The 72,089-nt window shown below is 43.5% G+C and overlaps 2 protein-coding genes across 2 annotated transcripts; both read right to left on the bottom strand.

The window, feature by feature from the left end:
* Positions 1-16,627: 16,627 nt before the first annotated feature.
* LOC133081683 (nuclear RNA export factor 2-like) lies at positions 16,628-23,577 on the bottom strand. The gene is made up of 17 exons (XM_061178042.1): positions 23,527-23,577; positions 22,833-22,916; positions 22,607-22,717; positions 22,416-22,496; positions 22,208-22,277; positions 21,973-22,061; positions 21,746-21,853; positions 21,446-21,555; positions 19,619-19,655; positions 19,168-19,236; positions 19,029-19,084; positions 18,778-18,885; positions 18,613-18,671; positions 18,389-18,504; positions 18,251-18,293; positions 17,337-17,409; positions 16,628-16,817 (listed from the first exon to the last, which is right to left on the bottom strand). The coding sequence occupies exons 1-17, from the start codon at positions 23,575-23,577 to the stop codon at positions 16,628-16,630; spliced, it is 1,455 nt and encodes a 484-aa protein (XP_061034025.1).
* A 31,309-nt stretch (positions 23,578-54,886) lies between these two features.
* Positions 54,887-61,963, bottom strand: LOC133081861 (nuclear RNA export factor 3-like). The gene is given in 20 exon segments (XM_061178189.1): positions 54,887-55,074; positions 55,077-55,093; positions 55,592-55,774; positions 56,313-56,385; positions 57,169-57,211; positions 57,307-57,422; positions 57,531-57,589; positions 57,696-57,803; positions 57,947-58,002; positions 58,088-58,156; positions 58,522-58,558; positions 59,444-59,553; positions 59,718-59,825; positions 59,948-60,036; positions 60,191-60,260; positions 60,367-60,447; positions 60,572-60,676; positions 60,784-60,867; positions 61,491-61,644; positions 61,865-61,963. Coding segments are annotated over 19 exon segments (1,647 nt in total). The 5' UTR covers positions 61,542-61,644; positions 61,865-61,963.
* Between the last annotated feature and the right edge of the window lie 10,126 nt (positions 61,964-72,089).

The raw sequence follows: 72,089 nt of genomic DNA on the forward strand, positions 1-72,089 counted from the left end.
AGGAGAAACAATGAAAAACACCTTTCCACAGTGCCTGCCTTAGCCCTAAGGCTCAGCCAGCCCCTGCTACTGAGTCTTGACTTTTAAAGAGCCCTCGAAGTCCCACAATATGCCATATACTTTGGGCAGGTTTTCTCATTTTCTCCTTGGGATGGCTGTGTGACAAAAGGATCCTGAGTCCCATTTCATAGACAACAAAGCTCAGGCTCATAGAACCGACAGCACCTCTCCAGATAAGTGGCAGGATTCAAATGAAGTTACATCTCTTGCCCTAAGGAGAGGACACAGAGCAGCCTCCCTTTGAGAAAATGGGCTTCCAAGGCTTGAGAAGTGAGCCTCTTACACTCCCCTGATATTGTGGCCCCATGGGTACTCACCCAAAAATCCCTCTTGACGATGAAGATGATAGTGCACATATGTGTGCACATACATTCTTCACGTTATAAACATTCATTATATTCAATTTTATAGAAGAACAAAGTAGATTTTAAAATTGAATTGACAGTGTGTGTATGTGTGTGTGTGTGTGTGTGTGTTTCTGTATGTCCTATGGCTTGTACACTCCACAATCTTTACCTTCATATCAGACCAGAGCTTGATTCCTATCTCAGATTTAGATATGCCAGAAAAATGGTAGATACAGAGAAATTGCCACCAGCAAGTGAAAAATTCCGGAAAACACTGGCTAAAACCATTAACCCAGAGCCCAAACTTCGTCCTCACTCTCCTTTGCCAGGCTCCCTGGTCGGAGCCTCAGAGCTGCAATCCTGGATCTGGCCAGCAGGTGGCTTCCACCTCCATTTTTCTTTTACAAAGAAAATGAGCACATGACGCCAAGAATAAGATCTTGGAATGTTTTGTTTACTAAGACACTAATTATGTTTGTGAAACTTATATGTATTACTAGAGCAGTCCCATCTGCTGTTGACCCGAAAAGAACATCGAGTTCATTGAGGTATCTCCTTCCCTCCTAAGTGTACGTTGAAGTGTCCACACTGCAGAGGGGGGGTCCCTCCCAGAGAGTAGGGTATTCACCCTCCAACCCCACCCACCCCGTAGAGTCTGTCCAGAACTTTTCCCACTCCTTGTCTGTCATACCCTGTCCATGACACTGGACACAGCCGCCAAGACCCCGCTCTGGAGCCCCATTCTCTCTTCCTCCTCCCACCAGTCCTGCAAAGCCTTTCAACAGCCGACCATTGCCAACACGCTACTGCCACCTGGTATTTCGTCTTCGTATTCAAGACCCGGAGTATATGTTTTTACACTCTCCTTTTACACCTAACAGGTTTTTCAGGCAAAATTAGAATCATTCTGTACATAGGTTCATGGGCTGGGTTTTGAGGAAGAGGATGGTATTTTCTTTGCTCTTTGAATGAACGTCTTTGTAGAGAAGTTTGACAATGGAGGTACGATGGTGCCACCTCGTGACAGTGGACTGAACTGCAGCATGAACATCGCTGAGCCAGAAGGTGGGAGGGAAAGGCCTAAATCCAGAGAGCTTTCTGGAAGTCTGGGTGGAAAAGGGACACACTCCGGGTACAGGGCTACTGAGGTATCTAGACAGAAAGTGCAGCCTCTTTCTATGCTGAGTGGAAAGCTCTATGTGATTTCAACAGAAAGACCATTTTTATTTTTATGTTTTAACAGAAAGATTTTTTTTTATTATTTTTAAAGACCTCTGGATAAAGAGGTATACACCTATATAAGCAAAACTGGATCCCTGTCATTTATGATCATTGTAACCCACCTTGGCACTTCTTGTGACCGTATTTCCATGTAAATGAATTTCTGTGATAACATTTTAAGTTACTTGACAATAAAATTTCACTTATTTTTTTATATTGACCTGTTGTTGCATGATATGGATGCTCCAGAATTCACTTTTCCAGTACTAGTGATGTAAATATAGTTCCTTTACCACGTTTTCTATTACAAACTATAGTGTACTTAACATTCTTGTTCATATACATGCAGGTATCTTAGTAAGCATTTTTATAAGTTCCCGAAGTGTTCTTTCAAAACAATGAAAAAACTATTTTATTTGAACAAACTATTACTGTTTTATATTTCTAACAATACTATATGAAAATTCCTGTTTCTGCACACTTTAGAAATAATGTGAATCGTTGCTAATCTGATAGGCAACAAATCCTCTCTCCTTGTCATCACTATAACTCGTTTTTGCTGCCTGACTAGAATTCCATCCTATGGATGTAACATAATGGATTCTCACTACCTCGTGTCATTTGGAATTCAGTGTTTCTTATATTCCCCATTGTCAAGGCTGTGTGGATGGCATTTAACTGTGCTGAAGGGCACAGTTCAGGATTCATGTGGCTATTTGCACATGAGCTGAACGTGTCCTCTTTGAGCACACATTGCACTCTCTTGTGAGAGTCCTAGGATTCAAAACGCAGCCTGGTCGATGTATGAATATATGTGGTGTGAGTGTGTCAGTGTATGGGTGCATGTGTGTGTGTGCGCACTGACAACCACATTTCCTTCTGTTTCTTTCAACCCCTTCATGGCCTTGCTTCTCATTCGTTCTCCCTTCCTAAATCCAGGCCCAGGAATGAAGGTAGGGAATTATCAGGATGGCAATCCTTATAACCAACTCCTATCGCCATCCTTAACTACGTCCGTCCTGAATGTAATTTGCTTGTTATGGTGGTACAAAAGAAGACCAGGACAACATCATATTTTATTTTTATTTTTTTTTTAATTTTAAACAGCTTTCTTTGGGTAAAATTTACAGGCAATAAAGTTCACACATTTTAAGGGTACAGTGTGATGATTTTTAGTAAATGAATGCAACCATCAACATAATTGAATTTAGGCATTTCTGTAGTTCCCCAAACTTCCACAATCCTTGAAAACACTAAAGCCCCATACCCAGAGTTAGTACCAGGCAAGCACTGATTTGCTGTCTGTCTCTATGGATTTGCCTATTTTGAACATTCCCTATAAATTGAATCATATAGTATTTGGTCTTTTATGTTTGACTTTGTACATTTAGCATAATGGTATCAAGGATCATATATGTTGTACATGTATCAGTGCTTCATTCATTTCATGGCTGAATAACAGTTTGTTGTATGGCTATGCCAAATTTTACTTGTGCATTTATCAACTGATAGGCATTTGAGTTGTTTCCACTTTTTGGCTGTTATGAGTAATGGTACTATGAATATTTTTCTCCGAGTTTCTATGTAGACGTGTTTTCATTTCTCTTGAGTATGTAACTAGAAGTGGAACTGCTGGGCCATATGGCGCCTCAACACGTGAGACAACATTACAATTTAGATGATTTCATTCCATAATTGGAAATACCTTGAGAAAAAAAAAAAAAGAGACAGGTGAGGCACAGTCTAGTGAAGCGACCCTAATAAACATTGTTATCCTGCTGTAGACCTATTCGTAAAATCCCTTTCAATGATGCAAAAGTATGAGACATGTGGGGGACATTTTCAACTTCATTTGAAAGCCTACTGTCTATAGCACACACTTCCCCATTATCTGACTTGGTCTCCATGGAAGGTGTTTTACAATTCTAGATTTCAGGTAACTGACAGTATCAGTTTGCAATGTAATCCTTGCCTGTAGACAAGCAACTTAATTGTATCTTGGGAAGAGAAACCTCTGTCTCCATTTGACCATGCATTTCAACACTCATGATGTATAAATGTGACAAAAAGGTGGTTGTTGACTTTGGCAAGATAAATTTCAGTGGAGGAGTGGAGGGACGTCCCCATTAGATGAGAGATGAAGGCTGAGTTGGAGGGGAGGTCGGGGGATGTGACTTGAGTATCAAGAATTCATTGTAGATCTTTGGTTGCAGAGTGCAGAATATATATGTAAAGAGGTCAGTAACCAGAGATGTGGACAGAGGTCCACAGCATTAAATGATGTTCTATAATCACCATTTATAAGATACTTGAGCAGCTTGAAATCTTAATGAGAAGGATCTATCTCTTCTTAGACTTAACATCTGAATTTACCACACCAGCCTTCCCACACTTTATTTCCTTGTTTCCATTCTGGAGAAGCCTAAAACTTACTGAAGGGATAGTGTAGAGTTTCTTCTTAATGTCTGTTAAACGTATGAACGGATGAATAGGTGGACGCACGACGTGTCGAAGATGTGCTAAGAATTTAAGGATTTTTATCCCTGAGTGCAGAGCTCCTCATGCAGATGACTGAACCCATGGCGGTGGGTGGCTGAGAGGATGCAGCTTCTCAGGACTCTGCAACTGACAGCTGCAAGATGGGAGCCCTCAACTTCAGTGTTCAGAAGCACATTTAGGCAGACTGCCACACCTTATGTCCTGGAGGGATCCATCCCTGACCTGAGCAGGTGAGTTCACAGACAGGCTTGCCTTCCACCTGGGGGAACGAGACTACTGTCTGCTCAGAAGCTTGCTGTGGTCCAACTCTTGTGCCATTTCGAAAGACTCAAGAACGAGCAGATCCAGCTCCTCTCTAAACTTGAACTCAACATATATCACAAAGAGATATTTTCAATCTCTTTCTAGGGATACACATTGTCCTTAGGAGCCCCCAGAGGACACACACACACACACACACACACACACACACACACACACACACACAACCTGGAGCCTTCATGCAGGCAGTAGCCCTAGGAGAACTTGCTGGCTTATAAGGCCGTCACTCATTGTTTGTTAGGTTGCAGATGTCACTGGACCTTTTTGCATTAATAACTAATGCAAACGATGATTAGCAGAATAGTCTGCATACTAGGAATACTTTTAAATAACCTTACTATCCAATTAAATCTGATGACAATAAGAGAATTTCTATGTTCATGTTTTTCAAGTGTAACAATAAACTACTGAGAATTTCCAGTGTGGGTGTGCATAGGGGGAATCCTACAAAGTCTGATATTGCTGGTGGGGATTGCACTTAGTACAACTTTTTCACAGGTTGATTTATCAATATGCATGAATGAATCCAGGAACTTTTGACCTTCACGCATTTGGAGACTGTTCCTTCAATTATTCATCCTCAGCATAACACCTGTCCCTCTATTATACTGTGCATATTCCTTATGCTGTCTGGGAATTCACTTTCAAACACCAATGACCTAATCACATTCCCTTGTCTCTACAGAACAGGAAATTGAAGTACAATTGATGTTCACCGACTTGCATAAATACAAGCAGGACTATCAGCCTGGCATCGGAAGTGAAGATAGATTTCAGAAGTGACACGGATCAGCAGGAAAGCAAGACTTATTTGAATACGGTGTCATGTGCAGCTGAGCATCATGCAGTCTGCACTTGGACATATAGGGCGTCAGTCTCTGCTTTTCCTCTTAAGAGAAGGATGACCCCCAGCCAAGTTGCTTAACCTCTGTACATCACTGTTTCTCCAGCTACAACATGATGTAGAGAGATGTTATTCTCTACCTTCCAGGAATGTTGTGGAGAATGCATGAGAGAGAAGAAATGCATGCATTCACAACAGATAAGTCCCTATGACTTTCTGGGTCAGAGGTCCTGCCCTAATATATAACTTTTCAGTTCCAACCACCCTAAGACTATTCACAAATGGCCGTTCAAGTACAAAGTAATGCAAGGACTTATGCCTATTGAATTCATTCAACACAGAGTATGATAATATCTGAAGTGTAGATTGGAAAGTAATTACGTAGAAATAATAGCTTCCTCCATCCTATCTAAGGTCTCAAAAGTGCTTTCCCAGATGGTATCTCATTAGCCTCTACATCTGAGAGGTTTTATCCAAAAAAATGGCCAGCATGGGGGAAACGATTTACCCAAGAACCTATGATGTGCCTGGCCCCCAGTGATCTACTGTAGTGTTCTTCTGCAAAGCCCATTCTTGCTGGGTTACAGTACATGTTATTCTTTTTTTTATTATTATTGAAGTATAGTTGATTTACAATGTTGTGTCAGTTTCTGCTGTACAGCAAAGTGATTCAGTTATACATATATATACCTTTTTACATTCTTTTCCATTATGGTTTATTACAGGATATTGAATATAGTCTCCTGTGCTATACAGTAGGACCTTGTCGTTTATCCATTCTATATGTAATAGTTTGCATCGGATAATTCCAAACTCCCAATTCGTCCCTTCCCCACCCCCTCTCCCCCTTGGCAACCACAAGTGTGTTCTCTGTCTGTGAGTCTGTTTCTGTTTCATAGATAAGTTCATTTGAGTACACATGTTATTCTTAAGAAATTAACATAATTATTAAAAGTGGAATGGGAAAGGATATGAAATAGTGTGAAATGGACCAATGGTTTTCTTTCACACACCCAATGGAAATGCTAGAGTCAGTTTCCCTTTTTCCTAAATTATCTGAGAAATGACTCCAGCACAGAGAAATGACACTGAAGTGAATACGGAATGAAAACTTATACATTTCCCTTCCATTTAATACTGCCACATTATTGTCTTATAATCATGCTGTTTGGATTGTATCAAGGGAATCTCCTTTAAAGGAAGGTCAGGTATGAAATAAGACTATTCATACCTATTCAGTACTGTATGTATCATCTGCCCGATTGACTTTTTGCTCCTCACAGTAATTGTCTAATATGGATAGAATTGTTTCCATTTTACAAGTGAGGAAAGGCAAATTCAGGGACACTGTGACGCAGCTATTATAAAATTTCCCATCTGCTTTTCACATCCCTTTTTTGCAGCCTCTAATGATCACTGCCTAGAGCTACATTTCATAAAAGGTTGCAAAAGCATGATGTACAAATTCTTTAATTACTTCTGCATGTATTAGCGGAAATCCTTTTATAAAAGAATTCTTCCCTCAACAACCATGCGTAGGTATAACATGCGCAGGAAAGGCAAGGTGTATATACAATTCATTGGCAATATTTCCACTTTCAAAAACCAGGTGTTTCCCTAGGACTCTCAAAGGTGAGCAGTGAGTTGGTTTTGTTGGCTTTTTTTTTTAAGAGTGTCCTAGATGTTTCTATATTTGACTTGTTTTAGTGCACGATACTCATTAATGTTTTTGATGTTCAAATTGTTCTACCTTTGGCCAATGGGAGGCCCTGAGGTTATGAGTCTTTTTGATATAATTTCTGGTATGAGAGTTCAGTCCAGACTCACCTGGTACAATCCTTACCTAGACCAAAAATCAGGCATTTCTCCAAGGAAGCCTGGTTCCTTTTAGTGGGAAATTCAGTCTAGGGACTACAGTTGCTGATTACTACTGTGTTGGTCATTGTTTCTTGCCCTTTCAGTGCATAGAGCCAGTAAACCTAGGTTTCATATTTAAGAGAATCTACATCATTGGCTCGCAACCTGGGCTGCTCTTCTGTCCCCTTATAGGTACGCATTTTTATCATCTTTTGTATTAACTGTACAGTTCTTAAAGTATAAGAAAATATAACATACATTTGTTTTCTCCCCCTTTCATATGTAAAAGTTGTCATATGCTACACCAGTGCTACCCAACAGAAACTTCTGTGGAGAAGGGAATGTTCTGTACCTGTGCTGCTCAACACAGCAGTCATTAACTACCTGAGTTTTATTCAGGAATTGAACATTTAGCACCTAAAACGTGGCAACTGTGACTGAGTAACTGATTTTTAAATTTCATGTAATTTAATTTAACTTACTGTAAATAGCTACTTGAGGCTAGTGGCCGTCACATTGGACAGCAGCACCTCTACACACTTTTCCGCACCCGGCTTTTATCACTGAACAAGATATCCCGGAGATGACGCCACAGCAGTACAGAGAAGGAGTCGCCATTGCTTTTTAATAGCTGCACAGTCCTCTCAGATGTAGATGGACCACGGCTTATCCAACCAGCCCCTTATTGGTGGATATGTCTTGTTTCTTGCCTTCTGCTGTATGAATTGTTCTGGCAGGAAAGGCTTTGTGTTTATGTCTTTTTGTCTTTTTACATTGTTACTTTGGGATAGATTCTTAGAAGAGACACTGCTGGTTCCAAGGGTAAGTACCCTGGTAATTTCATATCAAATCCCCTGGCTAGGAGTTATACCATGTTAACATTACCACCAGCAATGTACTTGATTGCCTATTTCTTCACAGACTATGTAAATGATGAGAAGAGGCCTCTCGGTGTTTTGTCTGTTTGTTTTCTTTGCATCTCTTAATCCAGAGCTAGGTTTCACACTTTTTAACATGTTTAAGGAACATTTTTTGGGGAAATCCTTTTTGTATCTAGTGCCCTTTCTCCTTCAGAACGTTCTACTTTGCCTTTGCTTTTTCATAATCTTTCTACTACAAGGTAGATAACCTTTGTCATTGATGTAAGCTGTACGTTTCCCAATTTGTAATTTTTCAGTTTAATTTGCTTATGGGATGCTTTCTGCCTTACAATTTTTAATGAAATCAGGTGTATTATGGTTTTCCCTTACTGCTTCTGGATTTGAAGCCATATTTAGAAAACTTTTCTTCACTACTAGCTTTTAGAGGAATTTATTGTGGGTATATGTTTGTGGACAGGAGAGAGAGAAAGGGATCATATTTGAGCGTCAGGTGTAAGAGGAACCCAGAAAAGAAGTGACCATCATGTGAGAAATATGTGAAAACCATTTCACTAAGTCAAGAGAATTAGGCGTTTGGACCAGAGTCTTGGTCCTGTGTTTGTCTTGATAGCTCGGTCTCTACTCTTTTCTGTCTCTTGTGGGTATGGATCCAGGCTCCCCCTGACTGGCAGAGAAGGTCTTCATGAAGCAGGAACTCCATGTCACCTCAAATGGACCTGTCAGATGACTAAATGGATAGAACCACCCTCTCAGGGATAAAACATACAAAACCAGTTCTGAAATGTACCACTCTGACAGAGCAAAGGTCTAAGAGAAAATAAAACCTCCAGCTGGAGCCTGTGAGGAGAAGCAAAACTGAAACCAACACTGTTCACCTCATCCTTGACTCTCTGAGTGATGTCCCGTCAGGAGAAGGTAATAGCCTATTCGTCCTATGCAAAAAGACGGGGGTTTGAGTGAGAAGGTGCCACAGTTTCCCAAGTTATAGCCTCTCCCACTAAGCTACATCATTTCCTGTTTCCATGCTGGTTTCCAGGACTCAGGGTCAAGCTTGGACTAATCTTGCTTAGAATGGAGCCTGAGGTCATGGGGCTCCATGGGGTGGGCACTAACATCCATCTTGTTTCCTGGGGGCTTTTCCAGTTATGCAGGTCTGGAGATGAAGAGAGGGAGGTTGGGATGCAGATAAGGAATTGGACTGACAGTTCCTGCCACATAGTACACACACAGTACACATTAATAAATTAATGAGAAGCAGGATAGAAACTACACATACGCCCTTTTAGTCTTTCTATACACATCTGAATTTTTCAAAGTAAGTTAAGATCACACTGTACTTGTTTTTTTCCAATAGACTTTGAGGAAACTTTTCACTTCTGTTTTAAAAATATGTATTTTCCATTGAGGGGGAAAAAGAAAAATGTGTAGAAAATGGAGAGCGATGCCACCTGGTGACCAGAGTCAGAACTGCAGGTGTAAAAGTCTGAACTGGGGGCTTGGCAAAGGATGGGGGATGGAAAGGACTGTGGTGTTGGTGGGGAGGGGAATGAATTTCATCCTAAAGGCAAGATTTCTAGGCTTCACACTGGCAGCGATCCTTCTGTATTCATGCCCATGCTGGGATCTTCAAGCCCTGGGACTGGAAATCTGGCCCGTAAGTGAACTGAGTAGAAAGCTGCATGAGTTAGTGTATGAATAATTGGTGTAAAGAAATTTGAGACAAAGAGACATATACAAATACACACACACAAAAAAAACTGTCAAATCAACTGTTTTGATCTGCTTCCGAATCCATGAATATATGAATAGCGTATTGGTAATCAGTTTGCAATTTTTTGTATTTTCAACATTTTATTCAATGTTTCCATTCTGGAAACAGCATAGAAATGCAAAGTTATAAAATAAAAACATCTTCTATCTTCAACAATCCACACTCAGTGATTTATTATCAAAGAAATCTGTTTAGTGTCTAAGTCAATAAATGTATTTCTACACTATTACTTTGTGACTTGGCTGCTGATATACCGGTTTTGCAAAACTTTATCTCAGTACTTTGTTAGGGCACCAATTAATACTTCTCTTTGTTTAACACATATGGAGAAATATAGACATGCGTTTTTGGAAACCAAAATTACATTGCCACACCCATCTGTCCCTACCTTTTGGCCACCATAATACAAAGAGAGTTTCTCTTAACTTATTGGTGCCTACTTTCCAGATTTTTCTCTGTATGTAATGCACTAACATATTTAATCACCCTCATACACCCATGTTCATATATATTCTTTTGCAGAAAAAGGGTCATCATATTTTACTTTGTACATCATGACAACCCTGTTCGCTTAATATGATTTATTTCCTATTAATTTATTTAGCTTGGTTTGTTTTCAAGTGGTTTTTCTTTGCATCTGCTCTTGATATTATTGACCTAACTCTACTGTTTATTTTGTACATTGAAGAGATAAACCTACGTCTGAATACAATATCCCCCAGATTTTCACACACCTTTTAATGTTTGTAATGCAGAGGATATCTAATCCTTTTTAATGAGTTTTAGTGTTTTTATTTCACTTCACGTTGTTTTAAAAGGAACAACTGAATAATAATGCCTTCTGGGATGTCGAATGTCAGTTCATAGGATAAAATGTAACTCCAGATTACTTTGTGTAACTCCAGATTATGAATCCTGGAGCAGCAATTGACAAGGTTGTTTCTAGGTCATGTTACTTAACTTTTAAATTCTGTTCCCTGAAATGAATTCAGCAAGGTAGCAGGGTACAAGATTAATATACAGAAATCTGTTGCATTTCATTACACTAATAATGAAATATCAGAAAGGAAAGTAAACAAATAATCCCATCAAAAAATGAAATACCTAAGAATAAACTTAACCAAGAGGTGAAAGACCTATACGATGAAAACTATAGAACATTGATAAAAGAAATGGAAGGTGATTCAAAGATATGGAAAGATGTCCCATGCTCTTAGACTGGAAGACTTAATATTGTTAAAATGGCCATACTACCCAAAGCAATCAACAGATTTAATGTAATCCCTATCAAAATACCTGTTACATTGTTCACAGAACTAGAGCTAATAATCCAAAAATGTACATGGAACCACAAAAGACCCAGAATTGCCAAAGCAATCCTGAGGAAAAGAACAGAGCTGGAGGCATAACCCTCCCAGACTTCAGGTTATACTACAAAACTACAGTAATCAAAACAGCATGGTACTGGCACAAAAACAGACATATAGATCAATGGATAGAATAGATAGCCTAGGAATAAACCCACCCACCTACGGTCAATTAATCTTCAATAAAGGAGGCAAGAATATACAATGGAGAAAAGACTGTCTCTCCAACAAGTGATGTTGGGAAAGCTGGACAGCTACATGTAAATCAATGAAATAAGAACACTCCCTCACACCATATACAAAAATAAACTTGAAACGATTTAAAGACCTAAATATAAGACGTGACACCATAAAACTCCTAGAAGAGAACATAGGTGAAACACTCTCTGACATAAATCGTAGCAATATTTTCTTAGATCAGTGTCCCAAGGCAAAAGAAATTAAAGCAAAAATAAACAAATGGGACCTAATTAAACTTAAAATCTTTTGCACAGCCAAGGAAGCCATCAACAAAATGAAAAGACAACTTATGGAATGGGAGAAAAATGTTTGCAAGTGATGTGACTGACAAGGGGTTAATATCCAAAATATACAACTCCATATCAAAATATAAACAACCCAATCAAAAAATGGGCAGAAGATCTAAATAGATATTTTTCCAAAGGAGACATAAAGATGGCCAACAGGCACATGAAAAGATGCTCAACATCACTAATTACTAGAGAAATGCAAATCAAAACCTCACATGAGTCAGAATGGTTATCATCGAAAAGTCTGCAAATAATAAATGCTGGAGAGGGTGCGGAGAAAAGGGACCCTCCTACACTGTTGGTGCGAATGTAAATTGGTGCAGCCACGTGGAGAACAGTATGGAGGTTCCTTAAATAGCTAAAAACAGAGCTGCCATAGGATCCAGCAATCCCACTCCTGGGTATATATCCAGAAAGAAATGAAAACTCATACACACACACACACACACACACACACACACACACACACACAGTGGACAATTAGCCATTTGCAGCAACATAGTTGGACTTAGAGAATATTATACTTAGTGAAGTAAGTCAGACAGAGAAAGACAAATATTATATGATATCACTTATATGTGGAATCTAAAAAATAATACAAATGAATCTATATACAAAACAGAAACAGTCTCACAGACATAGAAAACAAACTTATGGTTACCAAAGGGGAGAAGGAGGGGGGAGGGACAAATTAGGAGCATGAGACTGATAGGTACAAGCCACTATACATAAAATAGATAAGTAACAAGGATTTACGGTAAAGTACGGGGAATTGTATTCAATATCTTTTAATAACATATAATGGGAAATAATCTGATATCCAAATCACTTTGCTGTGCACCTGAAACTAACACAATATTGTAAATCAACTGTACTTCAATTTTTAAAAATACACACAAAAAATTCTGATTCTGATCATTTATAAGTACCTATTGGTCTTGCAAAGAGTTTAGGATTAAATGAGATAACATGTAAAACCCCTTTCATATAGTAGTTGTGTACATGTTAATATCCTACCATTCCGGTTCTCTTTCCAAAGGGCAACAGCTTGTGCTGCTTTCTGGGTCCAGTTCAGCACCTCAAGAATCAGCTAGTCATTGTGGCCCCCACACCCAGTCCTCTTGGCCCACGGAGTAGGATTTCATCCCTACCATCATCTTCATGTCCAATGGGGAGCATGACACAGCCCAGATTCCACATCAGGCGAGTTTTCCACTATCAGTCTTTTAAGCCCTGGAATTCTATCATCTAAACAGGAGGCTGCTGCTTGATCTGTGTAGAGGGCAAAGAGTAGACATTTGACCCTGGAAAATTTACATACTCCGTGAGTCTGAGGTTGGCCCTCTGTAAAATGGGACTAAGGGCGCCTACTTCTAGACTTGTAAGAAGAAAAGGAGAAAACCTCAAAGAATGTCTGGCATGCAATAGGACTTTGAGATATATTACTCCTGGCCCACCTTGCCTCCTCTGTCCTATAAAATAGATTTGAAACAGCATCTGGAAATGTAGCAGCAAGAAGAGAACTTTGGTGCCATCTCATCATTTCCTTTTTCCTCATGCTTTCTTGTCTCCTGTTTTTCATTCCAGTTTGACCAGAAGCAATTTCTTATTGAGCCCCAGGAAGAAGAATTAGCACAGAAGAGCAAAGAATCGGAACAGGTCAGCTAGACAGAAGTCATCAAACATATGTCCAGTTCCAGAGCCATCAACTGACCACAGGACCCGGGTTGAGTCTCTTCCCCTGTGTCGGCCTGAGTCCTAACATAGAAGTACACTCAATATAGAAACAGGGGTTAGGGGTGGGGCCTTTTCGGTCAGAAGACCAGGATTTGATACTGGGAACCATTACTGGCTGGTTGACTTACCTTGAGCAAGTAATTTATCTAATATGTGTGCTATAATTGTTGCTATCTTTTATTACTATTGTGGGTTTATTATTCTTTCAGTTTTATGAGTATTATTATTTTTCTTACCACCCAGCCAAGTGTGAATGGTAGGAGTGGTGATTAGCACAAAGTTAGGGATGAACCCAACTGAGGGTGGAGAATATAGGAAGTGAAGACAGAGAATGGAGGTGAAGTAAGCAGACAAGCCCTGGGCCCTCTCTGGGTGCCAGGCCCTGTGCCCACCCTTTCATGACCCAGGGAAGGTTCTTACCCAACAGCACTCCTGGTTCTCAGCTGCAGACAGTGGTGACCTGGGGGCTGCCAGGGAGGTGCCCAGATGAAGGACTATACCCTTATTAGCTCCCTCCCCATTGAAGACCACCAGAGCTGCCTCTCCATTGCCATCTCCCTGCTCTTTGCTTCTGGGTATCGGAAAAGGTACCCCGTGGAAACTTCCACACCTGACCTTTGAAGGGCTTTCCTCATACAAAAGATACTCTACCTTCCTCAGTCCTCAAAAGTTGTCCTGCACAGCTTACATTCCCACCAACAGTGCAAGAGGGCTATGACCCAGCAATCCCACTACTGGGCATATACCCTGAGAAAACCATAATTCAAAAAGAGTCAGGTACCACAATGTTCATTGCAACACTATTTACGATAGCCAGGACATGGAAGCAACCTAAGTGTCCACTGACAAATGAATGGATAAAGAAGATGTGACACATATCTACAATGGAATTATTTACTCACCCATAAAAAGAAATGAAATTGAGTTATTTGTAGTGAGGTGGATGGACCTAGAGTCTCTCATACAGAGTGAAGTAAGTCAGAAAGAGAAAAACAAATACCGTATGCTAACACATGTATATGGAATCTAAAAACCAAAAACGGTTCTGAAGAACCTAGGGGCAGGACAGGAATAAAGACGCAGACGTAGAGAATGGACTTGAGGACATGGGGAAGGGAAGGGTAAGCTGGGACGAAGTGAGAGAGTGGCATGGACATATATACACTACCAAATGTAAAACAGACAGCTAGTGGGAAGCAGCCGCATAGCACAGGGAGATCAGCTCGGTGCTTGGTGACCACCTAGAGGGGTGGGATAAGGAGGGTGGGAGGGAGACGCAAGAGGGAGGCGATATGGGGATATATATATACGTATATCTGATTCACTTCGTTATACAGCAGAAACTGACACAATGTTGTAAAGCAATTATACTCCAATAAAGATGTTAAAAAAAAAAAAGTTGTCCTGCACACTAAGGAAGGGGGACTCTGAGGTAAAGAAGGAAGTGCCTGCCTCTCAGAGGTATGTCATCTCCACGTCTTTACCTGACATATTGTACTTTTATCACTAATGACTTTATACATTTCCTATACACAGCCCATCGATACACACACACAAACACACACACACACGGAGATACGCTGTCAATTCCACTTGGTTCTACTTTATCTCCCCCATGAAATTGAGCACAATGAATGCTTTTCCAAGTTAATGAATGCATGTGCACATGTATGTGCACTATCATATTCATCAATAGGGGTTTTGAGGGAGTACCCCTTGGGCCTGTTACATCAGGGGAGAACAAAATGACCATTTCTCCAGCCCTAGAAGCCCATTGTCTAAAAGGGAGGCTGCTCCATTGTCCTCTAGAGAGGGCGAGGGATGGAACCTCATTCCCAAACTCCCACTTATCTGGATAGGTGATAGAAGCTATATGAGGAGGAGCTTTGTCATCTGTGAAATGGGACTCATCTTTAACACAGAGCTGTCCTGAGGGGTGAATGAGAAAACCTGGGGCTAAGGCAGGCATTATGGAAAGGTGTTTCTCATTGTTTCTCCTAATGAGAATATAGATATCTTTATGAAGGAAGCAAATCTCTCTCTGGTATGCCTTGAGTTCAAAGTTTTAAAGACAGAAGGATCTCTAGTTTCTTGGGAGACTCAGAAGCTCCTAAGAGCTGCCCAACATCGTGCCTCTGAGCAGACCCTAATCCAGTTCCCCACGCTGGGAAGACAGGCTTGCCTTTGATTCACCTGGTGAGCTCAGTGAGAAATGGCACCAGGGCAGCAAGCTGTGGTGTTTGCCTAACTGCTGCTCCTGGACTGCTCTGCATGTTAATACGTTTATAGGAAAATTCTAGACCTGTCTCCCATTCAACAGTGCAGGGGTCCTCAGTCATGCGTCATCCAGCCACGTCACACCACAGTTTCAACCATCTGCTGCCTCCCTGTGAGACAAAAACCTAAAAAGTACTACCATTTCATTGAAATACAATTGTCCATTCTTTCATTCACTAATAACTAAATATATATTGGGCTTAAAATTTATACTGTTCCATTTGAGGTGTCTCATTAGCTCTGTAGTAGAAATAAGACAAGAAGGAAAATTAATATATGGGAAAATTTAAGAGTTAAAAATGAGCTGAGATGGCTCCTTCACATTAGCTGTTAACTTGCTCAAGTTTCAAGGCATTGAAGATTAAATAATTCCTCTTTGGACCCCTCTTCCCCATTCAGCCAAAAGCCTCTCTTTCTCTTTGTCTCTGCCTCTCTATTTCCTTCTCTCTCTCTCTCTCTCTCTCTCATGATGAGACCTCATTTTCTGTAGATAAATATAGAAATATGTAAACGTGCATAATAAACATGTAAACACCTACATAAGCAAACTTACAGGAAGATATGATGAAGATGAAAACATTCAACGGTTACCTTTGGGTAGTATGTTTTGGGGTAATGATTTTTTCCCCCTCCACATATACTGTGACATATACAGTGGAATGAACCTCATGCACACTCCTGAACACCCAACTGTCTGTTAATACAGAAGCAGCATCCATGAAATTAATAAAAATAATACAAAGCTGCTCAAAATAACTAGGTATCTTCATATGTAACACGAATGAAATGCTCAGATTAAAAATGACTGAAATAAACAAGGAAAACAAATTACCTTCAAGTTCCCATTAATCACTCCTCTACTCCTCCCAGCTCCCTCCTATGCCCACGCAAACCCAGCACTCACTTCTGAGACCACTAGAGGTTCACCTCAGGTCGGGTGGAGGATGCCTGCATGATGTCCTGCTGCTCCTGGGAGAGGGTGTGCATGGAGCTGGAGGTGGGTGTAGGCACTGGGATGGAGAACACACTCTGGGTCTCACTGGGGCTGGCGTCCCTCACAAACAGCTCGTCATTCACGATGCACAGATTGAAGGAAAAGTGGGCCCTCAGACAACGCCTGGATGGACACCCACACCCCCAATATTGACTCTGCTCCCACTGGCACTCAGCAACCAGATTCCTCCCACGCCCCTCCTGTGTCTGTCTCCCAGGTTCCTTGACTGGTACTCTGCCCCTCCCCACAGAGCCCACCTTTGGAGAGACTGTCTACCACCTTCACTCGATTCATAGGTTTATCCCCAACCCACGGGCAATTTCGCATTTACCCTTTACCACAGCCCAAGGGGTGGATGCTCTGATCCCCATTCTCGGAAGAAGACACTGAGTCACAGAGAGGTCATGTGACTTGACCAAGGTCACACAGCGAGTGAGTGTTGGGTCAAGGAGAGAACCCATAGGCCGATTCCAGAGCCCATGCTCTTCTTAACTACTAGGCTAGACTGCTCCTGGGATCTCCCTGCTGGCTTTCCACAATACCGAGTAAACCTAAGGTCTGCACCACCACATTCCCACGCCCCTGAGCCCAGGCGGGGATGGGCATTCCCGCCCACAACAGGGCTCTCACCTGGAGTAGCTGGCAGGGGTAGCGATGAAGGTCCGGGTGAAGGCACGCACACAGCCCTGAGAACTTCCTTTCACTTCAACAGCAAACAAACAACAGTACCCCTTAGAGCCGCACGTGCTGTACACGCTCACACGGCGGTCCCCAGTCAGGCTGTGACTGGACTCTCATGCTGAGAGGGCAGTTGTTCACGGGGGCCAGGGTGTCGGCAATGGGGAGGGCAACTATAGGAGCAGTCTGCGCCCAGTGACAGGGCCCCTGACCACCACTACACAAGTTCACGGGATGCGTTTTTCACAGCCGCCCAAGAGGTGGATACTACTACCCCATTTTGCAAATGAGGAAACTGAGAGGTTAAGTAACGGCCCAAGTTCTCAGAGTAAGTATCTGGGATGAGAGCCACCAAACTCTGCAGCCTGTGTCCCCAACGCCCAGGGTGTGCAGGGCAGACAGGCATGGACACAGCTCAGACCTAGATTGTCTGTGGGAAGCCTGAGGGCTGGAGAACACAGTGAGGGAGGGGAGGAGAGGGGAGGAGAGGGGAGGAGAGGGGAGGTGGAGGGGAGGGGGGAGGGGAGGGGAGGGAAATGAAGGGAAGGGAGGGGAAGGGGAGGGAGGGGAAGGGAAGGGAACGGGAGGGAAGGGAGGGGAGGGGAAAGGAGGGGAAAGGCAGGTAAGGGAAGGAAAGGGCAAGGAAGGGAAGGGAAGTGAAGAGATGGGTAAGGGAGGGGAGTGGAAGGGAAGGGAAGGGGAAAGGAGGGAAAAGGCAGGGAAGGGAACGGAAGGGAAGAGAAGGGAAGAGAAGGGGAAGGGAAGGGGACGGAAGGGGTCAGGGAAGCTGGGTGGTTCTGGGAACGAGCCTGGCCAGGGGGAGGCAGCAGTGGGGAATCTGGGGAGGGGACTCTACACACACTCACCTTCCTTGAACACCCCGTTGACAGAGAAGCAGAGCATCCTTTCCTGAAAAGGAAGAGCCGAGGTGCCCAGTCACCACCTCCACCTTCTACCCACCTGTGGCTTCCTGGGCCCGCCCGAGGGAGGAAGCAGGCGCTCACCGTCTGGGACCACGTGTCCACCACGAAGGAGCTGAAGTCATGCTGAGTCTTGGGCAACACACAGAGGGTGTGCACAATGTCACGTTTTGTGTGCTTCAGCAGCTGGACCCGCAGGTCTGTGAGGGGAGGGGAAGCGAGCGAAGGTCAGGGGCTGCCACGCCCTGGGCCCTATGATTGACCCCTTCACTGCCCTTTCCCAACCAGTCTTCCCATCACACACTCACGGGGGTCCTTGAGCTTCTTCATATTCCTGCTGTCCTTGAAGTACTCGCACAAGCTGCTTCTAGGAGACAAAGAGCAACAGTGGGTGGTGGGTGTTTGCAGGAGCTGGCCTGTGTCTGCTGGGGAGCCACACGGCCCAGGAGCAGAGCCTGTGCTGTGATACTCACGGGGCTGGGTCCTCGGGGTGGAAGGGAATGGTCAGGGAGAAGCAGGCCTGCTCGTGATAAGAACCCACGAGACACTGTCGGTCTCCATAGTCATGGATCAAGTAGAACCTGAGGGGGAGCAATGAGGACAGTCTATCTCTGTGGTCTGGACCTCAAATGAGACTTGGAAACTCCCCTGAGCAGACCTGTGCTTAGGTGGCCTCACCTGTCCTCACCCTCCCCCCCTTGCTCAGCTTCCCAGAGGTACTTACTGCTGCAGGAATTGCAGGACTTGTCTCTTCAGCTTATCAGATCCAAAGTAGCTGCCCTGGAATCAAATGGCATTTGAGACTATGCAGTGGATAAAGCCTCCCTGCAACACCCAAAATGTTGTTTGATCCTCTTCCTCACCTTGCAGGGCTTTACTACATAGGGAGTGTCAACGTCAATGGTAACTGGTGACGGTAACTCCTGGCCATCCTGGAGAAAGGAAGAGGAAGTCAGGAGTGGAGACCAGGGGAGTGGCCCTGGATGATCCGGGAAAAGGATGGGCCCAGGAGGGTGAGGGTCAGAGGTCAGGTGTGAAAGGGCCCTGGAAATTCCATGGGAAAGCTTACAGTGGATGTCTTCATCATGAGGTCCTGGAAGTCTCTAGTGTTATATTCAACTTGTGTGTGTGCGTGTGTGTATTTATGGGTATTTTTCCAGCAAGTCCATCCATGTCATTTTCAGGAGTCCATGTCCCCCAAAATGGTTAAGGTTCTGATGCTAATATGTGATCTAGGCAAGACCCAAAGGGCTTGAGGGCAGGTGCAGAGATCACCGACATTCGTAAGAAACAATGATTTACGTAGGCACTTACTAGGCGTAATAACTTCGGGAAACGATCTCTGATGGCCCTGTCCAAAACCAAAAATAGAGAAGAGGTGGTTGATAGTTCAAGGTCGCAATGCTTCCTTTGAGTTAAAACAGTAATACCATAAACAGAGATCAGTGTGTTCTGGCCCATCCAGCAGCGCCCTTTGCCCACCTCTGCTTCTGATTTTAAGGGTTTTCGGTCCACTTCCCTGTTGAGCACTGAGCATCTGTCATCTTACTGTGTGAAAGGCACTGTCTCCTCATCTCTCTCAATACCTTCACTTTAATATTCCTTCCCTCCCTCCCTTCCTCTCCTTCGCCTGGGTAGCTCCCACCCAGACTACTCGGACTCCCTTCTCCAGTGCCACAGGGAGCAGCATTTCAAACCCATTCTGCAGGGCTTCCTTCTCCTCCCTTCCTTCCTCCAGGGCCCCACTGAAGGCTGTGGGGAGAAGAGGGAATGGGGTGGGAGCCTGGGGCTCTGCTACCTCACTGGGGGTCCAGCACTCTGGCAAAACCCGGACACCCCCCAGGGATGGCCCAGGATGCTGGGCCAGGGAGGTGAGTGAGGTGGGGCTCAGGGAGGGGATGAAGACAGAAAGGGAGTGAAGGTAGGAGGGGAGAGATGACAGAGACATAGGGGCACAGAGACAAGGGAGAGAGAGAAAACAAAGGGAAGGGAAAGAAGCTCTCCCGTGGTCGGGGTCAGGGAAGAAGAGAGAAGAAAGGGGAAACGGCACACCTGTTGCGGCTCTTCACCTGCCCCAGAATCGCCCAGACACACCAGGTAGGAATGGAAAATATGCCCATGTTGGGCTGGGGGGCCCACTGGATGCTGGCTGAAACTTTGTCACCTGTGTGAGCTCAGCCAGACTTGGGCATGGGAAACAGAGCAGCCATGGGGGCACATCTTCCCCAGAATGAGGAAAGGGTCAGGTCCCAGCTCAGTATGGGGCTTAGGATCCGTGGCCCAGTCTTATGATCACCGTCTTCTCTCCCGATGACCCCTGCACCTGTCTGAGTTGGTTCTTTATCTGAGGAATCGTACCTGTCTCAGGCTGCCCAGGGCTCCTGTGAAGGACCAGGCGGGATGATGTGACTTGTGCAGGGAGGGATGGGAAGTGCCCCTGAGAGGCCTGTCCTTCTGTCTCCCCTAACACCTCCGCCCTCTGCCTTCCACTCCTGCCTCAGGAAGCCCTCTGATCACTGGCGGGGGCCCACGTCTGGCCCCTTGACTCAAGGAGCCCTGCTTTTTCCCAAGGAGGGTCCAGCTCCTGGCGTTGGGCCAGCAGAATGGATGTCATGACAGCAGCCACCCACGGCCTCAGCCCTCAGCATGGCGCAGGAAAGCCCCCATGTCAACTTGGGAGAGGAGGGGGGACCCCTTTGGAGGAAGGGGAAGAGGGCCCCTCTCAGAACGGGGGAGGCAAACGCCATCTCAGCACGAAGAAGGAAGGCTTCTCTCAGCATGAGACCCTGGGCTGGAGGACCCTTCTCAGTCCAGGGCGCCAGCATCTGGATCAAGGCTGGTCACTCCTGGTCCTGGTGAGGAGGAGAAGCCCTGCTTCCTGGGGCACACTCTTGGGAGGCCTTGGTGGAATATAGCTGGGTGCAGAGAGCTGGAAACAGACCCCAGAGTCCCTGCAGAGGTGAGCAGGTCAGGGGAAGGAAACTCCTCACCGGTGATAGGCACAGAGAGAGCAGAAGGTGGGGCCTGTGATCCTCCCAGAAGACCAGGGCTGCCACCTTTGGCAAAGGGGCACTGTCACAGATAGTCTAGGCTCCCATGGGTGAAGGTCACCAAGAAGGGTGACAGGGTGTTCACACTGACCTTACATAGGTGGACCAGTCTGGGAAGGTGCCACACAATGGGTTCCCTTGCAGCCACAGCTCTTCAAGCTTCAGCCCTTTCATCTTGCTCAACTCCCACACAGACTTCAGCTGAGACATATGGGGCGGAAGTGGGAAAAGGAATCCCAGGGAAAGAGGGACATCCGGATCCCTGCAGCCCCAGCCCCCTCCCTCCCTTCCCCACAGGTACCTTCACCTGCCTCCTGTCATCACTCTGATGGCCACTAACACGCCCAACACTTACTCTCAACCCAACTTTGATCTGGCTCCCCCTTCTCACCTTATTTTTGGAGAGGTTCAGGATCTTGACCGTGGGGGCCATCTGTATAATGTCAGACAGGCCATCCAGCTGGTTCAGTTTGCTGCTGCTCAAGTTCAAGGACAACAGCTTTGGGGCAAGAAGAGGTAGAGTGAAGGTTACTATCTAGGACCTTGGAGACAAATCTGCCCTCCACCCCATCTCTTCCACCCCCTACCCTAATACCAGCACTGGGCCTACAGCCTCACCTCAGGGAAATTCTTTTTGATGATCTGCAGGGTGGCAGCCATGCAGCTTCTTCGATTCAGAATTATATCAATGCCATGGCCCAACAAGCCTTCAGGAAGGAGAGGGGAGGGAATCAGATGGCTGAGTGGGGTCTGGGGCCAGCACCAGCCCCGCCCCACGTTACCATCCCTAAGTCTCCATCCAGGAAGACCCCTCTGCCCTCGCCCGCCCTAGAATTACTGCTGTCAGCCGTACCTGGGTCAACGCGGAGCCTCCGGAGGTCAAGAGCTTGCTGGGAGACATCAAATCGTTTGCTCAAGGTCAGCTGCGGAGAGAGAGGTGGAGAGAGCCGCTCTGAGGCTGTGGTGGTGGCAGGGAAATCGGGGGCGAGGGGGACGGGGGGCTGAAGGAAGGAGAGGTGGGTCTGAGCGCTGGCACACAACATGCCTTGAGTCTGCACTACCTTTAGATGCTCCATTTCTTCTGGCTTCAACTTATCGCGCACAGAGTAGGGAACAGCGGAGGGGCTGACAAAGACAGGTATCTGCAGGAAGAAGAGGTGGGGTAAGCACCAGGAACTCTAGTTCCAAAGAAGACAACCAGCCCCTGGCCTGTACTCCTTCCTCAGGATGAGGTACAGGTAATGCCCGCGACACACACCTTTCGGCTCTCCTCGTCACAAATCTTGTTGCTGACATCCATCAATGCAGACGCAGTGCTAGCTTCCTGGACAAAGAACTGAGCCCCATTGTGCATAAAGTGGAACTACAGGGATTGAATGCAACAGCAATAGTATCAGAAGCCAACAGACCCTGCTGAACCAGGTCTCTCTCTCTCCCTTCCCTGTGCCCACGCGTCTGGCTTCGGCATCCTCTCTTACGTCCACTGGAGTGAAGGGGACACCGCAATGGCTCTGGATTGAGTTCATTAGCCATGTCTTGTCATACTGTATCCCACAAGGAATCTAAGGATGAAAAGAAGGGATGGGAGAGAGGACAGACAACAGGGAATTTAGGCTGAAGGACGAACCTTATCCTGTTCTTTTCCGGCCTTCTACTGAGCTTGAAAGGGCTTCTAAAGAAGGGACCACTGGCATGATTTCTTATGGGTGTGTGTAATATGGATTTCCTAAATACTCTTTCTCTCCAGTCAAACTCTCTTCCAAATAATCAAGGTGTCAGAGATGATCTTCCTTTTATAAATTTCCAGGAGATCCTACCCAGTGCAGACATTGCTTGCCCCTCAGACAAGGTCTCCAGAGGCTCGACCCTCCATCTCCCACACTCAGCTTGCCAAACTGAGACCTCCAATGTGGCGTCGCTCCATATCCTTGGCAGTAGTTTCCATCTTTGCTCTGACACAGGCTCCTCCGTTCTCCTCACAGTCAGCCTGTTCCCTTAACACTGCTTCTCTGAATCTGCCCTTAGATGAACAGGATTGTTAACTCCTGGTCATAAGAAGGACAGATTACAAACTGTCCCCAGTGAAATAAACCAGCATCTCTACATGAGACCAACACAACTCCCCCTGACTTTTCTCTCCTGCACATTCCATACATTTTTCAGGATACTCACTGTGACCCTGAACCAGCTCCCTGGGGTTCCATCTTGTGTGTTCTCCCACATTTCTCTCTCCAGAGGTTTTCTGTTTCCCCACACAGTAATATGCGTGTGGCCTTCACTGTGCCATCTCACTCTCCTCTCGTTGCCTCGGATGGTACAGGGAGAGCTGCAGGGGGGATGTGGAGAGAAGGAGGGTGAGTGGCCATACGTGCTAAGAAAGTCTTCTGTACACCCTCGTCTCTTTGACACCAGCACTACAATTAGGATTGCTCAACCATTATTTCACTTCTAGCATGCTTCAGTTTTGCAGTGACAGAAGAGAAACAAGTCCACGGAGAGTGAGAGAGGTGCATAGTCCCAGGGGCTGCTGTGTACAAACCCTGCTGCCTGGTCACTTACTGTCTTACTTCGGGGTCTTCCTGGACATCCCTCTTCACCACGTTTCCATCATCCTCCTGGAGGTGTGAGGGCTGAGGCTCACCCCCACCGTGTTCATAATGAGGGCTCCTCTTGCCAGAATTACCTGGGAAAGAACTACAACCTTTCTTTCTTCCTTGAGGTGGTCTACCACCATCACTGTATTCTGAAAAGAGGAACAAAAATACAAGTTTGAAGACACATCTGTGGTGCACTTACCATGTACCATGTCTTAGGCTAACAGGATGGTAGGGCAGGCAAAGTGCCAACTTGGCCTAAGGGACCAATCCCACAAACCTCAGAAAGGACACTCTTCTGCCTGTGCAGAGAGGACAGCCTTATCCGACAGATGGCACTATCAGGGGAAGAATCGAGGAGGAGCAGGATGAGGAAGAGGAGGACAAGGAGGAGAAAGAGGGAGGAGAAGGAGGAGGGAGGAGAGGACAACTGCGTTGAAACTTTTAACACAGTGGAGCAGGACTGATAAAGAACTGAGGTGTATGCGTCCATGGGTTAGACTGGACACCAGTCATATATGTACCAGGAAGGCACCCGAATCTTGCCTTCTCTCAGGACTTTCCAACAACCACACCAATACCTCTCTCGTGCTTCCCAAATCCAATCAGCCACCAAACCGATTCCACTAACCAGCAAGCTAGCTGGACTTCCTTTGCCAGTGCACTAGGAGCTTTAATGTCAGGTGGCACTGATGTCACAGCCTCCTGAACTGTCTCCCTCCCTCCAGCCTTGCCCTGAACAATACTCTGTTTGAAAGAGCCAGGGTGAGCTCTCTTTTGGGCCAGCCTGAAATGCCTTTCAGCTCAGCAGGCAACTCTTCCTCACTTCAGCTCTTCTATAACAAGGGTGTGAATGATAACCTGGAATGATGTGTCAACCACCATTTCCAAGTGTTTAGGGATTCTTCTTTTTGTTTTCTATTACTGGTTTCTAATTTGATTCCATCGTGGCCAGGGAATACACTCTGGGAGATTTCAATTCTTTTTTTATTTTTATTTTTTTAAAATAAATTTATTTCTTTATTTATGGCTGCGTTGGGTCTTCGTTGCTGCACACGGGCTTTCTCTACTTGCGGCTAGCAGGGGCTACTCTTCGTTGCGGTGCACAGGCTTCTCGTTGCGGCGGCTTATCTTGTTGCGGAGCATGGGCTCTAGGCGCACGGGCTTCAGTAGTTGTGGCACGCGGGCTCAGCAGTTGTGGCTCGAGGGCTCTAGAGCGCAGGCTCAGTAGTTGAGGCGCTCGGGCTTAGCTGCTCCGCAGCATGTGGGATCTTCCTGACCAGGGCTCGAACCTGTGTCCCCTGCACTGACAGGCGGATTCTTAACCACTGCACCAACAGGGAAGTCCCTCAATTCTTTTTGAGTTTACTGAGGCTTGTCTGATGGTCGAGGAGATGGTCTAACTTGGTGAATGTTACAGAGACCCTCGGGGAAAAACCTGTACTCTGCTGTTGGTGGGCGGACTGTTCTATTTATGTCATGCAGATCTCGTTAGTTTCCTGTGTTATTCAGGTCTCCTATATCCTTGCTGATTTTCTCTCTGGTAATTCTGTCACTTGCTAAGAGGGAGGTGGGTGTGGAAGGCCCCCACTATAATTATAGATCTGGCTCTTTCTCCTTTCAGCTCCACCAGTTTTTGCTTCATGTACTTTGAGGCTCTGTTGTTTGGTGCGTACACATTTAGGATCTTTATGTCTCCCTGATCCTTTCATCATTCTGTAAGGCCTCTCTTTGGCTCTTGTTCATTTTCTTTACTCTGACATCTACTGTACTGGATACTGAAGCCACAGGCACGCTTAGAAAGTGTCCTGGGTATACCTCACCTTGTATTCACTCCTAGGAGTTGTGTTGCTGTTCACCCCCACCCCCGCCCACAAATTCTCCCCTCCAACATATCTAATTCACCATGGGAAAAGATTTGGAAGTTTTTCGGCACCTGCAGAAATAAGATCGTGTCAATTCTCTTCCCCATAGGTGGATTCACTAAGGGTATTTTATTTTTAACACATTCCACTGAAACAGTGAACCAGCAGATAATCATACCAGTGGCTTGTGGGGAGGGAGGATTATGGTAATTACACTGTTAGAAACCAGCTTCCTTTGGGTTGTAATACTTAAGGCTCTCTAGGTTTGTGGGCTGTGCCTTTTGTACATTAACTATTCCATGTTGTCTCAGGGCACGCTTATGAGTAAAGATCCGTCCAGGGCTGATCACTCCACGATGGAGTGATTACGACCAGGCCTCAGATGAACTCCTCTGGGGAGCCATTGCTTTCCCTGTGTGGCCCGCTGTCAGGGCAAACCTGCTACTCACAACCTTGGGACTTTCCCTGTGTGGCACTGGAAGTGAAAGTAAACACAGATAGGGCATTGGACCCACAAATGCCACTTGCTCAGTCCCCAAACCTCGGAGGGGGCCTGGCGTGCTCTCTTTCTCCCACACTCCACATCCAACTGGTCAGGAAATTCCCTCGGCCCCTCTCTCAAAGTATGTCCAGAAGCCAGCCACTTCTCACCACCTCCATTACCACCACCCTGGCCAAGATACCAACATCTATCTCCTGGACTGTACTGCTGTCCAGCTGGCCCCTCTGCTTTCATCCTGGCTCCCTTACCTGTCTGCTTTCAACCCAGCAGCAGAGCGCAAGTCAAATCATTTCACTCCTCTGCTCAACACTACATAACAATGGTTTGAAGCCCACCAACATGTTCAAGAGCCAGGAGTTCATAATGATACTCATCAACAATAACAACAACAAAGAGGAAACTTATTGGTGACCTTTGGAGAATGCCAGGCAACCAACTCGTTTTCAGGAAAATCCAGCAATGAAAGGGAAAAATTCACATTTTAAAGGGAGCAGTAAGGGCATGTGGTCTATGTACGGTGTATAGGAAGAGTCAGAGTCATTTGCAAGAACCCACATTCCTTCCGAAATAACGTTGCCGAGGGGAAAGCGTAGAAGGGGGCTAGCTAACAGCTACCGCAGTCCCCCAGCTGACCAACTACGTCGGGTGCCTAAACAGGGCTAGAGACCTCCCTCATCAAGGTGATTCAGACACAAGCAATCTCAGACATCGCCTTGTCAAGTATTTGATAGAAAAATCCAGTGAAGCCATGTGGTCCTGGGATTTACTTTGCTGGGAGATACTTGAGAACTGATTAAATCTCCTTACTCATTAATCGATCTGTTCATATTATGTATTTCTTTACGATTCAGTCTTGCTAGATTGTCTGTTTGGGGGACTTTATCCATCTCTTCTAGGTTTTCCAATTTGTTGGCATACAATTATTCACAGTATTTGCTAATAATCCTTTTAATTTCTGTAGTATCAGTTGTAATGTCCCTCTTTCATTTCTGATTTTAATTATTTGAGTGTCCTCTATTTTTTTTTCTTAGTGAGTCTAACTAAGGGTTTGTCAATTTTGTGTAGCTTTAACAAAAAGCCAACTCTTAGTTTCATTTATTTTTCTTCTATTGTTGTTGTATTTTTTTCTCTATTTCATTTATCTCTGCTCTTATATATCTCCTTCCTTCTGCTAGTTTTGGCTTTAGTTTATTCTTCTGTTTCTAATTTCTTGAGGTGTAAAGTAAGGTTGTTGATTTGAGATCTTTTGTCTTTTCAATGTACACAGTTAAAGCTATAAACTTCCTTCTTAGCACACCTTTGCTGCATCCCATAAGTTTTGGTATGATGGACTTTCATTTTAATTTGTCTCAAAGTACTTTCTAATTTCCTTTGTGACTTCTTCTTTGACCCATTCATTCTTTATGAGTGTGTATGGAGATTCCAAAAAAAAATGAAAAATACAACTCCCATATGACCCAACAATCCCACTTCTGGGTATATATCCAAAAGAACTGAAAGTAGAATCTTGAGGAGATACTTGCACATCTATGTTCATAGCAGCACTATTCACAACAGCCAAGAAGTAGAAACAATTAAAATGCCCATCAATGGATAAATGGATGAACAAATTGTGGTATGTATATATATATACAATGGAATATTATTCAGCCTTTTAAAGGAAGGATATTCTGTCATATGCTACAGCATGGATGAACCTTGAGAACATTACGCTAAATGAAATAAGCCAGTCACGAGAAGACAAATACTGTATGATTCCACTTACATAAGGTTTCTAGGGACTTCCCTGGTGGTCCCGTGGGTAAGACTCCATGCTCCCATTGCAGGGGGCCCATGTTCAATCCCTGGTCGGGGAACTAGATCCTGCAAGCATGCTGCAACTGAGAGTCCGCATGCCACAGCTAAGAAGCCTGCATGCCACAACTGAGTCCACATGCTGCAACTAAGAAGTCTGCATGCTGCAACTAGAGATCCCGCATGCTGCAACAAACAGCCGGCACAGACAAAATAATAAATAAATAAATATTTTTTTAAAAAGTTGGGAAAACTATAGTAAACAGAGTCCATGGGTTAAAAAAAAAAAAAGGTATCTAAAGTAGTCAGATTCATAGAAACAGACAGTAGAATGGGGTTACCAGGGACTGGGGGGAAGGGACAAAGGGGAATTGCTGTTTAAGGTGTAGAGTTTCAGAATTGAAAGACGAAAAAGTTCTGAAGATTGGTTTCACAACAATGTGAATCAACTGAACAGTACTGAACTGTACACTTAAAAATGGTTATGATGGTAAATTTTATGTTACGTATTTTTACCATAATTTTTAAACCTGTATATTAGAGTGTGATTACTCAAAAGGAAATATTAAGAAAAGTTTTTGTTTGGATATGTAAATACAAACGTAAAGAAGTCAACATAAAGGAACATGTGAGAATGTCAACTGTGCTTATGAGTAGGTGTTTGGAATGCACAAGAGGTGTACTTTCATGTCCATGCTCTACTTGTATAAAAGGCTGGGTCAGGGTTTTGCCACGGGCTTGGGGGGAAGCACTATTGCTACTGACTCATTACCTAGCATAATAGAAACAATTACTGATAATCAGATCCACCTGTCTTCTCTCTGATTATTAAGCTACATCACTTTGGACAATTCACCCGACTTCTCCTGATCTCAAATTACTTACATGTAAAAATCGGGGATTAGAGCTAACCACCACCTCAATCAAGATATAAAGCATATACCACACTCCAAATGGTTCCCAGTTAATCTTTCCATCTCCCAGCTCCATATAAACCTTGATCTGCTCCCAGTCCCTATATATTCGTTTTGCCTGCTGCAGAATTTCTTGTAAATGGAATCATACATACTGCACACCTTTGTGTCTGGCTTTTTAAAGTCAGCATCATGTTTTTGAAATCCGTTTATGTTCCTGCCTTTTTAATTGCTGAGTAATATCCCACAGTATGGGTTGTAGTTCTCCACCTCGTTTACACAGTAGAGCCCCTTGGGGAGTTGGAGAATACCACCAGCTCCAAGCTATACCCACAATAATTAAAGCAGAATTGGGTTGAGACCCAGGCACCCACATTTTCTAAATTCTCCACGTGACTGCAGTGTGCAACCACAGTTGAAAGCTACTGTATTAAAGTATCAGCTTTTGGTTTATGCTTGCCAGAGACCCTAGGAATGGATGCCACCTCATTTTGCTGGCTTTCCACTCTGTTGTTTTAGGGACCTAGTGATTCCATTAGCTTAAATTAGAGATTGGCAGACTACAGCCCATGGGCCAAACCTGGCCTGTGGCCTGTTTTTCTAGGGCCTGCAAGCTAAGAATGGTTTTTACATATTTAAATGGTTAAAAAAAATAATATTTCTTGACATGTGAAAATTATTTGAAATCCACACGCCAATGTCCATATGCAAAGTTTTATTGGAACACAGCCATACTTGTCTCTGGAGGCTTCCGCTCTACAACAGCAGAGCTGAGTAGTTACGAAAGAGACAAACTGGCCCACAAAGCCTCAAATATTTGTCACCTGGCCCTTTCCAGGGAGTTTGCTGAGCTCTGGCTTAGAGCAAGTGTCCTTAAAGCAAATGCACAGTAACTGTGGTAAATGGCTGACGGTCCCTTTGGCTAAGCCTGGGAAGAAGATTTACTGCAGTAACTTGCGACTTCACCGTAGGGTCCTTCCTCAGTAGTCCACTCATTCATGGTGTTCTGGCTCAAGTGTGGGAATTGAGTAAGGGACTACCATTTGCCATCAAGATAGGTCAAGTCACCAGATCTAATGCTTGATTTATTTATTTTTATGTTCTTATATTTTATTACAAATATTTATTTATATTTTATTTATGTTTACACTGATCAAATGCAACTTTGGAGTACGTCAGATATTTCAAGATCCAAGGGATCTGTTGATCAATTAGCCACCTTCAGAGGTTGCTACAGGTCAAACCAATGTGACTACCCTTCCATCCTTGCTGTTTATTAGGTAAACAGCACTCACCTTGAGGCAGGAGATTAAGTGCTCCTACTGGGCCTGCAACACCAGAACCCCAACATCTCCACTCAAATGAGGGTGACCATGTCAATGGCAGAATCTCCCATCTCATCTGTGGCCTACACAAGTCAGCCACTTCAGAACACTTCACAGGTGAAGATGCCCTCCGCACTAATGTGTTTCTCAATGCTGTGGGGGAAAGGAGTGTCCTCTGGGTCCCAAACAGCAGCTGCCTGGTCCACCAACACATTGACTTCAAAGGCATTTCAATTCAAGTGACCACAGGTGGTAACTCTTGAAACCGAGTCCCCCTAAAACCGAGTTCCCTTGCCAGGTTGATGATTAACTTCTCTATCCAAAACTTTATTCCCTCTCTTGTCCCACTCATGATCCCCTCAGGATTGAGGAGTATCAAAGGAAAGGGGGGACTGACACTGAACAGAACCCTTCAGGGCCCTCCTGGGTACAAAAGCACCGCTGTGTTCCCTGTTTCTTGTCTGTAGAAAAAGGCTTTGGCCTCCTAGGCCCTCCCTGAGTTCCAAAGGACTGACTCAAGCAGTTACTAATTAGGGAAGTGAGGAAATGCAGAAACAAAGGAAAAGCAGTCAAAGAAACGAAACTGAGTTATTTGTAGACAGGTGGATGGACCTAGAGTCTGTCATACAGAGTGAAGTAAGTCAGAAAGAGAAAAACAAATACCGTATGCTAACACATATATAGGGAATCTAAAAAGAAATGGTCATGAAGAACCTAGGGGCAAGACGGGAATAAAGACACAGACCTACTAGAGAATGGACTTGAGGATACGGGGAGGGGGAAGGGTAAGCTGGGACGAAGTGAGAGAGTGGCACGGACATATATACACTACCAAACGTAAAACAGATAGCTAGTGGGAAGCAGCCGCATAGCACAGGGAGATCAGCTCGGTGCCTGGTGACCACCGAGAGGGGTGGGATAGGGAGGGTGGGAGGGAGGGAGATGCAAGAGGGAAGAGATATGGGGACATATGTATATGTACAGCTGATTCACTTTGTTAGAAAGCAGAAACTAACACACCATTGTAAAGCAATTATACTCCAATAAAGATGTTAAAAAAAAAAAGAAAGAAAAGCAGTCAAGAAACAATAGTGCAGTGATAAAGCAGAGTCCTAGTTTCTCCACAAGAGATAACAATTTGATACATATCTTTGAGCTGTTATGCAGAAACTAAGATCCCCTGACCAGGTGGAGGATGGTGACTCCATGCTGACCACAAGCACACAGACCCCAGACTGGTTAGAACCAGAATGCTGATGATTAAGATCCCTGAAACAGCACCCTGTTTCCTCACAACCAACCAATCAGAGGAAAGTCATGCACCCTGCAGCCCTCACCCCAGATGTTGCCTTTAAAACCCTTCCCTGAAAGTCAGCAGGGAGTTAGAGTCTTCTGAACACAAGCAGCCAGTTCTCCTTGCTTGGCACCCGGAAAATAAACACTGTACTTTCCTTCACCAACAACCCAGTGTCAGTAGATTGGTTTTGCTGCGCAGCAGGTGAGTGGACCCAAGTTCTGTCCAGTAACGCAACTGCAACTCTTTCACCATTGTGTGCCATGGAACACTAATGATTCATCCTCTATTACCAACTGGGTCCTTACTATCTTCAGATCCACCTAGACTGGATGACCTATCCCCGATCCCCACTTCCTTCAGGGCCCTTTGCTTGCAACCAATTTTGGTGTCAAGTACTCTATTAATCAAAGTCCCCACTTCCTTATGCCAGATATTCATTCTAGCTATTTTATAAAAATAAGACATCTTTAATAAAACATATCACCCAGCTTACAAAAATTCTGTGAGGGCCAGAAAAGTGGGCCTGGATGCCGCACAGCCAGGGGAAGCCCTCTCACGCCATGGGACTGGTAGAGCTGAAACACCCCTGCTGCCTATGAGCTAACCAACATGTATGACAGAGACTGAATTCTAGGCTCTCTGCTGTGGCTGCCCGTAAAAACCAGAGACCTCTCCCATGATACATAGCTGATCCTGCATGTGGCTCCCACATTACTCAGTTCCTCCTCCAAGTTTCACTATGGTGCATAGGCTCGATACATAGAGATCTTCTTTGGGACCCTAGACAAAAGGGGGTCTAGGAAACATACACACACACACACACACACACACACACATACACACACACATACGAACGGAGGTCTCCATTCTTGTTTTTAGCTTTCCAGTTCTCTACAGTACAGGAAAACATGTAAGAGTGTTTATGAGTGTTGGAATAGTTGCCAGCTCAGCCAACTTGAGGTATATTCCACAGGACCAATTTTTTTGCTGTCATAAATGGTATACTCACAATGAAAATATTATTTTCCATTTCGTGCAATTATTTTGTGTATATTAGTCTTACATCCAATAAACTGGTTAATCACTATTATTATAATATTCCATAGATCCTCTTGAGTTTTATATGAAGACAATTATACTCACAGTTTTGTTCCTTTTCACTTTTACACATGTATTAATTAATGTATGTATGTATTTTGGCTTACTGCAATGCCTAGGAGACTCAGTAAGATGTTGAACAGAAGTGATTATATGAATCATCTTTGCCTCTTCTGAGTTTGAATGGAATGCTTTTAATGTCTCACTATTACGTACGGTGTTTGCTGTAGTTTTTGTAAAGTACACATTATCATTTTAAAGAAATATCTTTCTATTCCCAGTTAGCTAAGAGTTATTTTTGTGGTTGTTTAATCTTGATTGGTTGTTGAATTTTATTGCATGCATTTTTTTTCTGGAATCTTTGTGATAATCATCCTTTTCTTGCTCCTTTATCCTATTAATGTGTTGAACTACATTATGAATCTCCTAATGTTAAACCAACATTGCAAGTTTGGTATAAACACAACTTTGCCCTGCTGTATTATCTGTTTTAGCCATTGCTGGATTAAGTTTGCCATTATCTTATTTCTATTTTTTGCATTTTTATAACTAATTAAGATTGACCAGTAATTTTGCCTTCTCATGCATGCTTTGTCAAGAATAAGCTTAATATTAATATTTTCTGTTTCCCCAATATAAAGTTCTTTTTTCTAGAATTCACCCATTTAGTATTAATTTTCAAATTATCAGCATATCTTTTTCATAATATTATCTTTTAAAACTTTACTGTCAGTACAAGCAAGACACCTGCTTCGAAAGTGGCTTATCTGTGCCTTCTAATTTTCTTGACCCATACTGCCAAAGCTTTCCTTATTTTTTTATATTTTGAAAGCACTAACATCTAGCATTTTTATTCAACTCTTCCATATCTGTTACCGATTTCATTAACTTTGGCTCTAACTTTTATTATTTTTTTCTTGCCAATATGGAAATGCATGAGATGATTTTTATCAAGTATGTGACAAATCCACAGTCTTTTCACCTACCATCATGTTTTCTTTTATAATTGTTATCTTCGAATAGCATGGATATCCAAATATCCAGTACATTTAATTACTTGGAAAAGACCTGTGGTTTACCAATGTGGGGGGTTTAATTAAATCCATTGTTGGAATATCAGATGATTAAGGGAGATGGAACTGCAGCACTGAAGCAAAGGAACTTCTATAAGTACATATGAACTTCATTGAAGAGGACAGCATACAATATAGAAAGGAGTAGGAACAGAAAGAGCACGGACTTTGAAATCATATATCCAGAATGTGCTCTGTCACTTACTGCGTATGTGATTTTAGGCGAGTATTTTACCTCTCTGAGCCTCAATTTCATCATGCGGTAGTGCTGTTTGCCATGGGTTTCCATTTGTCCCTGTTCCGGGGACCTGGAAGAGCTGTACTTCTTGACCTCCTTTGTTTGGGCAGGGCTGTGTATGTGACTGGTTCTGGCTAATGGGTTGTGAGTGACATGTGCTACTTCTGGGCCAGAACATATGGTTGTTGGTTTGAGACCTTGCAGGGTCCTCTTCTCCTCAGGCACAGGGACTGACAACTCTCTAGATGATGGCTGCTCTGTCAGTTTGGGTCTCCAAGTCATTCCAGCAAGAATGGCTCAGACCCCCAAAGTCCACCATCCTGTGAGGGGCATGCATCTGCCATGGACATGTAGTCGAAGTGAGGAATAAGCCCCTGAGATACGGGGACTGTCTATTGTCACAGCATAATCTAGCCTATCTTGATTCTTGTATCTTATCTGTAAATTAAAATAACATCCTCTCAGGATTTTTCTGAGGATTAAATGAGAAAACTGGTATGACAAGGTTGCCACAGTGCTTGACATATAACAGGAACTCAAAAAATGGCAGCTATAATTATTAAATAATAATAACAAACTAGTTTTGAAAAAGTGTGGAAAATTGGTATAAAATGTGAGCTATTTCATCCACTCATCCTTACGGGTAAGTTGTATCATCTTTTCAAGAGTGGGGTATTTTATTTTATTTTGAAGGCTTCCTAATGACTAGCACTTATGCACTTATTTCTTGCCATCATGATATCAGAAACATAAATTGAGGTTATATGTAAAGAATGAAAAAGTGGAAAGATTAAGCAAAAGAGAGAATGACTAATGACATAAGATAAAATGAGTTAGCAATAAGTAGTTTCTTAATGAGAAGAATAGATTATAATTATTAGTAAGCGTACACTGTTCTTAGTAAACAAAGGTACAAGTTATTAATGCGGTAGAAGAGATTTAGTTTGAACAGGCTTTCCCAAAATGTTTTCTGAGGAACACTAGTACTTCCAGTGGTCTGTGGAAAAATGTTCCATTCCCATATAGCTTGAGGAAACTACCTGCTACAGACTGAATGTTTATGTACCAACCTAGTCTCCAAGGTGACAGTATTTGCAGGTAGAGTCTTTGGTAGGTGATTAGGTCATGAGGGAGGTGCCGTCATGAATGGGATTAGTGCCTTTATAAAAGAGGACCCAGAGAGCTCCCTTGCCCTTTCTACCATGTGAGGACACAGCGTGAAGACAGCCCTTTATGAACCAGGAAGGAGGCTCTCACCAGACACTGAACCTGTTGGTGCCTTGATTTTGGACTTCATAGACTCCAGAACCGTGAAAAATAAATTTTTGTAATTTATAAGCCACCCGGTCCACGGTGTTCTACTACAGCAGCCTAAACAAGCTAAGACACTACCCTGCTCTTTGAGATTCAAGTGGCATATTATCTTAAAAATATGACAATATAGAAATCCTTTTTACCTTCATTTTTGTATGTCCCGTATTTCTTCAATGGATAAAACCATTTTTGTTGTTGCTGTCTCTCAGACATAGTGTCTTGTAGAACAAACCTGAAAGTGCTGAAATGAGAGGAAAGAAATGGCTATTATATAATAAAAAATATATATACCACCCCTTTAACCATCTCTCAAACAATATTTAAATCCCTCACAAATGTAAACACCATCTTTTTCTTGCTGCATTTTACTCATTAAGTACCATCTACGTGATTTTTATGAAATGTATCATCTATAATTTTACTTAATATGGTTTTCTTAAATAAATTCACTGTTTTTTCTCACGTGAAGGAAAGGGGAGAGCTTTCAAGGAATGTAACAAGGAATGGTTAGAAAATCAGGAGGAAAGTCAGAAGCCAATAGTGTCTGGCTGGACTAATTTAAGCCGTTTAGAGAGTCCAAGCAGAAAAAGATTATGGCATCCCACCCCACACACACTTTGAAAAACTACTGATTAGCAAAGCAAATACACAAAACAAATTCTGAACCTTAACGTGCTGGCTACTTTCACACTTTTACTGAAAAAATATCAAATTACAAAAAGTCTCTCTCCTTGCCTCTCTCTACAGAACAAATTAAGAGACAGAAATTCAGATCAATTGTGAAATCATCGATACGAACTGGCATCTAGGAGTTCTCTGGTGTTCTTAATAACAAACGTGGTCAGAGGAGGGCAGAGGACGCCATCACATGGCAGGCAGTTAATAGGAATACGGAAGAGAGATAAGCAAGAGTAGGGCTTTAATGTGGGGGTTGGGAAGGAAGGGGGAAGGGAGGGGTCCACCCAGTTTCCCGAGCCTAGCTGCCGAGAGCAGCCCATGAACGCCTGCCGCCCGCTGTCCCGCCAATTCTGAGTAAACCTCTAGGACCGGCGGGCGCCCCTCCTACCCGACTACCGCCTACCACCTACCGCCTAACGTGTCAGAATATGAAAGTCGGGGGAAAGGTTGGGATCGGAACCAGAGCCTCATCAAAGTTCCCCCTCAGCCAGGACAAGTATCTTAATTCTAAAGGTCTTCTTCACCTCTCGGTCTGACGCCTCAGAAGGCCAAGCCGAGCTACCCACCGTTGGGCACGCTCTCCACACGCGGAAAGGGGGCCCCCCTCGGTCGCGACCTTATGGCGTCACATGACTGCAGGGCGTACGTAACGTAACGCGTGCCGCCGTGGGGCCCCACCTGACTTCCAGGGGCTTGGCTGGCGGAGGCCACAGAGTAAAAGGATGCAGGTGACCTCGGGGTTCAGGAGCCCTCAATCCTGAACTGACCGAGAGAACTGAGCCTCAAGACACCACAGCATGTCCCGTGACCGTAGAATATAGACGACCAACAGCCGAAAGCTAGGTGCGGTGCGGTGTTCACATGACTGCAGGCGCTTTGCCTGCCATGTGATGGAAGCGGCCACATCCCTGTTGACTCAGGGATCTGAAGATTCTGGTAGCCAGCAATCTTCACGAGATAGAGATGGCTGAGCCTGATATGTGACCAAGGGGGATATGTGACCGACCATAGCATCCATACGACTCTCAGAAGCGGGTCACCTTTGTGACTTGGAGGGCTGAGGCTTCCACATGCCACTAGCTAGTGAGGGCCACATGACAGGATGAATCCACATGATGGGCAGGGTTTAGGAGTCTGCCATGCTCTAGCGACTTGAAAAGCTGGATCTACCACATGATCATAGTGGCAATAGGTCCAGAGAGACTACACGAGCTCAGGGTTTAAGGGCTCATGGTGCTGACATGACCAGTAGGTCTGGGCCGGCCACATAACTGTCTGGGCCTGCCACTTGATGGCCGCATCCACGTGACCATAGCCTTAGGAGCCCACAGTGCTCAAAAGCTGGGTCAGCCTCCTGAGTGTAGGATAGTGACAGTAGGGTTCTCCCGGCTGAATGTTTCAGGAGGCCGTTCTCTTCACGAGACCTGGAGAGCTGAGATTGCCCACATTACTGGGCTTCCCGTTGATGATGGTGCCTCCGGATGATCTTCCTCAGAACACAAGCTGGCTTCACCTGCCCCAACCTCTTTTTAATGTGCTAATGTGCTTCTTTCATGTGCTAATTTTTTTTCCTAATAACACGTGAAATTTAACACATAAATTAACACATAGCAATGGACTAGGTCCTCCCTAAATCCATAACCATTGCCATATTTTAGGGACTACTTCAAAAACCTAAGCGGTGGGTATAGGTAAGCTTTGTTGCCATAATTTCATGCAAGTCTAAGAGAAATTAAAGCAAACTCAATAAGTGAATTTTAGCTGTTAATTTAAAAAAAAATGTATATAATGATTACTATGTGTCAGGCACTTTAAAACGTCAACTCCTTTAATAGTGGCAATTCTATAAACTAGGTACTATGATTATTATTCCAGTTTTCACAGATGAGAAAGTGGAGGCACAGATGTGTTAAGTCACATGCCTAAGAGGTAACTGAACCTATAGGTGCCAAACCAGGGTTTACTCCCAGGCACCCTGGCTCCAGACTTTGTGTTTTGATCACCCACAAGATTCTCCAAAGAAAATTAAGAATAATTCAGTCTTCCTTATTCAGACTAACTGGAAAGCCATCGGCAGTTACTGAAAAGTTGAGATCATAGAGGACCTCTTTAAAGTGCCATTTAAATAATTTCCAGTACTACCAGTAATTAGAACTAATCCAAGCTGAAGCCAGTTAAGGCCCTCGGATTCATTTTAAGGTATAAATATAAACTTATCCTTAATAAGTGAAGTATTTGTGTATATAAAAGGTGGTATAAAATGCTAGACGTTAGTTGAAAACGTTTCCTTCTTTTATTTTTAAACACTCTAAAGAGAAATATTGCAGACTTTATGGCTCTTTTTCTCTAAAGAGAAATATTGCAGACTTTGTGGCTCTTAACGGAATTCCAGAAGTTAAAAATGAGCAGAATCTGAATTAGATATTACTGCACTTATATTTTGTTTGCATCTTCCTAGAAAGGACAGAGAAAGGGAAAGGAGAATATACAATATAGTTTTGGTTTGTGTTTTTTTTAATTGCAGTTTTACAAACGCCTCTTTTGCTGATTTGTGTGGAAAACTGAAGATCTGTCTGTATGTCCAAAATAGATTTGATGTGATCTTGCTCGTTTGCTGGCTTAGGCAAACTTAATGCTCTACAAGCAGTGGGATTATTTTGCTGGCACCCTGCAACGTGGCATGGCTACATAAATAACCTGAAGAAAATACAACAGACCAAATTTTGCACCATGGTTAAATTTGAATATACTAGTAAGGATAACAGACTGTGTTTGTAGTTCTAAGCCTACTGAAAGATGTAGTGATTTTTTGGAGTGACTCTGTTTGGGCACATTGGTGTTACTTAGATAATATTGGAAAATTATTTATGGGACACATGTAAATGCAGGGTATGAAAATGGAGCCACATGTTTACAACAGAGCCTATTATGAAACTTCAAGATGGATTTAGGAAGCATCTGTATACAATCACTGGATGGAATCTGACATCAAGATCTGATGTCTGTCCCAACTGTAGTTTCTGTACTGGACAAATCCACTAATGGTGATTGAGGTCAACTTCTTTCACCAAAAGAAAAACCCTGGAGTTCTAATTATAACTTTTCTTTGGAAGGGTCAGATATTCTCCTGTCAGAATTAATGGTCGTATCATTTATTCTTTCCCTGCGATGATTACCAGGAGTTATTCTAGGCTTAAAAAATATATTTAGTTACACCAGTGGGTGCCCGTCAGCTCTTTCTAACATACATTGGGGGAGGGACGCTAAGGCTATGGATAAACACCTGTATGAACACAGCTTATATGAGCTAGGCCGTTTAGGCACTGCATGTATCAGGTGCTGTGTCTATTTAGGTGAGGCAGGCTGATAAGCTATTCTTCTTGAATGTTGTTTGGCAAGGTTTACTGGGAACAACTTTTACTTCTTTTATATTTCTGTTTTGGAGGTCAGTGCTAGTGGCTTTGTTCAACACAGATAAATGGGAAAGGAGAATAACAGACATTTGTGATGCTGCTAAATTAAACACAAATACTCAAATGCTTTTGGTTCAAACACAAATATGTACAACTCAAGTAGAGATCCTATGTGAATTTACTTTCAGAAAGTAAAATTGACTTAATCTGGAAACATTATCCAAGAGAACTTATCAGATATTGCTGTACCTTTATAGAAATGGTAATCGAAACGTTTTTCTTTGTTCCTTTAAGAAACTCGCTAATTAACTAGAAGTGACTTTACTGTCAGTGTCAAGCAGTGGGAAAGAAGAGAAACAATTGTAGATGGTGCTCCCTGTCAGAGTACTCAGTGTGCTCCCTTTCCCCAGCACAGTGTAAATTTTAACAGCTCTAGGGGATGAGCTCATTCTTGGGGACTACCACAGCCTGGAAACAGAAAATTACATCCACAGTGAAGACTTCTTTTGAGGCCAAAGGATGGAAAGGGGCGAAAAGGCAGGGATTCCTTACAGGGATTTTGCTCATAAACTATGTCATTTGTGATGGTATGAATCTCTGGTACAGTTTGAAAATCCCATCTGCGTGAAGACCATTTAAAATTTAAATAAGTGTGCTTCAAGGCTTTAAAAATTATTAGACAGGGAGAATTGAAGTGGTCCTAGCTTGTCTCTTGTTATCCACTCATTGTAACTATTTTTTTGCCACCCCCCCCCCAAAAAATTCTAACTATAGTCTTTGAAAGTATTGTGAGACGGGTTTTTACGTAAACAGCCACATTGTTTTTTTGTTACGATATCACACTGCCATCTACTGCTGGTGGATATGTTCCCATATGATGTAAATGAGTGACCTTTGCCAGTTTTCTTTAGAATAAAAGCAGGCTTTGAGGACTAAGTTCTATCAATGAACTTTGCATTTCTGTAACATCACCAGATGATTTTTGAATTATCTACTTCATGTAGCCTGTTTGGGTCCAATGATAATCTAAAATGTACATGATGCTCTACCTTTTTTTTCCCCACAATATCTGGTAAAACATGGCATATCCTGTGCTCTCTCAAAACTGGCAGGCACTTGCAATAGTTGACTATCACTGGATTCTGAAATTCTAATTTACTCTAGTGTATCTGTTTTTATATGGGACACTTTGATGCAATTCAAAGTCTCTCAAATAGGGAGGGAGATCAAGATGGTGGAGTAGGAGTATGTGGAGCTCACCTCTCCCCACAAACACATTAAAAATACCCCTACATGTGAGGCAATTCTCGCAGAAAACCAACTGGAAACTGGCAGAAGATCTCCTACACAACCAAAGCTGCAAGGAATATCTCTACATATCCAGGAAGGACAGAAAAAAATTTTAAAGGCATGAGGACGGTCCTGGCACCCCTGGGAGAGATCTGTAAAGGAGGAAAGGTACACATAGGCAGACCCTTGCCCCGGGGAGCCCCCTTGCCTGCTGGAAAAGCCGCTGGGATAGATGGAGGGGCTGGAAAAGCCTACACTCTACTCACAAGGAGTGCGTGCATGCTGGCTTGTGAACAATCAGGGCAGAGAGAGACTGGCACTGGTGGCTGCTGCCTTGCTGCACTTCCCAATCCAAAGCACACACAGTGTGGTGGGGCCACAGATGCACACAGCAGCTGAGCATTGAATTTTAGGTAGACAGGTCCAGGGAGAGGACTCGATCTAGATGTGTGGAGACAGCCCGGAGGGCCTGGGGTATGGTCTGGGCCAAACCAAGGAGCCCATTGTCAGCCCGCACATAGTGGGGGCAGGTCCTGCCACAGTGCCCATTGTCAGTGTGCACACAGTGGGGGCAGGTCTGGCCATGGTGGACTTTGCCAGCACATGCACCAGATGGCACCACGGAAAGGCACAGCAGCTGGGCACTGCATCTCGGTTGGACGGGCTCTGGGCAGGAGTATGCAGCCGTTCATTTCACGGTGGGAGCACAATGGCCCCGCTCACTCTACACCATAGCTTGGAGCCAGATCTGGAGCTGACAGGTCCTGGGAGAGGTCTGCCACAGAGGCAGCCCAGGTTGCAGGCAGCGGCACAACCACCTCAATTCCTGCAGCCACAGGGCCCCGGCCCCCAGCACCAGCCTACTCCACACCACAGCCCAGCACTAGGTCTGGGATGAACACAACAGAGAAAGGGATGCAACCTTGGGCTGCTTCTGGGCAGAACCGTGGATGCCTGCACGGGAGGCACGTAGGTTTGCGGTGACCACACAGACCTCATTTGCTTCAGTGGTCACCTCGTTTGCATCAGGGCATGTGCTCAGGGGCAATGGAAGCTGACTGAACCTGACCCTCAGGGCTTCTACTCCAACAGCTGGGAAGCAGACCCCAGCCCCAACAGGGCTGTGACAGCCATAGAGCAAAGAGGAGGCCCCAGCCAACCACCAGTGCATGCTCTGGTCAACACAACTTCAAACACACGCCCTATCAAGAGAACAAGGCTTGCATTCCTGTATACTAATGATGAAAAATATGAAAGTGAAATTAAGAAAACACTCCCGTTTACCATTGCAACAAAAAGAATAAAATACCTAGGAATAAACCTACCTAAGGAGACAAAAGACCTGTATGCAGAAAATTATAGGACACTGATGAAAGAAATTAAAGATGATACAAATAGATGGAGAGATATACCATGTTCTTGGATTGGAAGAATAAACATTGTGAAAATGACTCTGCTACCCAAAGCAATCTACAGATTCAATGCAATCCCTATCAAACTACCACTGGCATTTTTCACAGAACTGGAACAAAAAATTTCACAATTTATATGGAAACACAAAAAACCCCGAATAGCCAAAGCAATCTTGAGAACGAAAAATGGAGCTGGAGGAATCAGGCTCCCTGACTTCAGACTATATTACAAAGCTACAGTAATCAAGACAGTTTGGTACTGGCACAAAAACAGAAATATAGATCAATGGAACAGGATAGAAAGCCCAGAGATAAGCCCACGCACATATGGTCACCTTATCTTTGATAAAGGAGGCAAGCATATACAGTGGAGAAAAGACAGCCTCTTCAATAAGTGGTGCTGGGAAAATTGGACAGGTACATGTAAAAGTATGAAATTAGAACACTCCCTAACACCATACACAAAAATAAACTCAAAATGGATTAAAGACCTAAGTGTAAGGCCAGACACTATCAAACTCTTAGAGGAAAACATAGGCAGAACACTGTATGACATAAGTCACAGCAAGATCCTTTTTGACCCAGGTCCTAGAGAAATGGAAATAAAAACACAAATAAACAAATGGGACCTAATGAAACTTAAAAGCTTTTGCACAGCAAAGGAAACCATAAACAAGACCAAAAGACAACCCTCAGAATGGGAGAAAATATTTGCAAATGAAGCAATGGACAAAGGATTAATCTCCAAGATTTACAAGCAGCTCATGCAGCTCAATAACAAAAAAAACAAACAACCCAATCCAAAAATGGGCAGAAGACTTAAATAGACATTTCTCCAAAGAAGAGATACAGATTGCCAACAGACACATGAAAGAATGCTCAACATCATTAATCATTAGAGAAATGCAAATCAAAACTACAATGAGGTATCATCTCACACCGGTCAGAATGGCCATCATCAAAAAATCTAGAAACAATAAATGCTGGAGAGGGTGTGGAGAAAAGGGAACACTCTTGCACTGTTGGTGGGAATGTAAATTGATACAGCCACTATGGAGAACAGTATGGAGGTTCCTTAAAAAACTAAAAATAGAACTACCATATGACCCAGCAATCCCACTACTGGGCATATACCCTGAGAAAACCATAATTCAGAAAGAGTCATGTACCAAAATATTCATTGCAGCTCTGTTTACAATAGCCAGGACATGGAAGCAACCTAGGTGTCCATCATCGGATGAATGGATAAAGAAGATGTGGCACATATATACAATGGAATATTACTCAGCCATAAAAAGAAATGAAATGGAGGTGTTTGTAATGAGGTGGATGGAGTTAGAGTCTGTCATACAGAGTGAAGTAAGTCAGAAAGAGAAAAACAAATACAGTATGCTAACACATATATATGGAATCTAAGGGGAAAAAAAAAAAAAAAAGAGGTCATGAAGAACCTAGTGGCAAGATGGGAACAAAGACACAGACCTACTAGAGAATGGACTTGAGGATATGGGGAGGGGGAGGGGTGAGATGTGACAGGGTGAGAGAGTGTCATGGAGATATATACACTACCAAATGTAAAATAGATAACTAGTGGGAAGCAGCCGCATAGCACAGGGAGATCAGCTCGGTGCTTTGTGACCACCTAGAGGGGTGGGATAGGGAGGGTGGGAGGGAGGGAGATGCAAGAGGGAAGAGATATGGCAACATATGTATATGTGTAACTGATTCACTTTGTTGTAAAGCAGAAGCTAGCACACCATTGTAAAGTAATTATACTTCAATAAAGACGTTTAAAAAAAAAAAAAAAAAAGAGAACAAGGGCCAGCACACTTTAAGGAAATACGTGGCAAGCACCCACACCCAAACCAGCCCTTGCACCAAAAATATTGGACTCATACCGTCTACACAGGGATCCTCCAACCTAAAAACACACCTTCAAGAACACAGTAGATTCATGCTTCTCCTAAATTCAGAGACAAAGAAAGTTAAGTAGAATGAAAAACAGAGGAACTATCCCCAATGAAAAGAACAAGAGAAATCCCCTGAAGGAACAAATAATGAAAGAGACCTCACCAGTCTACTAGACCCCAGATTCAGAAAGGTGGTAAGAAAAAGGCTAAAGAAATTAAGAAAGATTATTGATAGACATGCAGATCACTGCAACAAGGAACTAGAAACTATAAAGAGAAATCAATCAAAACTAGACAACTCAATTGCCGAGATAAAAAACAAACTAAAAGCATTAAATAGCAGACTAAACAAAGCAGAAGAATAAATAAGTGATCTGGAAGATAGAATAATGGAAATCACCAAATCAGAACAGCAGACAGAAAGATAAATTTTTAAAAATGAAGAAAACATATGAGATCTATAGGATAATATAAAGCATGCGTAATATGCATAATCATATGCATAATGTGCACAGTCATATGCATAATAGGGGTACCAGAAGAAGAAGAGAGAGAAAAGGGGATAGAAAATGTATTTGAAGAAATTATGGCTGAAAACTTCCCAAACCTAAAGAAGAAAACCGATATCCAGGTACAGGAAGCACACAGGGTCCCACACAAGAAGAACCCAATTAGAGTGACACCAAGACGTAGCATAATTAAAATGGCAAAAGTGGAAGATATAGAGAACTACAAAGTCAACTGGAAAACAAGGTTTAAAATGGCAGTAAGTACATACTTATCAATAATTACTTTAAATATCAGTGGACTAAATGCTCCCATCAAAAGACAGAGTGGCTGAATGGATAAAAACAAACAAACAAACAAAAACAAGAACCTACAATATGCTACCTATAAGAGACTCACTTCAGGGCACAAGACACAGACAGATTGAAAGTGAGGAGATGGAAAGCTATTTCATGCAAATGGAAACAACAAGAAAGCGGGGTTAGCAATACACATATCAGACAAAACAGACTCAAAACAAAGTCCATAAAGACAAAGAAGGACATTATATAATGATAAAGGGATCAATAACGAAGAGGATATTACACTTGTTAGCATATATACACCCAATATAGGAGCACCTAAATATATAAAACAAATAGTTACAGACATAAAGGGAGAAATTAACAGGAATACTATAATACTAGGAGACTTTAACACCTCACTGACATCAATGGACACATCTTCCAGACAGAAAATCAATACGGCAACAGAGGCCCTAAATGACACAATAGACCACTTGGACTTAATTTCTATCTACAGGACACTACATCCCCCAAATAAACAGAATACACATTCTTTTCAAGCGTGCAAGGAACGTTCTCTGGGAGAGGCCACGTACTAGGTCAAAAAACAAAACTCAGCACATTTAAGAGGATAGAAATGACTTCAAGCATCTTTTATTACCACAATGTTATGAAACTGGAAATCAACCACAGAAAGAAAAATGGGAAAAGAACGAATACATGGAGACTGAACAACATGCTCCCAAAAAACCAGTGGGTCAATGATGAAATCAAAGAAGAAATCAGGAAATACCTCAAGACAAATGACAATGAAAACACAACCTTCCAAAATCTATGGGAAAGTACATAGCGATTCAGGCCTTCCTCAAGGAACAAGAGAAATCTCAAATAAACGAAAAGAGGAAAAGAATTAGAAAAAGAAGAACCAAAAAAATCCCAAAGTCAGTTCTTTGGGAAAGATCAGAGGGAAACAAATAAAATAGAGATAAAAATAGAAAAGATCAATAAAACCAAGGGCTAGATTTTTGAAAAGACAAACAAAATCGACACACTTCTAGCCAGGCTCACCAAGAAAAAAAGAGAAAGGGCTCAAATAAACAAAATAAGAAATGAAACAGAAGCAACAACCAATACTGCAAAAATACAAAAACAAACCCATAAAAACCAGAAAACATAAGAGAATACTATGAACAGTTATATGCAAACAAATCAGACAACCACGAAGAAATGGACCAGTTTCTAGAAATATACAGCCTGCCAAATTTGAGTCAAGAAGAAACAGATAATTTGAACAGACCAATCACTAGAAGTGAAATAGAATCTGTAATTAAAACAAAACAAAAACCTCCCTGCAAACAAAAGTCCAGTACCAGACAGCTTCAACAGTGAATTCTACCAAACATACATAGAACTTATACCTATACTTCTCAAACTCTTCCAAAAGACTGAAGAGGAGGGAACAGTCCCAAATTCATTCTATGAAGCCACCATCACCCTGATACCAACACCAGACAAAGACACTACCAAAAAAGATGATTACAGGCCAATATCTGTGAAGAATATAGATGCAAAAATCCTCAACCACGTATTAGCAAACCGAATCCAACGATACATTAAAAAGGATCATACACCGTGATCCAGTTGGATTCATTCCAGTTGCTCTGATAGCCTTATGGGAGTTCCCCTGTATGTTATTTGTTGCTTTTCCCTTGCTGCTTTTAATATTCTCTCTTTATCTTTAATTTTTGCCATTTTAACTACAGTGTGTCTTGGTGTGATCTCCTTTGGCTTGACCCTGTTTGGGACTCTCTGAGCTTACTAAACCTGGATATCTCTTTCCTTTCCCAGGTTAGGGATGTTTTCAGCTATCATGTCTTCAAATATGTTCTCTGCCCCTTTCTCTTTCTCTTTCTCTTCTCCTTCTCAGACCCCTATAATGCAAATGTTAGTACACTTGCTGTTGTCCCAGAGGTCTCTTAAACTGTCCTATTTCTTCTTCTCTTTTTTCTTTTTTCTATTCTGCTTCAGTTATTTCTACTACTCAGTCTTCCAGCTTGCTCGTCCATTCCTCTGCATCATTTCATTTACTGTTGATTCCTTGTAGTGTATTTTTCATTTCAGTTACTGTATTCTTCTCTGTGTGGTTCGTCTTCATATTTTCTAAATCTTTGTTAAAAACTTCTCACTCTGTTCATCCAATCTTCTCCTGAGTTCTTTGAACATCTTTATGATCATTACCCTGAACTCTTTATCAGGTAGATCGCCTATCTCCACTTCACTTTGTTCTTCTTCTGGGGTTTTATCGTGTTCCTTGGTTTGGATTAGATTCCTTTGTTGCCTCATTTTGTCCAATTTGCTATTTTATTTCTCTGTATCTGGTAGGTTGGCTCCATTTCCCAACCGTAGAGAAGTGGCTTTTTGTAGGAGATGTCTTGTGTGTCCCAGCCGAACTCTCCCCTCTAGTCACCAGAGCTATATGTTCTAAGGGTGCCCCCTGTTAGGGCTGCGTGTGTCCTTCTGTTGTGACCAGCGCACTACTGTGGGTGGTGGGGTAGGTGTGGCTGTCCCCTGGTCCAGTGGGTTGCCAGGCCCTGCTTTGTGCAGAGGCTGGTGGCCACTGGCGAGTGAGGCTGGGTCATGAGGCTGCTGGCTGCAGTGCCCCAGGAAGTCCCGGGATTAGCTCTGGCCCACTGGTGGGTGGTGCTAGGCTCTGCAGTGGGTGGTGGTGGAGCTAGAGGTCCTGTATCTAGTGTCAGCCTGCTGGTGGGCAGGGCCAGTTCCACATGGCTGGCTGCCGGGTTTGGGGGTGTCCAAAAGCTGGTGTTGGCCCACTGTTGAGTGGGGCTGGATCCCAGGGCAGCTGGCTGAGGGGTCCAAGGTGTCTTGGAACTGGTGTTGGCCTGCTGGTGGGTGGGGCTGTGGCCCAGGGAGTCCTGGATCTAGTGCTGGCTCACTGGTGGGCAGGGCCAGGTTCCTGGGTCACTGGCTGCAGGGCCTTGGAGTCCTGAAGCTACTGTCGGTTTGCTGGTGTGTGGGGCCAGTTCCTGACATGGCTGGGTATGCGGTCTGGGGTGTCCCAAAGCTGGCGTCATCCCACTGGTGAGTGGGGCCAGATCCAGGAGCAGCTGCTTGAGGGGCCCAATGTGTCCCAGAGCTGGTGCCAGCCTGTTGGTGTATGGGCTGGGTCCTGGTATGCCAGGCGGCAGGGCTGCGGTGGTTCTTGGGCTAGTGTTCCAAGAGGAATATTCCTTTTTACATATTTACAAATATGTACATTAACAGATGTTCTTTAATTTTATTATATTTTTATGAGAAAGAATTTCTTCTAAAAGCTTGAAGCTTTTAGAGATATTCCATATTGAAATTTAATGGTGCTCTTTAAAGAAAATTGTTGCTGATCATAAATGTTGACAATTTTCTTGCTGCTCATCTTTCATATCTTTATGAACTCTGTGTTGTATGTTTACAGAATGGTAATACTTGATAAAATTGTAACTATAAAGAATCCATTCCGTTCTAGTCAAACTATCCTGACACAATAATATCAAAGTACGATAGTAAAGAAAAAGCTTTGCCAAAAATTTGAGAAAGAAAATGAGATTTAAGTACGCTACCATGGATGCCTTTGTGGTTCTTCCTAAACTTACTGCAGGGGTGAGAGCTCTAGTGCTTTGTAACTACCCATTCACTAATTCAATGTAGGTATTTCCTGAATAGAAGTATCTGCTACCTGGAAAGACATAGTAGTTGAAAACCATTTGAGCTTGAGTATTGTGGGTATTATGCTCGTATTGATAATTGTGCTTTCAAATGGTGCCTGAAGGTGACATTTTTGTTTACCTACGCAATATACATTCCTCTTCTTCCTAACTGGTTTCAAATTTTCATGAGTGCATTTCCTCCCTCATACAGTCACGTTTGGGGGGAATTTGACTGCTAGTTCCAAGGGTGAGACCAGAGTTACTTTAGATCTCACGCAATAATCCTATGTCCCTAGCCACAGTCATTGGTTCAAGATTGGGCCTGAGTCTTTATAACTTTGAGTCACTGGATCAACTAACCTAAAGTCTCCTCTACCTCTGGGTGCTCAGTTATATAAGCAAATATATTTCCATATCGTATACACAAAAGTGGATTTTACTTTCTGTTACTTGTAACTTCGTTACTTACTGCTATATATGTTTTTGAAGATATGTTATCAGGTGAATGTAAGTTCCGAATTTTTAATCTTCTTAATACATTTTCTTTTATGATTTGATAGTGGCCTTCTTTGTTGCAATTGCTTGATGCCTATTTTGCCTGATAGTAATACAAATTAACCATGTTTCTTTCAGTTTTTCTGATCATTGGTATTTTTTACCATCACTTTATTTTCATCCTTTCTCACAGTCTACTCTACCTGCTTCATGACCTGCTGAAACACATTCATAATGCCTGTATTAGACTGTTCAGACTGCCAGAACAAAAATACCACAGACTAAGTGGCTTAACACCAGAAATTTGTTTCTCACAGTTCTGGAGGCTGGAAGTACAAGATCAAGGTGTGAGCAGGGGTGATTTCTTCTAAGGCCTCTCTCCTTGGCTTGAAGATGGCCATCTTCTTGCTGCTTTTTCACGTGGTTGTCCCTCTGTGTGTACACACTTCTGCTGTCTCTCTGTGTGTCCTAAACTCCTCTTCTTATAAGCACACCAGTCAGATGGGATTAACGTATCCCCTAACAGCCTTAAATTAACTTAATCACCTTTTAAAGGCCCTATCTCCAAATCCAGTCACATTCTGAGGCACTGGTAATTAGGGCTTCAGTATATGAATTTTGGGAGAACACAGTTCAGTCAATAACAAAACCTAATGTTAAGATGATGTTATCGTAGGAAACAAGAGAGCAGAGGCAGGAACAATGATGCGGAGCAGGCAGGAGGATGGTAGGTTAGGCTTTCATTTTCCTATAGCTTCTCCAGTTCCTAAAATTCTCTAATGGCCAATGAATCCCAGGCATTTGACTGAGAAATTTTCATTGCTACTACCTCAGCCTGGACCTAAAGCATGGGAACTAGTATTCCACACTAGTTAATAGCTCACAGCTTAAAATCTAACACTTTCCTATCATCAATAGATCTGCTGTTTTCTTCCAAGATACTTGACCCTTCTTAACCTCAGCTTCTTAATTAGATACAGAGACAAAATAATTAGTCATACAACTCCAACTGTGAGAATTAAATGAAATTGAGATATACTTCGGCACATAATCAGGGCTGTTTGCTGGGTGGAAGGTTTGGAAAGCTGTTTCCTCAGCCATTTATGCACAGAATGTTCAGGTTCATTCTACTCTCACAGCTCTATATTCTAGGTCATGCCACAGCATTGTCTATGAGACATGCAGAAGGGGAAGAGTTGCGTCTGTGCACTGGGGTTAGACCTTTTGGGGGCCCAATTATCTCACCAAATCCCTCCCTTACTATTTAGCAACCAGAGCCACTTGCAGTTCTCTATTTCGACTCCTAATCTTCAGGAAGACAGAGACATTGCCTGAAATTTTTCATGGTCCTATCTTCCCTTTTTAGCACTAATCTTGACATGCACTAGGTGCATGAATGAATGAATAAGTGGATGAATGATAGTTATATTCCAGACATATATCTTTCTTCTCTGACAGTTAGTAGCCCCTGGCAGCCCAGAGCCTTAGCCCTATAGCTAAGTCCAGTGGTTAGGACTCGGCGCTCTCACTGCAAGGGGCCCAGGTTCGATCCCCGGTTGGGGAACTAAGATCCTGCAAGCTGCGCAGCACAACCAAAAAAAAAAAAAAAAAAGATGGATGCATTATGTTGAACATAAATTATAGCTCAGTGAAGTTGGTTTTTAGTATGTCTTTGTATCCCTTCCAGAATCTAGAGCTGTGTCATGCTCATATGTGGAATCAACCTGTATTTTCAGATTGAACTGTACAGTTGGGTTTTTCATTTCTTTGCTTGCATGCTTGTTTTTTGTTTTGTTTTGGGTTTTTTTTTTGCCACAGCCAAGAATATTCTCAGGATCTCCTGACTTATACATCCAACCACATGCTCCCCACCCAGATTTTTCATAGGCTCCACAAACGACATGGTCAAAACAGAACTGTCAGTTTCCTGGCATTGCACCGAAGCTGGTCCTCCATTCATTTCCCCATCGAAGAAAACCGCCCTAACCCAGCTGCAAAAATCCACATTCCAAGAGACACACTTAATCCCTCTCTATCCCTTACCACAAACGTGGACTTCATCAACAAGTTCAGTACTTCCGAGATACATCTCATTTCAAACCCCATCTCACCCCTTCCATTGCTACGACTGTGGTCTACGAGACTGTCACCTCTCACTGTCATGTGTGTAGTAGCCTCCTAATCTTGTCTCTTGATCTTACAGTTGCTCTATTTCAGTCTGTCCTCCAAAGAACATTTAGAATGAGCTTTAATAAAGTAGATGATAATAGTAACTTCCCTTCCTTTCAGAAAGCACCCAATGGCTCCATCATAATAAGAACAAAACCCAGAGTCCTTACCATGGCCCACAGGACCTTCTGTTATTGGGCCCCTCCTACCATTCTCACCTCATTTTCTAACACTGTCCTCCCAATACACACTGGCATACAAGCTGTTCCCTAAAACTGCCAAGCTTGCCCATATCTTAGGGCCTTTCGTCTTGCTCTTCCCTCTGTCTCGAGGGCTCAGCTCCTATATCTTCCCACTGCTGACTGTGTACTTGTTGTTATTTGAATATTAAATCTAAGTTACGTCTTCAGAACATCCTTCCTTGCCTTCCCCACCCTAGTCATTCTCTGTCACATTTTCCCATATTATTTTCTTAATGGCTCTTAAATCTTGAGTGTATCAACCCCTGTAGAATGTGAGCTCCATGAGAACCATGACCCTGTCTGTCAGGTTCTCTGATTTATCTCCAGTGCCTATCACAGTGCCTCACATATCATTGGTAACCAATAAATATTTGTTGAATGAATGAATGAGTGAGTGAATGACGTAGATTAAACATGCTAAGTTGTGAGGACTCAGGCATAGTCTGGGACATGGGATTTGGGAGGATGGGAGAGTGAGCTCAGGTGTCTCTGAAGCAGCAGTTTTGTTTGAACCCATGAAAACTATGGTTGGAAAACTGGGTAGAAAGGACATGATAATTGAGGTAGTGCTTCTAGCTGCCTTGGGTATGAAAGTGTAGCATATGTTCTATACCAATTCTCCTTCTTTCTTAATAAATGAATCCCAAATTTATTTGGTACAGTAATGTTTCCAGTAAAAGACCACATTTATAGCCTGCTTTGCAGCCAACAATGGTCACATGACCAACTTCTACCTAATGAGGTGATGGCTGAAGTGTTGTATAGTAGTTCCAGGAAGGTAGCTAAAAGGGAGATGAATTTCTCAGACCAAGGTATTTCTCATACCATCTGTTGTGGACTGAACTGTGTCCTACCCAAATTCATATGTTGACGCTTTAACCCCCAGTACCTCAGAATGTGACTGTGTTTGAAGATAGGGCCTTTAAAGAGGTGATTAAATTAAAATGAGGCCGTTAGGGTAGACACTAATCCAATATGATTGGTTTCCTTATAAGAGGAGCTTAGGACACATAAAGAGATACCAGGGTGTGTATGCACAGAGGGACAGCCATGTGAAGAAGGAGTAAGAAGGAGGCCATTTGCAAGCCAAGGAGAGAGGCCTCAGAAGAAACCAAACCTGTGGACACCTGGATCTTGGACTTCCAACCTTTGAAACTGAGAGAAATAAATTTCTGTTGTTTAAGCTACTCAGCCTGTGGTATCTTGTTATGGCGGCCATAGCAAACTAATACACCATCAGATAAGGTTTTCAATTTTGACAGCTCATTAGAATCAACTGAGGTGAACCTTAAAGATACTGATGACTGGGCTAACCCCTAGAGGGTCTGATGCAGTTGGTTGAATCCAAGCGTTAGAGGGGATCCTAATGGATATCCAGAGTTGAAAACCACATGTCTAGAATAGTTTTTTGCACTCCATTGAGCAGGCTGAGAGTGATGAATCTAGCATCATTTAGAAGGCATCCCCCCGTATCTCCCTCCTTCCACTGTTTTTCCTCTACCCCACATCCCCCTTCTTTTTCTGCCCTATCCAGATCTCCACAGATGGACCCAGAGATGCCCCCACCTCTTAATCCTGTTCCATATCCAAGTTCCGTCCTAATTTGAGGAACATTTAATAGCTTCAGCCCCACTTCTGCCCTCCCTCTCAAGAAAAGTGAGTCTCGAGGGGCCTCACTTTCTTACTCTGCCTGTTAGCCAGAGCCAGGGCAGCTCTCTAGAGATAACTTCTTGCCTCTTAATCCAATTATAAAATGGATGAAAGACATGAACAGAGGGCAAATAGGCTTAGGAAAAGCTATTCAACATCTTTAGCCATCATGGAAATGCAAATTAAAAGCACAATGAAATATTAAACCCACCTATCAGAATGGCTGAAAAAACAGTGACAAAACCAAATGCAGGCAACACTGGATAAACTGAGTCACTCATACATTGCCAATGGGAATGCAAAATGGTACAGGCAGTCTGGAAAACAATTTGGCAGGTTTTTCAAAACGAAACATGCAATTACCATATGATACAGCAGTTGCACTCTGGGCAATTTACCCAGAGAAATGAAAATTTATGTTTACACAGAAACCTTTACATGAAGTTCATCACAGTTTTACTCACAATAGTTAAAAAGTGGAAATAGCCCAGATGTCTTTCAACGGGGGAATGGCTGAACAAACGGTGGTACATTCACACCATGGAATCCTATTCAGCAATAAAAAGGAACAGACTATAGACCCACTTTACAACTTGGATGGATCTCAGGAGAGTTACGCTGAGTGAAAGAAATCCGTTCCTAAAGGTAATATACTATATGATTCCATTTCTATGACATTTAGGAAATTATAATAGTGTTTGACAGAGTTTAGGGATGTGGGATCAGGAAGAAGGTGGGTGTGGCTATAAAGGCTAACATGAGGGAAACGTGTGGTGATGAAACAGTTTTTGATCTTGTTTGTGGTGATAGTCAGAACACCTACATAGCTGGTAAAAGTGCATGGAATTATATATATAAGTATTATACACAGGCGTTCTAACATACAAATGAGTGCATGTAAAATGGCGAAATTGTAGTAAGCTCTGTGGATTGTACCAATGTCTATTTCTTAGTTTTGATACTGTACTAAAGTAATACAAGGTGTTATCATTAGGAGAATGTGAGTGACGGGTATACATGACCTCTCTACACAGTTTTTTGCAACTTTTGGTAAATCAATAATTATTTCCAAATAAAGAAGTTAAAAAAACAACACAGGAGTTGTGTGGAAAATAGTGTTAGGTACACAACCTAAGAACCTAATAAAAATGTTAGCACAGTTTTAGATCTGTTAAATGATTAAGAAATCCATAACTATTACAGTAAATATGGTACTTTACTTGCTAAATATATTTGTTTATAGAAGTGAACATCAAAATGGTCACAACTTGTGAGTTCTGAAGTGGTGGAGAGAAGGTTATCAGGAAGCAAAGCTTGGATTTCAGGGTAGTCCAGGAATGGAGTCGTTACTGTATAATTTTCAAGCACTGTGTAGGTTGGATATAAATGCTAGAGACTGCCAGGGATGATGTGGGAGATGGGACCTTTTGGTCCTGGCCCCACTAACTCATGGTTGGGTCAGGGGAAGAGCAATCCAAGACACACAACATACAATGTGCAATGTTACTCTTTAATATAAAGATAAACAAGGATCATGCGTGGGAAAAATATAGAACAACTGGCAGGCCTACACGGTAAACTTTGGTTTCCTGATTAGCTGGACTGCAAGCTTAGTCATGGATATGGCTTCAGTTGAGAAGAGAGGTAACAAATATGAGGAGGATGAAAATGACATCTAAAGGCTCATTTGCAGAGTTTTGTTCTCAAGATCCCAGGTCAGTGGATGAGGGTCTCATCTCAAAATTCATCTGGAATCTTGCCCTCGGGCTAAAGAGAGTAAAGAGAAAGAATTGGGATGTCAGCAGAGCCAGCAGCCGTGAGTTTCAACCCCAGGGCACCTGACTTCTGTCCGCCTTCACCTTCCTGAAACCCTAGAGGTCTATTTCTTCTTATCTCTGAATTCTCAGAATTGACTTTTTGATGAGTAAAGAATTTTTTAGTTCTGGTATAGTCTAGTCATTGTACTGAAAGCACCTGTAGTGGGGGAGGATAGATGACCTCCCTTAGGACCAAACTGGAGACACTTGACCACACAACGTCACAGCTAAATCTATGCTACAAGAGCAAGCCTTCAAGTTTCCCAACATGTATGTACCAGAATGAGCAAACGCCACTGCATGTAATGCTGAAGATGTAGTGAAAAGATAAATGCCTATCAATAATAGCTTATGGCTTCCTGGAATTCAATTGTTTAATATATTGATCTTAGAAAGAATAATGTAGCTTCACATATACTGAGAGGAAACAATGCTGGTGCTAATGATAAACAAAAGAAGTTTCAAAACAGTATATAAGATGGGAAACCTGTATTTTATAATACATGGAAATGTATTAGTATGAAATTAGGGAATTTCTCACAACTAAATGTTTGTAAGAAAAAAACAGATTTAAAATAATTACCTTCAAGTTCCCATTAATCACTCCTCTACTCCTCCCAGCTCCCTCCTATGCCCACGCAAACCCAGCACTCACTTCTGAGACCACTAGAGGTTCACCTCAGGTCGGGTGGAGGATGCCTGCATGATGTCCTGCTGCTCCTGGGAGAGGGTGTGCATGGAGCTGGAGGTGGGTGTAGGCACTGGGATGGAGAACACACTCTGGGTCTCACTGGGGCTGGCGTCCCTCACAAACAGCTCGTCATTCATGATGCACAGACTGAAGGAAAAATGGGCCCTCAGACAACGCCTGGATGGACACCCACACCCCCAATATTGACTCTGCTCCCACTGGCACTCAGCAACCAGATTCCTCCCACGCCCCTCCTGTGTCTGTCTCCCAGGTTCCTTGACTGGTACCTCTGCCCCTCCCTACAGAGCCCACCTTTGGAGAGACTGTCTACCACCTTCACTCGATTCATAGGTTTATCCCCAACCCACGGGCAATTTCGCATTTACCCTTTACCACAGCCCAAGGGGTGGACGCTCTGATCCCCATTCTCGGAAGAAGACACTGAGTCACACAGAGGTCATGTGACTTGACCAAGGTCACACAGCGAGTGAGTGTTGGGTCAAGCAGAGAACCCATAGGCCGATTCCAGAGCCCATGCTCTTCTTAACTACTAGGCTAGACTGCTCCTGGGATCTCCCCGCTGGCTTTCCACAATACCGAGTAAACCTAAGGTCTGCGCCACCACATTCGCACGCCCCTGAGCCCAGGTGGGGATGGGCATTCCCGCCCACAACAGGGCTCTCACCTGGAGTAGCTGGCAGGGGTAGCAATGAAGGTCCGGGTGAAAGCACGCACACAGCCCTGAGAACTTCCTTCCACTTCAACAGCAAACAAACAACAGTACCCCTTAGAGCCGCATGTGCTGTACACGCTCACACGGCGGTCCCCAGTCAGGCTGTGACTGGACACTCATGCTGAGAGGGCAGTTGTTCACGGGGGCCAGGGTGTCGGGAATGGGGAGGGCAACTATAGGAGCAGTCTGCGCCCAGTGACAGGGCCCCTGACCACCACTACACAAGTTCACGGGATGCGTTTTTCACAGCCGCCGAAGAGGTGGATTCTACTACCCCATTTTGCAAATGAGGAAACTGAGAGGTTAAGTAACGGCCCAAGTTCTCAGAGTAAGTATCTGGGATGAGAGCCACCAAACTCCACAGCCTGTGTCCCCAACGCCCAGGGTGTGCAGGGCAGACAGGCATGGACACAGCTCAGACCTGGATTGTCTGTGGGAAGCCTGAGGGCTGGAGAACACAGTGAGGGAGGGGAGGGGAAGGGAGGAGGGGAGGGGAAGGGAGGAGGGGAGGGGAAGGGAGGAGGGGAGGGGAAGGGAGGAGGGGAGGGGAAGGGAGGAGGGGAGGGGAAGGGAGGAGGGGAGGGGAGGGGGGGAGGGGCGGGAAAGGAAGGGAAGGGGGAAGAAAGGGAAGGGAATGGAAGGGAAAAGAAGGGGAAAGAAAGAGAAGGGAAGGGAAGAGAAGGGGAAGGGAAGGGAAGGGAACGGAAGGGAAGGGAAGGGATCAGGGAAGCTGGGTGGTTCTGGGAGTGAGCCTGTCCAGGGGGAGGCAGCAGTGGGGCAACTGGTGTGGGGGTCTATACACACTCACCTTCCTTGAACACCCCACTGACAGAGAAGCAGTGCATCGTTTCCTGAAAGGGAAGAGCCCAGATGCCCAGTCACCACCTGCACCTCCTACCCACCTGCGGCTTCCTGGGCCCACCCGAGGGAGGAAGCAGGCGCTCACCGTCTGGAACCACATGTCCACCACGAAGGAGCTGAAGTCATGCTGAGTCTTGGGCAACACACAGAGGGTGTGCACAATGTCATGTTTTGTGTGCTTCAGCAGCTGGACCCGCAGGTCTGTGAGGGGAGGGGAAGCGAGCGAAGGTCAGGGGCTGCCACGCCCTGGGCCCTATGATTGACCCCTTCACTGCCCTTTCCCAACCAGTCTTCCCATCACACACTCACGGGGGTCCTTGAGCTTCTTCATATTCCTGCTGTCCTTGAAGTACTCGCACAAGCTGCTTCTAGGAGACAAAGAGCAACAGTGGGTGGTGGGTGTTTGCAGGAGCTGGCCTGTGTCTGCTGGGGAGCCACACGGCCCAGGAGCAGAGCCTGTGCTGTGATACTCACGGGGCTGGGTCCTCGGGGTGGAAGGGAATGGTCAGGGAGAAGCAGGCCTCCTCGTGATAAGCGCCCACGAGACCCTGTCGGTCTCCATAGTCATGGATCAAGTAGTACCTGAGGGGGAGCAATGAGGACAGTCTATCTCTGTGGTCTGGACCTCAAATGAGACTTGGAAACTCCCCTGAGCAGACCTGTGCTTAGGTGGCCTCACCTGTCCTCGCCCTCCCCCCCTTGCTCAGCTTCCCAGAGGTACTTACTGCTGCAGGAATTGCAGGACTAGGCTCTTCAGCTCATCAGATCCAAAGTAGCTGCCCTGGAATCAAAACAGTCCTCAGGACCAGGGCTGACACCCCCTTCTCATGCACCACTTACAACCCGGCTTGATCGTCCATCCTCACCTTGCAGGTTGGTAAGCGCTTGCAGGCTTCAATACCACACTTAGCCAGTGAGGATGTCTCCTGGCCACCCTGGGGAAGAGAAGAGGAAGTCAGCAGTGCAGACCAGGAGGTGGTACCGGATGATCAGGGAAAAGAATGGGCCCAAGAGAGGGTGAGGGTCAGAGGTCAGGGGTGAAAGGGCCCTGGAAATTCCATGGGCAGGACTACAGTTTGGATCATCACCGTGGGTTCCCCAAAGCCTGTGAAGAACGTGGTTGAAGAAGATCCAGAGCCTTTGTCAGGTTCCCACAGGGGCTGTACCATCCCCCTCCGCCCAGGACTTTTAAGGGTCAGTTTCAAAACTGTAACTGGAGCAAGACCCAACGGGGTTCAGAGTAGTTTGTGGGTGCTGTCAGTGCCAGTTAGAGGAGTCAGTGAACAAGGTATACACTTACCAAGGTTAGTAACTTGGGGAACAATTCCAGGATGGAGCTGCCAAAATCAAGACAAAACAGAAAAGTCAGTGAAACTATGGTGGTGACCCTCCTCCTCATGGGAGCAAGTACACCCACACCCCAGTGTCCCAGGCTTCCAGGGCCCTGAACACGTCCCCCATCGACTGACACAGAGGGAGAGCATGCCCTACCTCCCTCCCCGCCTCCCTCCCTCCCTTCCTCTCCTTCCCCTGGGTAGCTCCCCCACAGACTGCCCGGACTCTCTTCTCCAGTGCCACAAGGACCAGCATTTCAAACCCATGCTGCAGGGCTTCCTTCCCCTCCCCTCCTTCCTCCAGGGCCCCACTGAAGGCTGTGGAGAGAAGAGGGAATGGGGTGTGTGCCCGAGGCTCTGCTACCTCACTGGGGGGTCCAGCACTCTGCCAAGACCTGGACCAAGACCTGGACTCCCCCCATGGATGGCCCAGGATGCTGGGGCAGGGAGGTGAGTGAGGTGGGGCTCAGGAGGCAGGGAGGGAGATGAAGGGGGATGAAGACAGAAAGGGAGTGAAGGTACGAGGGGAGAGATGACAGAGACATTCGGGCCTAGAGGCAAGGGAGAGTGAGAAAACAAAGGGAAGGGAAAGAAGCTCTCCCGTGGTGGGGGTAAGGGAAGAAGAGAGAAGAAAGGGGAAACGGTGCCCCTTTTGCAGCTCTTCACCTGCCCCAGAATGGCTCAGACACAGCAGGTAAGAATGTAAAATATGCAGATATTGGGCTGGGGGCCCATTGGATGTTGGTTGAAACTTTGTCAACTTTGTGATGCAGAGAGGAGAGCATAGGGCCTGTAGTCCTCCCTGAGGTCCATGTCAGCTGCCCCTTGCAAACAGGCACTTTCGGGAGTAGCTCAGGCTCCCAGTGGGTAACAGAGGGTACATCTGACCTTATGTTGGTTGACTTATCAGGGAAGGTGGTGCATGGGGGGTTTCTGTCTGCACACATCCCTTCTGGCTCCAGCCGCTCACCCTTGTCCATCTCCCCTGCAGACTTCACCTGTGATTATGAGGAGGAACCACATGGGCCAGAGAAACAGAGCCAAGATGGCCGTGCACCCCTAGTCCCTTCCTTTTCCTACAAATCCATTTCCCTTCCTCTGTCACCATCACATGAGCCTTCCCACCTTCCCTTCAAAGATGGATCTGGGTACCACACCTCACCTCAGTGTTGGAGAGGTTCAAGTTCTTGGTGTTGGAAGCATTCGGCATAGTGTTGGACAGGCCATGCAGCTGGTAGGGTTTCTTATTGCTCAGGTCCAAGGGCAAAAGCTATGATGAGGAAAGAGTTAGAGTGAGGACCCCAGCAGGGGATACCTGAGACCAATCTGCCTCTTCTACCTAATCTCTCCCACCATCACCACCAGCCCCAACATTGGGTCTAAGGTCCTCACCTTGGGCATATTCCCTGGATGGATCTGCAGGGAGGCGGCCATGCCATTTCTAGGGTTTCGCGCCATTCCAGTATCACGGGTCATCAAGTCTCCAGGAAGCCAGGAGGAGGGAAACAGAGGCTGAGAGGCTCCTGGCTGGTACAGCTCCAGCACCAACCCCTCCCCGAGTTACCATTCCTGAGTATCCTTCCCAGCTAGACCCCTCTGCCCTCACCCGCTCTACAATTACTGCTGTAGCCATACCAGGGTCAGAGCAGAGCCTCTGGATGTCAAGAGATTGCTGGGAGGCATCATGTCGTTCCTTCACGGGCAGCTGCAGAGTTAGGGATGGGGTTCAGGGGCTCTGAGTCTGAGGTGGTGATCGGGGGCAATAGGTGGGTCTGGCTGTGAGTGCACAGGTTGTATTGAGTCTGCATTACCTTTATCTGCTCCACCTTTTCTGACCTCAGCTCCTTCCGCACAGAGTGGGGTGCATCACAGGGATCAACAAAGATAGATATCTGTTGAGAACACAAGAGGGGCTGGGTAAGCTCCAGGAAATCTGAGCCCTGGGATCAAGCAAGACCATGCCCCTGTCCTGCCCTCTTGCCCCCAGCTAGCCCTGCTCATGCCCTTGACACACACCCTTTCATTAGCCTCATTGTAAATCTTGCCGTTGACATTCTTCAGTGCGAAGGCAATGTTGGCATTCTCAACGAAGAACTGGGCCTGCATTTTCTCATAGTGAAACTGTAGGGAGAGTGACAAGAGAAGCATAATATGAGACCAGAGCCTTTTCTCACCTGGGCCTGCCATCTACCCCGTTTCCTCTCATGGGCCTCCATGTCCTCTCTTACTTCGACTGGGGTGAAGGGGACACTGCATTGCTTCTGAATCAAATTCAGCAGCCACTTCTCATCATATTGAATACCGAAGGGAATCTAGGAGCCAAAGAAATAATTGGGGAAAGAAAACTGATACAATGGAATCCAAGGTTAAGATAAGACCCAGCTGTGTCTTGCTTTAGGACCTTTTTTCAGGCTTCAGGTAATTTCTTAAGATAGGACAATATCTGTTATCGCTAACTTTTACACCAGACATGGACTTCCTAAATACCCTTTCTTTCCATTTAAATACTTTTCCTGAAATAATCGACTTCATATCTTTCACATGTACTTACTTTTATAAAGTTCTAAGAGATCCTACCTAAGGCAGACCTGGCCTGCCCCTCTGACAAGGACCCCAGAGACTCAACCTCCTCCCCCACTCAGCTTGAGCCAAACTGCGTCTTCTGGTGTGAAGTCGCTCCATCTCCTTGGCAGTAGTTTCCTCCTGCGCTTTTAGACAGCCTCTCCCATGCTCCCTGCAGTCAGTCTGCTCCCTTTATGTTGCTTCTCTGAACCTGCCCTCACATGATCTAGGAAGTTAACTCCTAGTAATAACAAGACAGATTACCAATTCCACTGCCACGAGAGAAAAGTTCCCAGCATCTCTACACGCGCCCGACATGACTCCCTCTGTCATCTTCTTCTACATGTTAGGTCCATTTAGCCAGCACACTCACTGTGGTCTTGAACCAGCTCCCCAAGGTCTCATCCTGCCTGTTTCTCTCCATTCGTCTCTCTGGAGGCTTTTGCTCTGTCTCCTTGTTAACATGGGTTTCGTCTTGTTTCTGAAAATTGCCTCTCCGATGACAGGATGGAATGGCATAGGGAGCACTGTGGGGAAGTGGAGAGAAGAAAGTGGTCCGTATAGTCTTGGGAAGTCTTCTCTACATTTTCCCCAATGATAGCAGAGCTACAATAAAGATTGCTCAACCATTAACCTGATCCCATCATTCCTCACTCTTCCAGGTTAGAGAGAAGAATGACATATTTAACTACAAGGTTTTGTTTTTCACTGGTTGATACTTGTCAGCCATGCTGCCTCGTCACTTACTATCTTACTCCAGTATCCTTGTGAACATCACTTGTTGCTTGATCTCCATCTTGTTGTTGCTGGGATGAAGGATGAATACCAGACCTGACTTGTTCAGACCAATTGTTATACCTTCTTTGGTAAATACGCCAGCGTCTTGCTCTTCTTTGTAAGGAGGTAACTTGCTTATTGTACCCTGAAATTGAGAATATCACATCAATGGTCTCAGTACCAGAAAAATTCCTGGGTAAATATCCGGCTAATGAAGAAATATCACCAACTTCATAATCTAAATAGGAAATTATCATAGTTAGGAAGAAAAAAAAAGGCTGAGAGACTTCATTGTGTTTCTGCTTCTCAGGAAATGAGAGGTGGGGTGCATTCACAGCCAAGAAGAAAACAAGCACAGAGGAAAGGGTCTGGACCCAGGGTTTAGTCTGTGATGTTAGTCCCTGCTCTGCTTGGTTCAGGTTATGTGACCTGGGACAAGTGGCTTTTCATCTCTAACTCTCTCTTCTCTGCTCGGCTCTAGGAGCACAATAAAACCTACCCTGAAATCTACCCTGGTGTGATGGTTCAAGGGTCAAAGGTGACCTCCCTGCCTGACGGAAGAATTAGAGATATGAAAGATAAGTCTGATGAAAAGATCCAGAATGGAGCCTGGAGAGACATAACATGGAGAATACCAAAAGCGAGGGGCAGGTAATTAAAGGTGATGCAGTGAACATAGCTAACACATGGTTAATGTGAGTCCCGGAAAGAAGGGGAGGGAGCAGGAGAGAAGTGGTATTTGAAGAGATCTTGGTTGAGAAGTTTCCAAAAGTAACAAGATATCAACTCAGTGTAACAGTATTATTGTAACAGGAGAAAAAGTATGCTTTAAAGAAAAACATTCTTAAAGAAAAGGCATTCATTTCATCATCCTGTAACAAAAACTCGGAAAATTTGTGACCAGAAGACTCAAACTAAAAGAAATATTATAGGCTCTTTCTTGGGCAGAAGAAATATCATCCCACGTGGAGGCACATAGATACAGGAAAGAAAGACTAATGAAATTTGTGAATATGTAGGCAAATTTAAATAAGTGTTGATTATATAACACAATGATAATAATTTCTTCTGGGGATTTAAATATATAGAGAATGAAAATGCATGACAATAAACTTGGAGGGAGTATATGGAATCAAAGTATCTCAAGGTCCCATGATTGTCTGAGGAGTTCTAAAGAGCTAATTAACTAATATGAGACAGTGACAAGGCAAAAATGTACATTGTAATATTAAGGGTAAGCACTACCAGAATGGCAAAAGAATGTTTAACTAGATAGCCACATGAAGTGACAATTTAAGAGTTACAAAATATTAACCCTTTCAAAGGAAAGGAAAGGAAAAGGAACTTAGAAGAGGCAAAAATAAATATACAGTAACATGATATACATAAAGCGAATTACATCTATTTTTACATAAAAAGATTCAGGCTAAATATTCCAAATAGAAAGACAGCTATTATCAGACTGGACAAGAAACCTTCCATCAAATGCTCCTGAAAAGAGACACATGCAAATTTTAATCATCTAGAAAATTTGAAAATAAAAAAAATGGCAAAATGTATACCTTTTCCACAGTAACCTACAGAAAGCTGGTATAACCCTATTAGTAAAAGAAAAGGTACACTTTAAAGAAAAAAGCATCACTAGAGAAAGAAGGAGATTTCTTTGTGATAACAGGTTCGATGCAATAAGGAGATATTAATATAAAATTCTAAACTTGTATACATGTCCTAAAATAGAGCCAAAATATGCAAAGCAAAATCTAACAGAAATAGAGCATGGACAAATTCACAGTCACAGTGGGAAATTTTAACACAGCTCACTGGGTGATGCACAAAATGGCAGACAAAAACTCAGCTAGACGGAGAAGGATTCAAAATGTTACTTAAGTTAACAAATGTATTTAATTGACATAGAACAATGCACATAACAACTACTCATCGAACATTCCAGAATAGATCATATGCTGGGCAACAAAGCAAGCCTCAGTAAGCTTCTATGGACTAATACAATTTACCCTGACTAGTTAATGTAATATTCAGTGGTAATGGTGGGTTTTCTGCCCCTCCCCCACCTCGTATAAATCCAAGGAGTATTAGTTTACACAATCCCACGCCCCACCTAGGTGACCCTCCCTACTCTCCAAACCCTAGACCTGAGAAGATCACATGACTTGTGCCTTTTCCTTAGCCAGGGGAAATAATTCACCTCAGCCATGGCCATTTCCATAAGAGGGGAGGTTTTCCACATGGAATCAGGATGGGTGTGTCAGAGCCCACTTGGCCCATTTCCTCAAGAGAGTGGGAAATAGTGAGCCTGAGCCCTCTGCATGCCTCCTCTAAAGGAGGGTCAGCTTGTTGGGGGTCCTGTGGGTTGGGGTTAGGGAGGGAACCCAGAACCCCTCCTGCCCTGTGGGGATCTGAGGACAAGGTCTCATGCTGACCAACTCACCCATGGGGTGGCCTGAAGGCAGTGGTCTATCACCGCCCTCCTCACAGGCTGCTGGTGAAGAGAATCTGTGGGTCTGGAGCTGGAGGTTTGGAGAATATCACGAAGGGCTGCCGAAGAAGGAGAGTGCAAGCCCCAAACCACTTTGTCAGAGCCACACAAACAAGATGGAGTCCTAACAGGAAGTCCCTTCCCCAAGGGCATAGAGTAGGAGAGCCCTGGGGGCCAGAGGAGACTTAACTTCCTGTAATTACTGCCCCCTGAGTTTGCTACCAGCCTAACACCCAGGGAACTCTTTCCAACTGTACCACCCTTGCAGAGGAGGCCATCTGGAATCAGGAGGCTTAGGGGACCTTGGTACTTCTGGTTACAAACACAGGGAGCTCTGTATGCCAGACTCTGGATCAGCTACACTACATTGTGTTCCTTCATTCGGCAAACCCAGAGAACTCTGTGTGCCAGCTGTAGGCCAGGCTCTGTACTTGCTACATTGCCTCTATTCTTTCATGAATTCCTCACAAGGGGACTCTGATATCAGAATCACCAACTTTCCAAGGTTGCTGAGGCTTACTGAGGTGCTGGAGCTTGTCTAGGGTCATTCAGATGCTACCTGGGGAAACAGAGACTGGAATTGAGCTCCACGGAATGGAAGATGACTTCTCCAAGCACAGATTTACTAAATTCTTGCTGTAATGTGGGAGATTGTCTTAAGTTAGTGCAAAGTAACAGAATTTTCTGAAAATAGTCAAATGGCCGGAATTAACCTCAGCCCACCTCAGAGAGATAATACCAAAAAACAAAAAAGATCCAAAAACCAAACAACAAAGAACAGACCTGAAAACTATAAACAAAATAGCAATCAGAGTTTTGTGGGTCACTGTAATGACAGTAAAAGAAAACAAATCATGTATTTTCCTTTAAAAAAAAAATGTCCTCAATGTAGATAGATGCCCTTAGTGGTCAGAGCCGGAATTGTAGCTCTGAAAGTTCCAGACCAGAGAGGTTTCAAGGCAGAGGGAAGGAGAGAGGAGATTGGGCTCCAGTACATCAGTTAGACATTTCTGGAATTTTCCACTACTTTCTGGAATTTTCCACCCCGTGTCCACAATCCCTTCCTGGATCTCTATGCCCTGAGAAAAGTCCAGCCACTGAGAGAGGTGAAGAAAAATCTGCACATAAGTGTGTGAACATTTGGGGGTAAAAGAAGTGTAAGACCAAAATACACACACCACACAGATAAACTGTCAAGTCAAAAATTGAAATTTTTTATTTTTTATGAAACAGTGTCATGTGAACTCTTTGATAACATGGTAAATATATGTGAACTTTTTTTTGTTAGTTGCTTATTAGATATTTTCGAGTGTTCTTCTCAACAAATTAGCCTAATCACAAAATATTAAACATTAAAAATGTATACTTAGAAAATAAAATCATTCTGCACCTTCCATCTACATGATCCCCTCACCCTGACTCACAAATACCCAAAATATCCAATGTAAGAGGATTTGTGCACATTTTCCAGATGTGTTTCTCTTTAGGTGATGTGAATACCTAACTTAAAGCATTTGTGTAGTTATGTAGTTCTATACATATTCTTTTTAAATTTTGCAATTACATAAGTAATTTTATGCAAATTCATTTTTTTCACTTATTATGACATCTTCAGATTTTCATTTCTTCAGTTAATGGTTTGTCATCTTTCCAGAGGTTATTGGAGAAGCATTTTGCTTCTTAGGCGAATTATTTGCAATTATCTTTTGTCCCTTTCTCTACTGATTAACAGAAATCCTTTTGGTTCTTGCACATGAGTACAAAATCTGTAATAATGTTTGAAATGTTGTCTCCCAACTTTCCAGTCTTTTAGTTTTTTTCTTTTGACAGTACAGAAATTGCTTTAATTTTCATGGATTTTTTAACTTTAAAATAATGCAGCTATGACAGAAAGGAAAATGAGTAATACATAGGGTAGTATCAAATACTAGTCCACTGGGAATTCTAGTCCACTGGGAATTCTAGATTCAAAGCCTTGAGGGATTCAGGGCACAATGGAAAAGGGCTTTAGACCAAAATCTACATTGATGAAGAATGGTGAAAATATTTGAACATGTGTTTGCTTATAGGAGATACCATGTAAAGTGCTTCTGGCCTAAAATAATTCTGTAAGTCATCATTTTGTGGCAAATGAAGCATTAAGGGTAGCCCACGTACATTAAAACTAGTGGCAAAAACATTTCTTCTGCCTCTCCCTCCCATGGAGGGGATCCCATGGAGGGGATCATTTTCTCCCCTCCATGGAGGTTAATTTTCCTCTGCTTCTACCTGGGCCCCACGTGCCCAGCACACCCGCCCCCAGACAGTTCAATCCCTGTGGCACTCCAGGCTTAAGGGAGTGGATTTTATCTCCATCATGAACTTCCAAGACCAAGACATGGGTGAGAGGGTTGTTTGAGTACCCTATCTGCGTGGCATTGACACCAGGGGAATTCAAAACTGCATATGTGACCCAAAAAACCTTTTAACTGTTACAAGCTTATTTGAGAAATTGAAGGGAAGTTAGAAAAAGAAAACCTTGTCAATCCCAAACAAAAATGTCACATAGAAAGGAATGCAAATTATAGGAAAAATATTTTATATGCAAATGTTTAATATTCTCGTACATAAATAAATCTGATTAGTAAGAGTGTCTTTCAAAGTCTATTGAAAAAATTTTAAATAAGAACTATACATCACAAACATATAAAGATTAAACAAGTACAAAAACAATTATAAATGTATGTAAGTGTGTACATATATTTACATATGCACATATACATAAACATACATAACATGAGGAAAAGAGTATACATACTGTGAGCGAAATTTGGAAGAATATATATGTCACGTAAACCTGTTTATATAGTACCGTACACAGAGAAATATATCTGGGGAATATAAACTAAACTATCAAGGATGTACATCTTGCTATGTAACAAGATGAAAAAAATATAGAAAAATATTTTCTCTAATACACATTCTTGCACTTCATTAGTTTATAAAGATAGCAATTTGAAATCAGAAAAATAACTGATGTAAAATTTTATAGCATAGTAGTATATACCTGGTTGGGAATTTCACTACAAAAATAATAGGTATGTGGATTAACGGTATATTTCTAAATCTATATGCTTTTTCACATTACTTTTGTCTCTCAATTACACACATATGTGTTGCCCGTCATAGTTGGGAGGGAGAGGCAGAAGAAATGTTTTTGCCACTAGTTTTAATGTACGTGGGCTATCCTTAATGCTTCCTTTGCCACAAAATCTTCCAGAAATGTCACTCTGAATGAGATCTTGCTCCCTCCATCCTTCCAAAGATTCCTGCTGAGTGATGCCTAAGCTGCAATTCTAGACATGTGGACCATGGACAACAAAATGTGGTTACTTATGTCAAAGGGATTGAAAATGGAGCCAGGAGGCTAGTACGGAAGTAGGACTTACATATTTCTACCCCCAAATGCAACATAAACCTTTGACCCGGCCAACCTGAGACCGACTGGAACTTGTTTTCGTTATTCCCTGGAGACCAGAGCATGGCAACCAATCTGGTGCCTCAAGTGACTGAATGCCTGCCAGAACAAATCATAGTTCTGTAAAGATAACCTATACAACTTCTCTGGATAGTCTTTGTATGTCACCTTTATAAACTCTTGCCATTTTTGTTTCCCCGTGAGCACATTTGAGTTGCTACTCAAATCAGTGCCTCCCAAATTATAATTCATAAGACCCTAAGTAAAAACTCTTTTTCTTATTTGCAGCCTTCTGCATTTCTTGGTTGACAATATGTTCACCAGTTTTCATGGACCTCCAATTTCTGAATTTCCTCCAGTGGAAAATTTGGGAAAAGGAAAGAAAAATTTATTAAAAGTTGCTTTGCATGGTGAGTGGTGGGAGAACACGTAAAATAAAATCATACTCAAATTGCTTTACCTAACGACTTTCTTCTTCTCTATGGTTTCACAGATAGAAATCATAGTAATAATATAGGACTCCTCTTAGAGGGCTGGTGGTCAGTAAAGGCCTGAGGTGGGAGCAAGGAGGGCAGAAGGGGTTCAGGTACTTTCTACAACTGTCCTGTTAAGTTTCACAAAGTTTTTCCCAGCGTGACAAACTTCTGGGTAAGGGATTGCCGCTCTGGATTTTCCAAATGGATAAACCAGGTTACAGGGTATTTCCTTCCTGTTACATCTGGCTAGTCTCCACCCTCTCCTCTTCTGCTGGCTAAAGCCTCCTTAGGCTCAGATCTCAGCTTAAACTTCACTTCACATGAGAAGTCTCAGACATACCCTACTGGTTTGATTACCACTAGGCATCTAGTAACTCCACCACCTTTACCATCTCCAGACACATTTTTCATGTGAAAGGGGACCAAAGACTGTGAGCTCACAATGTTTCATAGGCTGTAGCATCACACAGTGGACTTAAGATGCTGACATTTTCAAATATCTTGTCTGAAGATTTGCCTCAGATACTCTCTGCCACTTTTGAGAGAGATGCTGGGGACACATGTCAGTTCAGCAACGGAAATGCAGAGTTTTTCCACAGACAACAATCGGAGCGTGTAGTTCAGAGAAGCTGAGGAGGCTGTGGATTGATGCTTCTTCCTCTACAAGAGCCCATGAGAGTACTACAACGAGAGTCTGTGATTTTTAGCAGGCGCAGTTTTGCATAGCAAAGACCAAATGAACCTTCCAGAGGTAAAATTCCAGGTTTGAAAGCTTTTGAATAATTTGCTGCGTGGAATACTCTTAAATATATTTCAAAATATTTAAATGAACTTGGAAAATAGTAAAAGAAAAATTAAGGAAGGAAGCAAAACGTTCCATTAACCCCTGATGAGTTATCATCATTTTTATATTCTCATTAATTATGTGCATAATAAGACACTGGCTTACCTTTTAATCTACACATAACATTTAATCCTTTTGACATAACTACAAACTCCATATTGTGATTCATTCTTTACTGATAAGGAAACCGAGCCTCAGATTTCAGGCCTGGCTGAGACTAAGGCACTTTTGTGACCTTCACTGTCTTGTGATTTCAATAAATCCTGACAAGGACCCTATGAGGGGGAGAATCCTCACTCCCGGGATGGGGAACCTGAGGTTTGGGACCTTAATGTCCCACACTGCCCCATGTCATGCTCCTACTCATTGGCTGATTCCAGACTGGAACCCATGTCTTCTGAACCTGGCCTTTACTCTTCCTACTGATCCACTCAGCCTTGCCTCAATTATAGATACGGGTATACTTTGGAAATATTGTGAGCTTGGTTGCAGACCACGGCAATATAGCAAATATTGCAATAAAGTGAGTCAAACAAGTGCTTTGGTTTTCCATTTCTTATAAAAGTTATGGTTACACTATACTGTAGACTATTAAGTGTACAATAGCATTAAGTCTAAAAAACAATGTACATACCTTAATTAAAAAATACTTTATTGCTGAAAGTTGCTACCAATCATCTGAAACTTCAGTGAGACATAATCTTTTTGCTGTTGGAGGGTCTTGTGTCAGTTTTGATGGCTGCTGACTGATTAGGGTGGTGGTTGTTGAAGGCTGGGGTGGCTGTGGCAGTTTCTTAAAATGAGACAACAGTGAAGTGTGCTGCATCGATGGACTCTCCTTTGCAGAAACGATTTCTATGCACTGTTGTTTGATAGCATTTTACCCACAGTAGAACTTCTTTCAAAATTGGGGTCTGCTAAATAGACATTTCTCTAAAGAAGATAGACAGGTTGCCAACAAACACATGAAAGGATGCTCAACATCACTAGTCATTAGAGAAATGCAAATCCAAACTACAATGAGGTATCACCTCACACCAGTCAGAATGGCCATCATCAAACAATCTACAAACACTAAATGCTGGAGAGGGTGTGGAGGAAAGGGAACCCTCTTGCACTGTTGGTGGGAATGTAAATTGATACAGTCACCATGGAGAACACTGTGGAGGTTCCTTAAAAACTAAAAATAGAGCTACCATATGACCCAGCAATCCCACTACTGGGCATATACCCTGAGAAAACCATAATTCAAAAAGAGTCATGTACCACAATGTTCATTGCAGCTCTATTTACAATAACCAGGACATGGAAGCAACCTAAGTGTCCATCGACAGATGAATGGATAAAGAAGATGTGGCACATATATACAATGGAATATTACTCAGCCATAAAAAGAAACGAAGTTGAGTTATTTGTAGTGAGGTGGATGGACCTAGAGTCTGTCCTGCAGAGTGAAGTAAGTCAGAAAGAGAAAAACAAATACCGTATGCTAACACATGTATATGGAATCTTAAAAAAAAAAAAAGGTTCTGAAGAACCTAGGGGCAGGACATGAATAAAGACGCAGACGTAGAGAATGGACTTGAGGACACAGCAAGGGGGAAGGGTAAGCTGGGCCGAAGTGAGAGAGTGGTATGGACATATATACACTCCCAAATGTAAAACAGATAGCTAGTGGGAAGCAGCCACATAGCACAGGGAGATCAGCTCGGTGCTTTGTGTCCACCAAGAGGGGTGGGATAGGGAGGGTGGGAGGGAGACGCACGTGGGAGGAGATATGGGGATATATGTATATGTATAGCTGATTCACTGTAACACAGCAGAAACCAACACACCATTGTAAAACAATTATACTCCAATAAACCTGTTTAAGAAAAAATTGGGTCTGTCCTCTCAAAGCCTGCCACATTTTTTATCAACTAAGTTTATGTAATATTCTAAATCCTTTGTTGTCATTTCAACAATCTTCACAGCATCTTCACCAGGGGTAGATTCCATCTCAAGAAACCACTTTCTTCTCTCATCCATAAGAAACAGCTTCTCGTCGATTAAAGTTTCATCATGAGATTGCAGCAATTCAATCACGTATTCAGGCTCCTCTTCTAATTCTAATTCTCTTGCTCTTTCCACCACATCTGCAGTTACTTCTTCCACTAAAGTCCTGCATCCCTCAAAGTCATCCATCAACTTCTTTCAAACTCCCGTTAATGTGGATATTTTGACGTCTTTCAATGAACCAATAATGTTCTTAATGACATCTAGAATGGTAAATCCTTTCCAGAAGATTCTCAATTTACTTTGCCCAGATCCATCAAAGGAATCACTGTCTATGGCAGCTATAGCCTTATGAAATGTATTTCTTAAATAACAGTGCATGAGGGTTAAAACTACTCCTTGATCTGTGGGTTGCAGAATGGATGTAATTTTAGCAGGCATGAAAACATTAATCTCACTATACCTCTACATCAGAGCTCTTGGGTGAGCATGTGAGTTGTCTATGAGCAGTAATATTTTGAAATAATTCTTTTTTTTTTCTGAGCAATATGTCCCAACAGTGGACATAAAATATTCAGTAAACCATGTTGTAAACAGATGTGCTGTCATTCAGTCTTTGTTGCTCCATTTATAGAGCACAGAGTAGATTTAGCATAATTCTTAAGTGCCCTAGGATTTTAAGAATGGTAAATGAGCGTTGACTTCTATTTAAAGTCACCAGCTGAATTAGCCCATAACAAGAGAGCCAGCCTGTCCTTTGAAGCTTTGAAGCCAGGCATTCACTTCTCCTCTCCAGCTATGAAAGTCCTAGATGGCATCCTCTTCCAATATAAGGCTGTTTTGTCTGCTTGGAAAATCTGTTGTTTAGTGTAGGCACCTTCATTAATTATCTTAACTAGATCTTCTGGATAACTTGCTGCAGCTTT

Source organism: Eubalaena glacialis, chromosome X (assembly GCF_028564815.1).
Source record: "Eubalaena glacialis isolate mEubGla1 chromosome X, mEubGla1.1.hap2.+ XY, whole genome shotgun sequence".
Taxonomy (NCBI): domain Eukaryota; kingdom Metazoa; phylum Chordata; class Mammalia; order Artiodactyla; family Balaenidae; genus Eubalaena; species Eubalaena glacialis.

Excerpts from the sequence above, each read along its gene's own strand:
- LOC133081683 (XM_061178042.1), bottom strand. The coding sequence starts at position 23,577 with ATGTGGGAGAACACACAAGATGGAACCCCAGGGAGCTGGTTCAGGGTC. Across the intron at positions 21,556-21,745 it reads TGAACCTCTCCAAAAATAAG|CTGAAGTCTGTGTGGGAGTT; the intron begins GTGAGAAGGGGG and ends CATATGTCTCAG. Across the intron at positions 18,886-19,028 it reads GTCCTGCAATTCCTGCAGCA|GTTCTACTTGATCCATGACT; the intron begins GTAAGTACCTCT and ends GCTCCCCCTCAG.